At 36.0% G+C, this 72,089-nt stretch overlaps 3 protein-coding genes and 1 long non-coding RNA gene across 26 annotated transcripts; 1 reads left to right on the top strand and 3 right to left on the bottom strand.

Annotated features, from left to right (window-relative positions):
- Positions 1 to 25,172: 25,172 nt before the first annotated feature.
- LOC140177931 (uncharacterized) lies at positions 25,173 to 27,539 on the bottom strand. The gene is made up of 5 exons (XR_011869600.1): positions 27,453 to 27,539; positions 26,749 to 26,785; positions 26,220 to 26,292; positions 26,051 to 26,142; positions 25,173 to 25,393 (listed from the first exon to the last, which is right to left on the bottom strand). It is a non-coding gene; the product is annotated as an uncharacterized lncRNA (long non-coding RNA).
- A 3,216-nt stretch (positions 27,540 to 30,755) lies between these two features.
- Positions 30,756 to 40,009, bottom strand: LOC112738056 (uncharacterized). Of its 16 annotated transcripts, none has more exons than XM_025788328.3 (7): positions 38,157 to 38,873; positions 37,899 to 38,061; positions 35,660 to 35,994; positions 33,481 to 35,301; positions 31,946 to 32,537; positions 31,400 to 31,872; positions 30,756 to 31,317 (listed from the first exon to the last, which is right to left on the bottom strand). In XM_025788328.3, the coding sequence occupies exons 4-7, from the start codon at positions 35,299 to 35,301 to the stop codon at positions 30,994 to 30,996; spliced, it is 3,210 nt and encodes a 1,069-aa protein (XP_025644113.1). In that variant the 5' UTR covers positions 35,660 to 35,994; positions 37,899 to 38,061; positions 38,157 to 38,873; the 3' UTR covers positions 30,756 to 30,993. The 16 variants fall into 16 exon arrangements, with proteins under 16 accessions (XP_025644113.1, XP_072067830.1, XP_072067825.1 ...); XM_072211729.1 differs by having other exon boundaries at positions 31,400 to 31,857; XM_072211724.1 differs by having other exon boundaries at positions 37,861 to 38,061; positions 38,157 to 38,871.
- Positions 40,010 to 41,390: 1,381 nt separating this feature from the next.
- LOC112738055 (vacuolar protein-sorting-associated protein 33 homolog) lies at positions 41,391 to 51,668 on the bottom strand. Of its 8 annotated transcripts, XM_025788319.3 has the most exons (26): positions 51,411 to 51,660; positions 50,091 to 50,615; positions 49,400 to 49,550; positions 48,255 to 48,437; positions 48,147 to 48,186; positions 47,944 to 48,024; positions 47,560 to 47,754; positions 47,368 to 47,478; positions 47,137 to 47,202; positions 46,838 to 46,945; positions 46,622 to 46,666; positions 46,484 to 46,540; positions 46,020 to 46,114; positions 45,788 to 45,839; positions 45,521 to 45,577; positions 45,137 to 45,199; positions 44,943 to 45,049; positions 44,646 to 44,768; positions 44,395 to 44,476; positions 44,203 to 44,273; positions 43,344 to 43,424; positions 42,875 to 42,932; positions 42,621 to 42,682; positions 42,136 to 42,229; positions 41,699 to 41,783; positions 41,391 to 41,611 (listed from the first exon to the last, which is right to left on the bottom strand). In XM_025788319.3, the coding sequence occupies exons 4-26, from the start codon at positions 48,305 to 48,307 to the stop codon at positions 41,604 to 41,606; spliced, it is 1,794 nt and encodes a 597-aa protein (XP_025644104.1). In that variant the 5' UTR covers positions 48,308 to 48,437; positions 49,400 to 49,550; positions 50,091 to 50,615; positions 51,411 to 51,660; the 3' UTR covers positions 41,391 to 41,603. The 8 variants fall into 8 exon arrangements, 7 of the variants coding, with proteins under 7 accessions (XP_025644104.1, XP_072067819.1, XP_072067818.1 ...); XM_072211718.1 differs by lacking the exon at positions 50,091 to 50,615 and having other exon boundaries at positions 48,255 to 48,490; positions 51,411 to 51,668; XM_072211717.1 differs by lacking the exon at positions 50,091 to 50,615 and having other exon boundaries at positions 51,411 to 51,636.
- An 18,450-nt stretch (positions 51,669 to 70,118) lies between these two features.
- On the top strand, positions 70,119 to 71,481 carry LOC140177557 (protein FAR1-RELATED SEQUENCE 5-like). Its single transcript, XM_072210679.1, has 3 exons — positions 70,119 to 70,306; positions 70,391 to 70,573; positions 70,731 to 71,481. The coding sequence occupies exons 1-3, from the start codon at positions 70,119 to 70,121 to the stop codon at positions 71,479 to 71,481; spliced, it is 1,122 nt and encodes a 373-aa protein (XP_072066780.1).
- The last annotated feature ends 608 nt before the right edge of the window (positions 71,482 to 72,089 follow it).

Below are 72,089 nucleotides of genomic sequence, written 5' to 3'. Positions count from 1 at the left end.
TGCTCCTACAAGAGTTTGACATTGAGGTAAGAGACAGGAAGGGAACTGAAAATCGGGTTGCTGATCATTTGTCGAGACTACCACATGAAGCAATTCAAAAAACCTCTCAACCCGTGAATGAAAGCTTCCCAGATGAGCACCTGTTGCAGATCCAGCAAGCACCTTGGTTTGCTGACATAGCAAACTACAAAGTGGGAAGGAAGATACCTCAAGAGTTCTCTAAGCAACAAGTGAAGAAGTTAATCCATGAGGGAAAGAAATTCTTATGGGATGAACCCTTCCTGTTCAAGAGATGTTCTGATGGAGTAATTAGAAGGTGTGTCCCTGAGAGTGAAATGAGGGATATCCTGTGGCACTGCCATGGTTCAGCTTATGGTGGACACTTTGGCCCAGAGAAAACAGCTGCAAAGATATTGCAAAGCGGCTTCTATTGGCCAACTATCTTCAAGGATGCCAGAGAATATGTTCACCAATGTAATGAATGTCAGAAAGCAGGAGGATTAACAAGAAGGAATGAGATGCCTCAAAACTTCATCTTGGAACTGGAATTATTTGATCTATGGGGAATTGATTTCATGGGACCCTTTCCCCCTTCCTATTCTTTCAGATATATCTTAGTCGCAGTGGAGTATGTCTCAAAGTGGGTGGAAGCCATAGCCACGACCACCTGTGATGCACAGATTGTCCTCCAATTCCTTAAAAAGCACATTTTCGCAAGATATGGAGTGCCCAAGGGTCTTGTCAGTGATGGTGGTAGTCACTTTTGCAACAAACAGATGGAGAAGCTCCTCCACAAATATGGAGTAATCCATAAAGTGGCCACACCTTACCACCCTCAGACTAATGGCCAGGCTGAACTAGCAAATAGGGAATTAAAGAAGATCCTAGAGAAAACAGTGGGAAGCACAAGAAAAGATTGGGCTAGGAAGCTAGAAGATGCATTATGGGCATATAGGACAGCTTTCAAAACTCCTATTGGCAAGTCACCCTTCCAGCTATTGTATGGCAAATCCTGCCACCTCCTTGTAGAGCTTGAACACAGAGCTTTTTGGGCCACTAAACTCCTCAACCTTGATTCCCAAGCTGCAGGAGAAAAAAGGTTGTTGCAACTAAATGAGTTAGATGAATTCAGGATAGAAGCTTATGAGAGTGCTAAGATATACAAGGAAAGGGCTAAGAGGTGGCATGACAAGAAGATCACAAAGAAGGAATTCAAGCCAGGACAGCAAGTGCTCCTGTATAATTCAAGGCTTAAGATTTTCCCTAGCAAACTGAAGTCATAGTGGACTGGTCCATACTTGGTAACAAAGGTTTTTCCTTATGGGAGTATTGAACTGCTAGATGAAGCAACAAAGATCCAATTCACAGCAAATGGTCACAGAGCAAAGCTGTATTTGGGAGGACAATGGGATAAGGAAAAAGAAGTCCAGAACCTACAACCTTCTTGAAAGGAATTGAAAGATGTCAAGCTAGTGACAATAAAAGAGCGCTTGTTGGGAAGCAACCCAACCTGAGGTAGTTTTCTTTTCATAGTTTTTTTTTCAATAAAAATGTTGAATAATTAATATGTATTGCAAGGAGCTAAGTTTGGTGTTGCACACCAAAAATAACTCAAGGGAGAATGGAGGATTCCAAGTTTGGTGTTCCACCAAAACCTCATTCAAAAGCACATTTTAACTTCCTGCACATTGCTAGTTCCAAGCAATCAAACAGATTATTCAACCACTTAACTGCTTTTTTTTTTTTAGTCTTAAACTTCATAACCTTTAGCAAGGACACAAAATTTTGCCTAGAGTTAACCTGCTGTATCCAGAAAAGTGGCAAGAAATTAAGTTTAGTGTTCCCACACCAAATTGAATCCACAAGCCACAATCAATTCATGCATACTAACTGGTCATCTAAGGGCTTGAGAAGCAAGCAACTTTTGAGAATTATGCAGGGAATTCACCACCATTTGAAGACACTATGCATCATAACTCAAAATGGCACAACAGAAGGAAGGACAAAGGAACTGAAAACCAATAGGTTGTATTTACACTTAACTCTTACTGTTGAAAAATGTTTTGACTTGTGTTTTGTTAAAGTGTTCATCTAATACAAGTAGAATCACTCTTAGAATAAGTAAGCTAGTCTATGTGTGTGCTTGTGTGTTTACTTTCACTGAACAAAAAGCATGCTTTGTCCCTTGCATTTTCAATTCAATAAAAGAAATGTTTGAATGTGAAGTGAGATAGTTCTCTGTTAGATAGGAGTACAATAAAAGTAAGTGGTGGTGTGTGTGTGTGATTGTATAATAGCTCACTTTAGTGAATAAAAGAACTAGGATGTCTCCTTCTAAGTATAAAGTGGCCTACTGTCTATGAATCTCAATCAAATAAAAATCCTTGGTTAGAAAGAAAAACAAAAAGAAAGAAAAAAAAAGGGGAGAAAAAGAAATAGCCAAAGAGTGGCAGAACAAAAGAAAAACAAAAAGAAACAAAGCTGGACACCAATAGCTTGAACCTTAGAATATATGCCTGTGGTGTCTTTGTATTAGGATCTGCTTGGATTATTAAGCTCTTTGGAGTGCATCAACACTTGATGACTTGGGTTAACTAACCCGGGATCATCAGCTGAAAGTCCACTATCAAGAGCAACCTAACTACAAGGCATTTAGTAGCCTAAAGAGGTGCTGGGCATCAATGTTCTAAGAAGGAATGTGAGCCAAGTGTCTATAGTGAATAATGTGTCAAGTATAAAGAAAAGGAAATGAACTTGCTACACATGACACTCAAATAAAGCTTATGAACAAAATAATAGCCAAGGATAAAGAAATAATGAGAGGTCATAGCAGTATGTTACTTGAAGCTGGAAGGAGACTTTCTAGGCTTAAGAGTCAATAAGAGGTGAGTGTTTATATATCCACATAAAACCCCATGAACTACCAATAACACTCTACTAGCATGAACATCCTCTTCCATTTCATTCTTTCTTCTCAATAAATCATTTCTTGCTTGGGGACAAGCAAGCTTTAAGTTTGGTGTTGTGATGACAAGTCATCTTAGCCTAGTTTCACTAGCCTTTTTCTTTTGTTTTCAATTGAATTATGCACTTTCTTGAGCCATAAGCAAGCCAATTGGGTAGATTTTCATGTTTCCTTTGATTTAATCGACCATGTATGAATTAATGCAATTTCATGAGGTTTTATGCTATAATTGTCACATATTATGAAAGAATGAATATCTCATGATTTTGAGCATACCTTTGATGTGTGTGGTTGATTAATGATAGGTGAAGAAAGCTTGGAGAAAGGTTGAAGCAAGGAGGAATGGCTAGGAGGAAGAGAGGACAAAAAGTTTGAGCAAAAGTTTGCCTCAAACTTTAGCTCAAACTTTTGGAATAAGTGAAAATGAACCAGGGAGCAAAAAGCTGGACCAAAAGTTTGCCTCAAACTTTTGTGCAAACTTTTGGGCAAAAAGCTGGAGCAAAAGTTTGCCTCAAACATTTGTGCAAACTTTTGGGCAAAAAGCTTGAGCAAAAGTTTGCCTCAAACTTTTTGGCAAACTTTTGGCATCACAAATCAACACCCTGGAGAGCAAAAGTTTGCGCCAACGTTTGCCTCAAACTTTTTGGCAAACGTTGGCGCCATGAGTGTGCAAGGGGAGGCCAACGTTGGAGCAAAAGTTGACCCCAAACTTTTGCCCAAACGTTGGTATCAGCAAAAGAGGGTGGCTGATGTGAAAAGTTTGAGTAAAAGTTTGCCTCAAACTTTTACTCAAACTTTTACTCAAGCTTTCATGATTCCAAACCCGGTTCAATTCGGTTCTTCTCCAAACTCCAAGAGCAATCAACCAAGGCCTCTATCAACCCAATTCCATCAAGAGCAAAGGCCCAATTGAAGGCTTGAAGACCATTTGAAGAAAGTGTATAAATAGCATAGGATTTAAGTTTTAGGGGAGCTTTCTTTTCGGTTTTAAGTAGTACACTTAGTAAAGAGCTCATTTTACATTTCTTGGCATTGTTGTTTTAATTGAAGAGAATTTGGGAGGAGAATTGATCTCTCTTCTTCCTTGTTCTTGCCCAGCACTCTTTACTTTTCTTGTCTTGGATCTTGGGTTGGAGAATTGAAGGAATTCTGTTTCAATCTCATCCTGATCTCTCTCTATTTCATTTTACTGCATAATTGAATTTCCTTTTTGGTTAATTGCTTCTGTCTTTTACTTTCTCTGCAATTTACAATTTACAATTCCTTTGCAATTGTTCTTGTTGGATCTAGGAAGGCATTGAGATCTAGACTTGGTTATCTAGTCTCTTGGGTCCTGAGATCTGAATTCCAATTTTACATCCTCTGTTTAATGTTTTTTTCAATCTCATTTACATTTCTGTTTATAGATCCGATTCAATCCAAGTGATCTTCTACTTCTCTGTTTGTTGCAATTTACTTTTCCTTGTTTAATTTCTGTAAATCCAATTCCCAATTCCCTTTACAATTCAAGCCCTTTACATTTCTTGCACTTTAAGATTCTGCAATTTACATTTCTTGCGTTCTAAGTTTCTGCCATTTAATTTCTTGTTCTTTAAGATTCAGCACTTTAAATTTCAGTTCTCTTTAAATTCAATGCAATTTACCCATTCCATTTACTTTCCATGCAATCTAAATTCTGTAAATCACAAATCACTCAACCAAATCTTGATTCGCTTGACTAAATCAACCACTAAACTAAAATTGCTCAATCCTTCAATCCCTGTGGGATCGACCTCACTCCCGTGAGTTATTATTACTTGATGCGACCCGGTGCACTTGCCGGTGAGTTTTGTGTCGGATCGTTTTCCGCTACATCAAGTTTTTGGCGCCGTTGCCGGGGATTGATTAGATTGACAATGATTAAGTGAGGTGGTGATCTAGATCAAGCACTTTCTCTTTATTTTTCTCTAATTTTGACTAACCCACTAACTGTTTGAATTTTTGCTTAAGCTAACTAAAACTTCATTCTAGCAATAGATTGAAGTGTCACTGGTTTGTGTGTTTCTTATGTTCTGCTTGTATGTCAGGTACAAGAAGAACCACACCCACCTTTCATGAACAAGACGAAAGAACTCTCCGGAGGTTAAGAAGAGATGAAAGAGGGAAAATATTGTTGGAGAAGAGGAATCAGAAGAAGAATTCCAAGATATGGAGGAACATTCAACCAATCCACCTGGTGGAGCAGACAATAACAACAACAACCCACCCCAGAGGAGAGTTTTGGCCTCCTATACCTTTGCAAATGCTAGACATTGTGGAAGCAGCATTCTCACCCCTAATGTCAATGCAAATAACTTTGAATTGAAGCCACAACTCATTACATTGGTCCAAAACAACTGCTCGTTTGGGGGAAGACCATTGGAGGATCCAAATCAACATCTATCTACCTTCTTAAGGATTTGTGACACTGTCAAGTCCAATGGCATGAATTCTGAGACCTACAAGCTTCTGCTGTTCCCGTTCTCATTAAGGGACAAGGCCGCACAATGGCTTGAAACTTTTCCTCAAGGAAGCATCACTAGCTGGGATGATTTGGTGACTAAATTTCTAGCCAAATTCTATCCACCTCAAAGAGTCATCAGGCTGAAAACTGAGGTGCAAACATTCACACAATTGGATGCTGAAAATCTGTACGAAGCATGGGAGAGATACAAGGCTCTGCTGAGGAAATGTCCACCAGAAATATTCACTGAGTGGGACAAGCTACAGAACTTCTATGAAGGACTCACTCTAAAGGCTCAAGAATCACTTGACCACTCAGCTGGAGGATCATTGCAACTGATGAAAACAGCAGAAGAAGCTCAAAATCTTATTGACGTGGTGGCCAACAATCAATATTTCTTTGCTCACCAAAGAAATCGCCAACCATCACAAAGGAGAGGAGTAATGGAGCTAGAAGGAGTGGACTCAATCTTGGCTCAAAACAAGATGATGCAGCAGCAAATTCAACAACAATTTGAGCAAATGGCCAAGAGGATTGATAGCCTCCAAGTTGCAGCAGTTAACACAAGCCAACCATCACCCACATGGGGGCAAAATGAAGAAGCTCAAGAAGAACAACAACAAGAGCAAGTACAGTATATGCACAACCAAGGACCAAATGAAGTGTATGGTGATACATACAATCCATCCTGGAAGAACCACCCAAACCTCAGATGGGGAGATAATCACACCCAAAACCAACAACCATGGCAGAGGAACTCAAACCAAAACAACCCAAGAAGCAACCAAAACCACAACCAGCAGCAAACTAACCAGAACCCCTACAGAAAACCTCAAAACAACTACCCCAACCCCAACCAGTACCAATCCAATAACCAACCCACCAACCAAAATGCCTACCATCCACCACCCACATCTCATAACCCACCTCAAGTATCACCTGAATCTCAAAGACTCACTAACTTGGAGACCTTGATGGATAAAATGTTGAAACACCAGGAAATGACAACCAAGAACCATGAAGCCTCCATAAAGAGCCTAGAGAGGCAGATGGGGCAAATCTCCAAGCAGATCTCTATTGAGAGACCTTCAAGCTCTCTGCCGAGTGACACAATCCCAAATCCTAAGGAAGAATGCAAGGCAATACAATTAAGGAGTGGGAGAACATTGATGAGCAATAATGACACTACAAAGAAGCAAGCAGAGAGCAGCAAAGGGCCAATAGAAGATGAGGAGCAAACAAAGGCAGATGAAACCAAGGATCAAGTTGTGATGCCAAACAAGAGCATTGAGAAACTCAAAGAGAAGGACAACCAACCACACGGTTCAAAATAAGTAACTCAGGGACAGCAGCAAATAGGAAAGAGCATCACACCTCCACTGCCATATCCCCAGAGGTTCAACAAAGAAACTAAGGACCAACATTTTCATAAGTTCCTTGAGACTTTCAAAAAGCTGGAAATCAATATTCCCTTGGCTGAAGCACTTGAGCAAATGCCTTTGTATGCCAAGTTTTTGAAGGAGCTTATCAACAAGAAGAGAAGTTGGGATGAGAAAGAAACCATACTGCTTACTGAGGAATGCAGAGCCTTGATTCAAAAAGGGCTTCCTCCTAAGCTTGAGGACCCAGGGAGCTTTTTGCTACCTTGCACCATTGGGGAATTAACCATCACTAAAGCAATGTGTGATCTAGGAGCAAGTATCAACTTAATACCATCCTCCTTGGTAAAAAAGTTGCATATAGAGGAAGTTAAACCAGTACAGATATCTCTAGAGCTAGTAGATAAGTCAACGGTATACCCCAGGGGTATGATTGAAAACCTTTTGGTCAAGGTGGACAATTTTATATACCCTACAGATTTTGTGGTTCTGGATTCAGATGGGGATGATGGTGATTCTATTATATTGGGAAGGCCATTCTTGGCCACTGCTAGAGCTATCATAGACATAGAGCAAGGAGAACTAACTCTCAGGATGCATGATAAGAGTGTCACTCTGAAAGTATTACCAGAAGCCCAGTATAGTAATAGGAGGAGGGACTCTATGGAAATTGATAAGGTGATTCACAACAATATCCCAAGGCAGAAGATTGTGCAGAAGGATGAAAAAGTCCAAGAGGATATTGGAGTATTAGCCACTGAAGAGAGAAATCCCCAAGGTAAGTCTACAGCCATAAAAGAAAGATCAACAAAAAAAGGGATCAAACGCAGAAACAAAACAAAAAGGGGTTGGAAGAACAGGAAGATTCCAACAGAGGGGCTTTCCAAAGGTGACAAAGTGCAATTGATATATCAACAACTGGGAGCAAGCCAACAGACTGATGACTATTACACTGTCAGCAACATAATCTCGTTGGAACATGCCGAAATTGAACACCAGAGAACAAAGAGGAAGATCACAGTCAAGGGAGACAAGTTGAGGCACTACAATCCTCAACCACCATAAAAGAAAGCTCCAATGTCATGCTAGTGACAATAAAAGAGCGCTTCATGGGAGGCAACCCATGATTTAAGATTATTGTCATTTTACATTCAATAAGCTATGATCAACTGAGCATGAATTTTTTTTCTTTTCATGGACATACTTAATGAATGCATGCAAAATTTTTTTTTTTACATATGTTAAGACTTCTAAAGTTTGGTGTGCCTTCAAGTACACCAAACCAGTGATACAAACATTTTCATACTATATGCCTAGCATATGACCAAACACTAAGTTTGGTGTTTCTCTTCTCATGAAAATTTAAAAATCATGCATCAATGATCATACAATATCTCTTACTGAGACTTTTCAATTAAAAAGAAATCTTATTCTGTGATGAAGGCATCAATTGTGATTTACTACTAATATCTCACATTTACCCCTTAAGCAAGAGGCAAGTTTGGTGTTCATCAAACTTTGATGCACGGATTTGGGGACACAATTGATCCTTCATGGAAAAAAAATAGAGAGAAAAAGGAAAGTTATGATGAAAACATTTCTTATAAACATTTGACCAAGAATGACATTGGGATTTCAATTTCACTAGTTGGAGGAAGAAACACATATTTTCAACTATATGACCAAACATTAAGTTTGGTGTCCTCCAAGAAAAGTCACGGTTCAAATGGATATAAGGAATGGTGATTCATATAGTGTTAATGAAAAAAAAGCACCATTACCACGGTTTGATAAAGCTAATGTGTGTTGTCTTGTTGTGATGACTAGGTGGTCAAAAAACACTTTATGAAAGAGACAAGACAAAGGAAAACATAGCATGAGGACAAAATCTCATCACATGCCTCAAAAAGAGAATCTGTCACTCCTTGAAATGATCACGGCAAAGACAATTGAAGAAGCAAGCCCACCTTTCATTTGTCATGCTTTTTCTTTCTTCTTTCATACACCTGGTTGCTGGTGTTCCCTGTGTCCATGTCTGTTGTCTGTTGATCCTGCCAGAAACCGGCTCTATTCATCGCTTCCTCTACTCTATCTTCAAGCTTCATTGCATTGCTTACTTCTATCTCACTTCTCCTTTTGAAGAATTCATCAAAAGTTGGAAAAGCTGGATCTATGTTGTGCAGATGCTCTCCAATATAGTTCAGCTTGATTTGACTATTTATGTTGTAGTCGGCTTGGACTTCATATCTTGCATCTTGGAGTGTTGTGAACTCTTTGAGAGCCCTCAAATTTTCAGCTTGCATTTGTTCCAACTTTCCAAATGATTCATGAGATTGAAAAGCATGCTCTTCTTGCATCACAAGGAATTTTGACTCAAATTCACTTTGTTTGTTCATCATTCTCAGCTCCCGTTCTTCTTGTTCTTGTTGGTTTTTCATGTATAGTGAATGGTATTCCTCTTGCCTTTCTTGAATTCTCATGTACTGTTGTGATAATCTTCCAATTGCTTCCTGCATTTGAGTCATGTCCAGATTGTTATGTAGGGGAATGTGCTACTGTTCCTCCTCCTCTTGTGGCTCTTCTTCCTCTTGTAATTCTTCTCCCTCCATTGGTTCTTCTCTTTGCCTTCTTCCATGTAGTCTTCGGCCTTGATGTGCTTCAGGAGCCATCATCATTCTTTCAATGGTTATAGGCATGCCTTGGCTTAACCATATTGGATTCTCCTCTTCCATTGGCACTTTAGCCTTTGCACACAACCTCCAAATGGTACTTGGATAGTATAACCAAGACCCGGCCGAGTTCTTCTCAGCAAGATTTTGAATGTCTTTTGCCAGGATTTCATGAACTTTTACCTCTCCTCCCACAATAATGCAATGCAACAAAACAGCTCTATTCCTGTTAACTTCTGAGGTGTTTACTGTGCCCAGAATTGATCTTTTCAACAACTCATACCATCCCTTTGCTTCCGGGGTAAGGTTAACTCTCTTCAAATACTTGTATTTGTTCTTGTCATCTCCTTCCCACTCTGAGTTCTCCATACAAATATCTCTAGCAATCCCATCATAATCCGGATCACCATTTACCCTTTGGTGGTATCCCGATTCACTAAAGCGGACTGATTTTAGTCCCAAGACTTTCTTGATTGCATCCGAGCTAAAGTCTACTTCTACTCCCCGCACATAGCTCTTGTATGTTGGCGCCTCACTCATGTCAAGCCTTGAGACATTGGCATAGAACTCTCTTATGATATTAGCATTGATTCGGGTGATTGGTGATATGAGTTCCTCCCACCTCCTCTTTCGAATTTTGTCCTTCATTTCTTGGCATCCATCATCCGGCAGCAAGAGTGGAATTTCTGGATATATCTTCTTCTCATTCATCCATTCAATTTGCATCTGATGGTACCGAGATTTGAATCTCCATCGGTCATATTCAGGGGTGCTCTCCTCCACCATGGGATCTTTCCCTCTTCTTCGTTTGGTTCTTGAGGAAGAGGCCATGATCACTTGGTTATTTGAGACTCTTGAGGTTAAAGGGAGTGTGAAGAATATTGGATATTTTGATGTATATTTGGAGCAAGAAGAAATTTGAGGCTGAGCTTATTATGATGAGAAATGATGAAAGAAATGGAGTTTAAATGGTTGTGGTGCAAGGATTTGGTTACATGCATGGCTTGGAGGTGGTATGTTATTTAAATGAACAATGAATGGCTAGGATGCAATTAGATACTATGTGAATCAAAGGTGTGCATGTAAGGATGAATGAAGACAAAGCTTGCTTCTTCAATTGTCCTTGCCGTGATCATTTCAAGGAGTGGCAGATTCTCTTTTTGAGGCATGTGATGAGATTTTGTCCTCATGCTATGTTTTCCTTTGTCTTGTCTCTTTCATAAAGTGTTCTTTGACCACCTAGTCATCACAACAAGACAACACACATTAGCTTTATCAAACCGTGGTAATGGTGCTTTTTTTTTCATTAACACTATATGAATCACCATTCCTTATATCCATTTGAACCGTGACTTTTCTTGGAGGACACCAAACTTAATGTTTGGTCATATAGTTGAAAATATGTGTTTCTTCCTCCAACTAGTGAAATTGAAATCCCAATGTCATTCTTGGTCAAATGTTTATAAGAAATGTTTTCATCATAACTTTCCTTTTTCTCTCTTTTTTTTTCCATGAAGGATCAATTGTGTCCCCAAATCCGTGCATCAAAGTTTGATGAACACCAAACTTGCCTCTTGCTTAAGGGGTAAATGTGAGATATTAGTAGTAAATCACAATTGATGCCTTCATCACAGAATAAGATTTCTTTTTAATTGAAAAGTCTCAGTAAGAGATAATGTATGATCATTGATGCATGATTTTTAAATTTTCATGAGAAGAGAAACACCAAACTTAGTGTTTGGTCATATGCTAGGCATATAGTATGAAAATGTTTGTACCACTGGTTTGGTGTACTTGAAGGCACACCAAACTTTAGAAGTCTTAACATATGTAAAAAAAAAAAAATTTTGCATGCATTCATTAAGTATGTCCATGAAAAGAAAAAAATTCATGCTCAGTTGATCATAGCTTATTGAATGTAAAATGACAATAATCTTAAATCATGGGTTGCCTCCCATGGAGCGCTCTTTTATTGTCACTAGCTTGACATTGGAGCTTTCTTTTATGGTGGTTGAGGATTGTAGTGCCTCAACTTGTCTCCCTTGACTGTGATCTTCCTCTTTGTTCTCTGGTGTTCAATTTCGGCATGTTCCAACGAGATTATGTTGCTGACAGTGTAATGGTCATCAGTCTATTGGCTTGCTCCCAGTTGTTGATATATCAATTGCACTTTGTCACCTTTGGAAAGCCCCTCTGTTGGAATCTTCCTGTTCTTCCAACCCCTTTTTGTTTTGTTTCTGCGTTTCATCCCTTTTTTTGTTGATCTTTCTTTTATGGCTGTAGACTTACCTTGGGATTTCTCTCTTCAGTGGCTAATACTCCAATATCCTCTTGGACTTTTTCATCCTTCTGCACAATCTTCTGCCTTGGGATATTGTTGTGAATCACCTTATCAATTTCCATAGAGTCCCTCCTCCTATTACTATATTGGGCTTCTGGTAATACTTTCAGAGTGACACTCTTATCATGCATCCTGAGAGTTAGTTCTCCTTGCTCTATGTCTATGATAGCTCTAGCAGTGGCCAAGAATGGCCTTCCCAGTATAATAGAATCACCATCATCCCCATCTGAATCCAGAACCACAAAATCTGTAGGGTATATGAAATTGTCCACCTTGACCAGAAGGTTTTCAATCATACCCCTGGGGTATACCGTTGACTTATCTACTAGCTCTAGAGATATCTGTACTGGTTTAACTTCCTCTATATGCAACTTTTTTACCAAGGAGGATGGTATTAAGTTGATACTTGCTCCTAGATCGCACATTGCTTTAGTGATGGTTAATTCCCCAATGGTGCAAGGTAGCAAAAAGCTCCCTGGGTCCTCAAGCTTAGGAGGAATCCCTTTTTGAATCAAGGCTCTGCATTCCTCAGTAAGCAGTATGGTTTCTTTCTCATCCCAACTTCTCTTCTTGTTGATAAGCTCCTTCAAAAACTTGGCATACAAAGGCATTTGCTCAAGTGCTTCAGCCAAGGGAATATTGATTTCCAGCTTTTTGAAAGTCTCAAGGAACTTATGAAAATGTTGGTCCTTAGTTTCTTGGTTGAACCTCTGGGGATATGGCAGTGGAGGTGTGATGCTCTTTCCTATTTGTTGCTGTCCCTGAGTTACTTCTTTTGAACCGTGTGGTTGGTTGTCCTTCTCTTTTAGTTTCTCAATGCTCTTGTTTGGCATCACAACTTGATCCTTGGTTTCATCTGCCTTTGTTTGCTCCTCATCTTCTATTGGCCCTTTGCTGCTCTCTGCTTGCTTCTTTGTAGTGTCATTATTGCTCATCAATGTTCTCCCACTCCTTAATTGTATTGCCTTGCATTCTTCCTTAGGATTTGGGATTGTGTCACTCGGCAAAGAGCTTGAAGGTCTCTCAATAGAGATCTGCTTGGAGATTTGCCCCATCTGCCTCTCTAGGTTCTTTATGGAGGCTTCATAGTTCTTGGTTGTCATTTCCTGGTGTTTCAACATTTTATCCATCAAGGTCTCCAAGTTAGTGAGTCTTTGAGATTCAGATGATACTTGAGGTGGGTTATGAGATGTGGGTGGTGGATGGTAGGCATTTTGGTTGGTGGGTTGGTTATTGGATTGGTACTGGTTGGGGTTGGGGTAGTTGTTTTGAGGTTTTCTGTAGGGGTTCTGGTTATTTTGCTGCTGGTTGTGGTTTTGGTTGCTTCTTGGGTTGTTTTGGTTTGAGTTCCTCTGCCATGGTTGTTGGTTTTGGGTGTGATTATCTCCCCATCTGAGGTTTGGGTGGTTCTTCCAGGATGGATTGTATGTATCACCATACACTTCATTTGGTCCTTGGTTGTGCATATACTGTACTTGCTCTTGTTGTTGTTCTTCTTGAGCTTCTTCATTTTGCCCCCATGTGGGTGATGGTTGGCTTGTGTTAACTGCTGCAACTTGGAGGCTATCAATCCTCTTGGCCATTTGCTCAAATTGTTGTTGAATTTGCTGCTGCATCATCTTGTTTTGAGCCAAGATTGAGTCCACTCCTTCTAGCTCCATTACTCCTCTCCTTTGTGATGGTTGGCGATTTCTTTGGTGAGCAAAGAAATATTGATTGTTGGCCACCATGTCAATAAGATTTTGAGCTTCTTCTGCTGTTTTCATCAGTTGCAATGATCCTCCAGCTGAGTGGTCAAGTGATTTTTGAGCCTTTAGAGTGAGTCCTTCATAGAAGTTCTGTAGCTTGTCCCACTCAGTGAACATTTCTGGTGGACATTTTCTCAGCAGAGCCTTGTATCTCTCCCATGCTTCGTACAGATTTTCAGCATCCAATTGTGTGAATGTTTGCACCTCAGTTTTTAGCCTGATGACTCTTTGAGGTGGATAGAATTTGGCTAGAAATTTAGTCACCAAATCATCCCAGCTAGTGATGCTTCCTTGAGGAAAAGTTTCAAGCCATTGTGCGGCCTTGTCCCTTAATGAGAACGGGAACAGCAGAAGCTTGTAGGTCTCAGGATTCACGCCATTGGACTTGACAGTGTCACAAATCCTTAAGAAGGTAGATAGATGTTGATTTGGATCCTCCAATGGTCCTCCCCCAAACGAGCAGTTGTTTTGGACCAATGTAATGAGTTGTGGCTTCAATTCAAAGTTATTTGCATTGACATTAGGGGTGAGAATGCTGCTTCCACAATGTCTAGCATTTGCAAAGGTATAGGAGGCCAAAACTCTCCTCTAGGGTGGGTTGTTGTTGTTATTGTCTGCTCCACCAGGTGGATTGGTTGAATGTTCCTCCATATCTTGGAATTCTTCTTCTGATTCCTGTTCTCCAACAATATTTTTCCCTCTTTCAGCTCTTCTTAACCTCCGGAGAGTTCTTTCGTCTTGTTCATGAAAGGTGGGTGTAGTTCTTCTTGTACCTGACATACAAGCAGAACATAAGAAACACACAAACCAGTGACACTTCAATCTATTGCTAGAATGAAGTTTTAGTTAGCTTAAGCAAAAATTCAAACAGTTAGTGGGTTAGTCAAAATTAGAGAAAAATAAAGAAAAAGTGCTTGATCTAGATCACCACCTCACTTAATCATTGTCAATCTAATCAATCCCCGGCAACGGCGCCAAAAACTTGATGTAGCGGAAAACGATTGATGCCAAGGCATCTTAGGCTAGTTTCACTAGCATTTTTTCTGTTAGTTTTAGTGGTTTTATGCATTTTCTTGAGCTTAAAGTAACCAAGAATGGTTAAATGAATAACAAAGCAATGAACCATCCAAACAGTATGATTTTGATGCAAATTCCATGAGTTTTTAGTCATATTACTTGAATGCTATGAATGGAAGATTTCTCATGAAATTTTGCAAGACTTTGATGCAATTGTTTGGATGATTTCAGGGAAGAAGAGGCTAGGCAAGGAAGCAACAAAATCAATAAAGGAAGCTTGAATATCACATGTGGAGTTTAAGTTCCAGTTTAAGCTTAAACTGGAACTTAAACTACCAAGCCATATAATGCTGGAAATGGCATTTAAGTTCCAGTTTAAGCCTAAACTGGAGCTTAAACGCCAGAATCATGAAGGCTAAGAAATGCTGGAATTGAAGTTTAACCTCCAGTTTAACCTTAAACTGGAGGTTAAACGCCAGAAGTGAGAATTTCACCATGGGAGCAATTCCACGTTTAAGCTCCAGTTTAACCTCAAACTGGAGCTTAAACGTGTTCGACACAAACTCTCACCAAAGAAGCATTTTCACGTTTAACCTCCAGTTTAACCTTAAACTGGAGGTTAAACGCCAGAAGAAAGAAAGGCACCAGGAGCATTCCACGTTTAAGCTCCAGTTTAACCTTAAACTGGAGCTTAAACGTGTTCGACCAAGTTTTCTCCTCCAGGGTTGCTCTCTCCATTTCCACGTTTAAGCTCCAGTTTAACCTTAAACTGGAGCTTAAACGTGTTCGACCTCCAGGGCTGCCTTTCCTATCTCCACGTTTAAGCTTCAGTTTAACCTTAAACTGAAGCTTAAACGTGTTCGACTAAGTGACCCTCCAGGGCTGCCTTCTTCCATCTCCACGTTTAAGCTTCAGTTTAACCTAAAACTGAAGCTTAAACGTGCTTCCACAAAAGGCATCACTGGAAGTGTCTGGCGTTTAAGCTACGCCACTATTAGAAAAGGTTTCTGGGCCAAAAATATTGCAGTTTAAGTTAGCGTTTGAGCACAAACATTAACTTAAACTTACTCTGGTATGAAACCCAATTGAATATCATGGTTTATGGATTGGGCCTGAAGGATTGATGAGTCTGGAATTTCAATTTGTTGAGTCATGTGTCATTACTTGATTATCACTAAGTTGGCTCAATGAATGTTACAGAATTTGGATCAGCAGCCTCATCAAGATTATGGATCATAAACCCAAAGCAAAAGGAAAGCAGGGAGAGGCCTCAAAGCCCAAGAAACACAACAGAAGCTCAATATAGAAAGTGTATAAATAGGATAGAATTTAAGTTAGGAGGATTTTTACCGGATCATTTTGCTAGTTTCCATACCTTTGTAATTGAATTCAGAGCTATGACTCACTAAACCCCTTTCATTGGGTTAGGGAGCTCTATTGTAATTCAATGAATCAATAATAGTTTTATCTTCTTCTTCAATCTTTTCTCTTGAATTTTGTTAGAAAGCTTCTCGATCTAATTCCATTGGGTAGTTGTCTTGGGAAAGAAACTACCCATAATTGGAATCCTTCGGAACCTTGGGAAAGGAATGGAGGATTCATGCTAGAGAAGCTTTCTCACAGTGAATTGGATTGGGGTTTGGATGGATATTGTGACATGTAATCCTACCAAATTGTGGTTCATGAAACTGTGTGGTATAATCAGTGATCGAGCATCATCTCTTCTTATGAACATTTAAACCAAGGAATTGGGAATTTGTTCGTTTTTAGAGAGAATTGGTGAGCCAAGGGATTGGGATCCAATCATATAAGATTGCCAAGCAAAATTCAATGAATGCATTGGTTGAGGAAGGAATAAAAATGTTTTGATTCGGAGATCTCAATATCTCCTAACACCCAATGAATTCCCCATTTCTGATTTCCACTTTCTCTTTACATTCTGCAACTCAATTCATGCAATCACCCCCATTCCCTTTTAATTTCAGCAATTTAGCTTCTGCTCTTTAATTCATGCAATTTAAGATTCCGCCATTTCAATTTCTTGTCATTTACGTTTCCCGCCAATTTTACATTCCGCAATCCTCATCTAAGTCTTGATTCCGCTCAACTAGACACACTTCTAATCCGAATTGCTCATTCAACCAATCCTTGTGGGATTCGACCTCACTCTATTGTGAGTTTTTTTTTACTTGACGATAACCGGTGCACTTGCCGGAAGGAATTTTGCCGATCGTGCAATTTCCTAAATCGTGGCATAACTAGTTTATGCGCATCAACGATCCGACACAAAACTCACCGGCAAGTGCACCGGATCGCATCAAGTAATAAAACTCACGGGAGTGAGGTCAATCCCACAGGGATTGAAGGATTGATCAATTTTAGTTAAGTGGTTGATTTAGTCAAGCGAATCAAGATTTGGTTGAGAGATTTGTGATTTGCAGAATTTAAATTGCATAGAAAGTAAAGGGAATGGGTAATTGGCATGAAATTAAAGAGAACTGAAATTTAAAGTGCTGAATCTTAAAGAACAAGAAATTAAATGGCAGAAACTTAGAACGCAAGAAATGTAAATTGCAGAATCTTAAAGTGCAAGAAATGTAAAGGGCTTGAATTGTAAAGGGCTTGAAAAAAAATATTAAACAGAGGATGTAAAATTGGAATTCAGATCTCAGGACCCAAGAGACTAAATAACCAAGTCTAGATCTCAATGCCTTCCTAGATCCAACAAGAACAATTGCAAAGGAATTGTAAATTGTAAATTGCAGAGAAAGTAAAAGACAGAAGCAATTAACCAAAATGGAAATTCAATTATGCAGTAAAATGAAACAGAGAGAGATCAGGATGAGATTGAAACAGAATTCCTTCAATTCTCCAACCCAAGATCCAAGACAAGGAAAGTAAAGAGTGCTGGGCAAGAACAAGGAAGAAGAGAGATCAATTCTCCTCCCAAATTCTCTTGAATTAAAACAACAATGCCAAGAAATGTAAAAATGAGCTCTCTACTAAGTGTACTACTTAAAACCGAAAAGAAAGCTCTCCTAAAACTTAAATCCTATGCTATTTATACACTTTCTTCAAATGGTCTTCAAGCCTTCAATTGGGCCTTTGCTCTTGATGGAATTGGGTTGATAGAGGCCTTGGTTGATTGCTCTTGGAGTTTGGAGAAGAACCGAATTGAACCGGGTTTGGAATCATGAAAGCTTGAGTAAAAGTTTGAGTAAAAGTTTGAGGCAAACTTTTACTCAAACTTTTCACATCAGCCACCCTCTTTTGCTGATACCAACGTTTGGGCAAAAGTTTGGGGTCAAACTTTTGCTCCAACGTTGGCCTCCCCTTGCACACTCATGGATCCAACGTTTGCCAAAAAGTTAGAGGCAAACGTTGGCGCAAACTTTTGCTCTCCAGGGTGTGTTGTTCATGCGCCAACGTTTGCCAAAAAGTTTGAGGCAAACTTTTGCTCAAGCTTTTTGCCCAAAAGTTTGCGCAAAAGTTTGAGGCAAACTTTTGCTCCAGCTTTTTGCCCAAAAGTTTGAGGCAAACTTTTGGTCCAGCTTTTTGCTCCCTGGTTCATTTTCACTTATTCCAAAAGTTTGAGCTAAAGTTTGAGGCAAACTTTTGCTCAAACTTTTTGTCCTCTCTTCCTCCTAGCCATTCCTCCTTGCTTCAACCTTTTTCCAAACTTTCTTCACCTATCATTAATCAACCAAACACATCAAAGCTATGCTCAAAATCATGAGATATTCATTCTTTCATAATATGTGACAATTATAGCATAAAACCTCATGAAATTGCATTAATTCATACATGGTCGATTAAATCAAAGGAAACATGAAAATCTACCCAATTGGCTTGCTTATGGCTCAAGAAAGTGCATAATTCAATTGAAAACAAAAGAAAATGGCTAGTGAAACTAGGCTAAGATGACTTGTCATCAGCAGGCTCCTCCCATTTTTTTCGATTTTTTTCCTGATTTTTTTTTTTTTTACGTCGTGCTGACCCTCGTTCTTTAAATGACCCTATCCCGAGGAGGACACCTGAAGGCGAGCCGTAATGGCCTCATCTCCGGCAAGCTCCTCCGATTTTGTTTTTTTCGTTTTTTTCCCGATTTTTTTTTACGTCGTGCTGACCCTCGTTCTTTAAATGACCCTATCCCGAGGAGGACACCTGAAGGCGAGCCGTCCGGCAGGCTCCTCCTTTTTTTCGTTTTTTTTTTTTCAGATTTTTTTTTTTTACGTCGTGTTGACCCTCGTTCTTTAAATAACCCTATCCCGAGGAGGACACCTGAAGGCGAGCCGTAACGGCCTCATCTCCGGCAGCCTCCTCCCATTTTTTCCGTTTTTTTTTCCTATTTTTTTTTACGTCGTGCTGACCCTCGTTCTTTAAATGACCCTATCCCGAGGAGGACACCTGAAGGCGAGCCGTAATGTCCTCATCTCTGGCAAGCTCCTCCGATTTTTTTTCTCGTTTTTTTCCCGGTTTTTTTTTTTACGTCGTGCTGACCCTCGTTCTTTAAATGACACTATCCCGAGGAGGACACCTAAAGGCGAGCCGTAATGGCCTCATGTACGGAAGGCTGCTCCGATTTTTTTTTTCGTTTTTTTTTCCGATGTTTTTTTTTCTTTTTTTTTTTTTACGTCGTGCTGACCCTCGTTCTTTAAATGACCCTATATCGAGGAGGACACCTGAAGGCGAGCCGTAATGGCCTCATCTCCGGCAGGCTCCTCCCATTTTTTTCGATTTTTTCCCAGTTTTTTTTTTTTTTTTACGTCGTGCTGACCCTCGTTCTTTAAATGACCCTATCCCGAGGAGGACAACTGAAGGCGAGCCGTAATGGCCTCATCTTCGGCAGGAACCTCCGATTTTTTTTTTCGTTTTTTTTCCCCGTTTTTTTTTTTTTAACGTCGTGCTGACCCTCGTTCTTTAAATGACCCTATCCCGAGGAGGACACCTGAAGGCGAGCCGTAGTGGCCTCATCTCCGGCAGGCTCCTCCGATTTTGTTTTTTTCGTTTTTTTTTTTCGTTTTTCTTTTTTTTTTTTACGTCGTGCTGACACTCGTTCTTTAAATGACCCTATCCCGAGGAGTACACCTGAAGGCGAGCCATAATGGCCTCATCTCCGGCAGGGTCCTCCCATTTTTTTTCGTCTTTTTTTTTCGGTGGTTTTTTTTTTTTATACGTTGTGCTGACCCTCGTTCTTTAAATGACCCTATCCTAAGGAGGACACCTGAAGGCGAGCCGAAATGGCCTCATCTCCGGCAGGCTCTGATTTTTTTCAGGTTTTTTTTCCGATTTTTTTTTATACGTCGTGCTGACCCTCGTTCTTTAAATGACCCTATCCCGAAGAGGACATCTAAAGTCGAGCCGAAATGGCCTCATCTCCGGCATGCTCCTCTGATTTTTTTCGGTTTTTTTCCCTTTTTTTTCAGGTTTTTTTTTTTTTACGTCGTGGTGACACTCGTTCTTTAAATGACCCTATCCCGAGGAGGACACCTGAAGGCGAGCCGAAATGGCCTCATCACCAGCAAACTCCTCCGATTTTTTTTTCCTAGTTTTTTTCAGGTTTTTTTTTTTTATACGTCGTGCTGACCATCGTTCTTTAAATGACCCTATCCCGAGGAGGACACCTGAAGGTGAGCCGAAATGGCCACTTCTACGGCAAGCTCATTATCATTACAATATACCAAATATCAGCTCAACAGCAACAAATCCAACATAACCCATTAAAATTTAGTAATTCTGAACAATAAGTTATCAAATAATTCCCAATCTACATAATCAATCAATATCACCAATCAACAATTCCAAATCACAATCTCAACCATTCCAATCACAATTTCAGCCACAATTCAATATTCACATAATCAACCAATTAATCACAGCTATTAAATCTATTTGCAGTTATTCAATAAACCTTGTAGGCATTCTTAAATTAAAATCGTTTTGAACCCCCTACCTCGATGTCGCAATCGGCATACTTTAACGTAACAAATACCTTCTCTTTTAGTGTCAGGGCAGCAGTGGTAACTCTCACACAACCAGAACGGCAACAATACCAGCCTTTGCAACTTTGACCATGGTTGCAGTAAAATAGAGGATTTAAATTGAGTAGGAATCAAAAGCAATTTTCAGCCCTAGGGATTCAAGATAAAGCAAGGACTAAAATAGAATTAAAATCAGAACATGGCTACCATAGCAGTAACAAAACAAAACAAGTAAATGGATCAATCCTAAGGAAAAGATCAGACCAATACCCAGATAACAAAATCATAATCAGCAATGGCTTCAACCGTCCTATGGCAGCACCAATGACAACAGAAAACGGCCTCCTCTCCTTTCCGGTTCGTGATTCCAGTGGCAGCAATGATCTTGAACCCAACAAACAACAACGGCATTGGCGTTTTCTCAGATTCCAAAACCCATAAGCAGAAACAAAACTGGCGGGCCTTCCTCCTCCAGCGGCGGCTTGGCGAGACGCGGCAGCAGCAGAGTGCAACAACGGCGGTGCTGCAGCTCAGTAACGGCGATGCGGTGGCAGCTCGCGAGGATGGTGACGGCAACCCGCGGCGCTGACGGCGACAAGGCTGGTCGTGGGCTTCTCTTCGTGTGTCTCTCTCTCTTCGCGATTCTGTCCCATCGACGACGGCTTGTGAACGGATCGGCAGTAACGCAAGCTTGTGGGTCCATGGACGGGACGGCGACGGTGACGGCAGACAGCATCTCTTCTCTCTTGGATGCAAGCTCTCTCCTCTCCACCCTTCAGGCTTGACAGCGACGGTGGCGAGGCCCCAGCCACCGCCGTCTCCCTTCTCTTCCCTCTTTCTCCCTGTTTCCCCCTTTCTTCAATTTGTATGCATTTGTTATGAAGGAGGGTGAGGCTGCGGCTGTTAGGGTTAGGAACCGGGGAAATTAGGGTTCTAAGTTAATTTTGGGAATTAGGGTTAGAAATTAAAATTTTATAAAAGAATATGGATAGATATGAATAGATATTTTGATAAAATTGAAGGGTAGAATAATTTTAAAACCAAATACACTCTCTTAAAAATATTTAAGAACATTATTTATCAATATATTGCTAAGTTGAATTAATTATTTCTAATTTAAATTAAAAAAAATGCATATTAATCACATTTTTATAAAATGTAGTTTAAACTGAATATTTAATGATTCAAATTAAATGATATAACATTTTATTATTTTTCTATTACCAAAACTTTAATTTTAATCTACAAAATATCTAATTATAATAAAAATTGTACATAAATATTAACTTACTTAAACTTAAAGTATTTATAAAAATCAATTTAATCATTCCTAATAAGTTAATCTCTAAGAGTTCAAACTAATAAAATAAACCATAATTTATCCATAATAGAAATTTCTTAAATTAAGTTATATATTGCTTCCATTACTAAATCTTAATTTCAAATTATATGAAATAACAATTATAAAAAAATTACACAAGAGTATTAATTAACATAACTTCAAATATTAATAAAACTAATTTAATTACCCTTAATTAATTAATTTATAAGATAAGATATCAAATTAATAAAATAAATCGTAACTTTTTCATGATAAAAGCTACTTAAATTAAATCATACAATCCTTTCTTATTTTTCAATTACTAAAATTATACAAAATATTCCAATATAATAAAATTACTTAAGAATATTAATTGATTCAAAATAAAATTATCTCCGAATCTATTTAGTTATTTCTAATAAAATAATTTTTAAAATTATAAAGTTTTAAACTTAATAAAATAAAATCACAATTTATTTATAATTATATTTTCAAAAATGCGAAATGTTACATTCTATCCAACTTACAAAAATTTTCGCCCTCAAAAATTGATATAAGTAGAAGAAAAGATTTATATTCACATCCCTTTTTGAATATTTTAAATGTTCCAAGAAAATCATATCACATAAACATAGAAGAAAATATATTAGATGATGCAAAAGTTGATAAAAGTAATTTGATACAAACCAAATTTCAAAATCTAAAATTAAATAGGCACAATGTTCGTTTAGAACTCTTAATAAAGCATGATCACTTCCTCTTATTGTCTCAAAACTCCACAACTCCTTATAACTTCATAGATTGACCATATTCACTTTCCGTACGCACAAATCGTGTCCCTAAGAATTAGCGCATATAAGGAATACGAAACATGAGAAGAGAAAGACAAACGGCACGAAAGGTTTATGCAAGAAATTGGAATACTCAAGTTCACATTTGGACAAAGATGGTATTTCGCAAGGATTTGAAGGAATACGTGAGATTACTGAACTATATATATATATATATGCAACAAAATGTAGCATAATGCGGGTTAATTCAAAGATTAAGAAGAAATTTTGAATCAAACAGTTTCAATATGAACATCATTAGGAAAAATAGTACAACAATTTGGAACAACTTTAATTTGAAATAGAAGAAATTAGTTTATCTTTTTCAAAAAAAAATATTTAAATCCAATATTTTCCAAAATTACTAAACTAAGTATAAATAATATATTACTAGCAGAAGACCGTGCATGCACGGTTGGAAGATCTCTATTTACTAAATTCTTTTATTTGATTATGTTTATAAAAAATATTATTGTTATTTTATTAAAAAATACGGGTAATATATATTGACTTAAAAAAAATAAACAATATCTTAATTATATTATTTTTAACAAAAAACACTATAAAATTTGACACTTACCAAAATATTATCGTTTGAATAATTTTCTTAAAAGAGGCATGACTTAAAGTTAATAATGCAGTTGACTTGAAGCAGACTTTTATTGTAAATAGAAACTAAAATATTAGTAACGCATTTTAGTTATGTATTTAGATTATTTTCATGTCATATGTTCTCCTGTAAAATTAAAAAAATACCTGTCTTTAAATAATTTAACATTAATTTGTATTTTTTACTATCTTTTTGAATTGACAACTTTTAAGAAAAATTTTAACTAAATTTATAAACAAATAAATACATTTATTGTAATATAAAAATAAAAGTAACTATGTAGTTTTTTTTTTAACTAATTAACTATTAAGATTATTTTTTTATAGGCATACCAATTAAAAATTTGAATTATCATTTTTTTGGTATAATTATGCCAAAATAATATTTAGCATATACTTAATCATGTGTTTCAAAAATTAATTAATTCAATTTAAAAAACTACAAAATATTAAATAAACATAAAAAATGAAAAATATAGTCGTCGTAATTAACAATTAATTTTATAAGTTTATAATCATTAGTTTGTGGCATAAATTGAAATATAATAATAAAGCAAGCATAAAATAAACATGAAGTGTATCCGTATTGCCTTCCTAAGAATATCTTAGAAAATAAAATTTAATTTTACTAATATGGTCTAAGAAAATTAAAATATCAATAATACTCCTATCACAAAATTGATATATGATCTATATATTTAGATTAGGAATTCAATCTTGAACTGAGAACAAAAGTGAAACATATAAAAAATAAAGCCCAAATCTCTAAACTCAAGCAAAATAAACATTTCATAAATCAAACATTTTCCACAGAACCAAATGAAAGATGCATAGTATAAGGAGAAAATGAAACGAAAAGTTCTCTTGAGACAGATAACAATACAGTGAAGATGCTTGGCATAAAGAAATCATTCACATAGAATTAGGTATAATTAAATAAAGAAATAAAGAAGACGAAAAAAAAAAAAGCTCCAAATAATACACCAAGACTGAGAACAAAGAACAAAAAGACATTTGAGATCTTGGAATGGAAAGAATATAAAATTAAAAAATTTAGAAACTCGTTATGTAATTGGAGATATTTTAGTATTTTCAGCTCCACAAATAACCTCGAAAAAACAAATGAAAAATCAAAACGAACAAAATAAAAATTCAGTAATTTTAACTCAATTGCAATAACATCCCTAGCTTAAAGGCATTCATGGTATGTATTTTGGTTAGGAATTGTCTTTAATTTGAAAGCATGTCATGTGACTAAATAAGTACTACACAATTCGAACAACTAAATGGCATGTGATAAACACATAACAGAATTTATTTATTCGAACAACTAAATAATGTACCTTACCTTCTCCCCCATAAATTTCATCTTTTGCCTATTTGGTAATGGCATGTGATAAATACGTAACATAACTTATATTAGCACACTCAGTAAGAATACCATGTACCGTTTTATGGTGTTTAATGAGTACAAATGAGTACATTGAGTACATTGACATAATTACAATACAAAGTAGTAACATGAATTGATCCCTTATGCAATGCTAAATATCTATCAACCAATTATATAAATCAACATTCTAAATCCTAGTAACAACATATGATGACATCTAAAAAGAAAGATTTCAATCTGGTACCCTTTGTGTGACAACAAAAGGAAATTAGAAAAACAAACTTAATATCCAACAATTCTTAATATAAACCTACTATTTTTCTCATTCAGTAAACTTCTTTTGTTTTCTTCACAGCAGGAATAGATACATTCTCTAAATCAATGAAAATATTTAAATGGCATACTTTCAGCATAATAATCACAAAAAAAAAAAGAGAAAAACCAAGACCTCCTAAAAAGTGAGAAAGTATTTTAAACAGGTTCCAAATAAAAATCGTGATGCACGCCTATATATAAATAATAAGGCACAGAGGTGAAAAATAAAATGAAAAATAACAAAAAACAGAGTAATATGAATGAAGAGTCATACCCAGCACTGGCACCGCCGCCACTGCAAAACCAGAGCGGACCATCAAAAGCAAATCGTCATCCATCACGCCTATCACTCATAACACGTCAGAATAGAGGGAAACAAAATATACATTGATAAAATAAGTATCCAAGAAGATAAAAACCAAAAGATTAGAGAAACAACAGAATAAAATAAAGGAACCCAGCGGTTGAAATTACACCATACAGATTTTTAAAGAATTTTCCACTGTTTTAAAACAATAGTTTTTCGAAATTGAATGCATAAAAGGGCATAATTCAACAGTTAGATATAGAGAGATAAATAGCTCCAATCTGAAGCAAATGGTGAAAAAAAATGACAGAACAGCAACACTTATTAATTATTTAGTTCAACACCCAAGAAAACAGAAGGGAAAAAAATATTCAGACAAGGAAAAAAGAAATAAATAAAAGAGAGAAACAAATAACCATAAGTTTCTTACTAATTTTATTTCATAAGAGAGGTAAACAAAATATGTATTTAGAAAGTAAATAATCAAGAAGATAAAATACCATAAAATCAGAAAACCAGAAAAAAAAACAATAAACCAGTGAATACAATTGCACCCTATAAATACATTAACTTATTTTTACACACATAAACTTTCACATATCATAAAAAGGTAAAATTTATAAACCCACACAAAAGAAAACAAAAGAATAATTCATATAAAAAATAAACAAGTAGTGGTCTTACTTAACTTACCCAAAAGTATTTTATCTCTGAACCCAAAAACTGCTGCACAATTGAAGAAGCAAAAAAAAAAAGGCAACAAGACCAAATTTGCCTCTCAACTCCTGTGTCCAAACCAGCTCCTTTCAATGAGATAAAAATTAGAATAAAGAAATGAAGGAAATAGGTAAGGAAGGGTTACTTTGCGACTTTTTGAAGGCTGGTGTAGGCTTCGAGCACATTGGATTACGTGATTCACAGGATTTTGGATCTCTCTGAAACACAAAATAGAGAAAATCCATCATAAAAAAGGGAAGGAATATCATAGCAACTTGCAACAATCCAGGCGAAAATCAAGACACAATTTTTCACACTTCAACCAGGGAAGCAAAAACAGATCGAAATAACACGAAAGAAAAATGAATATTTTTATCTTAAATTAATAATTAATCTTAAATAATTAGAGAGTTATCTTTATCTAACCAAAGTAATTAAGTACCAAAAATTAGCTAATTACCATGCAATCAAATTAAATATCAATGAAACCCGTTAAACCTTAAAACCCAATGATAAAACAGCACAAGCAATACTAAATTAGTGTTTTGCATCATCCTAATTAAGACACTTGTTTCCTTTTTACTCTAGGAAGATTAGATGCAAATAAAAATGACAAAAATATGGCCCCATAAAAAGAGATAGTTAAGAATGAAGGCAAAATATATCAAACTTACACTGGGGACAAGAACAGGAAGGCAGAAATTATGTTTCCTGAGCAAGACAAAAGAAAGTAATTAAGATCAATGATGATATAGTATATACAATTGAAGTAACTAATTAATTAGAGTATGTGAGAGACCTAAGATGCCGACAACAGTTCAAGTGATTTCTCCTGAGCATGCATATTAATTAAAAGTTTTCAATATACAAACTCTAAAATCACAATGAAACCATCTCATGAAAGCATCATATGATTAAGCCGCAAACAAAAAGTAAACTGCTCCATGTTCATCTAGTTCTTATCAATTCTTTTAAATTATGGAATATAAATTTTTCAGGTTTATTGAATGATAGAAAAATCTCAGCAATTGAGATTTTAATCAAAAGAAAATGCATTAGACTTAAAAGAATGTTAAAATCTAGTAAAGGCTTTGGTGAGAATTGCATACACCTTACTCAAATCACTACCAACCCATCAAATATAAAGTCTAAAAAAATTCATAAAAACATAAGCAATTTTGTCCAATTAATAGATACTGAGAAACAAATATTAATATTCTACGGTAGATGCAATTCCTTTAAAGAGTAATAAGATAAGTTTCAAGAAACCAATTTACAAATATAGTAGACTTTTTTCTCAATAAAATTTACTTGAACGAAGTCATAACATATAAACATATGAAGACAAAAGAATTATTTTATAGAAGATCATACTAACTGTCTGATTTACTTAATTCCATTGGCAACAATGAAAGAGTCTATAGTTTTCCCAAATCTATGAAAAGTTACCACTCCCCAATGTACTTCCTTTGCCTACTTCACCACCTCAATGATCTCTGTAACAATTCCAACTTGGTTGATCTACATTACAATGGGGTATATAAAATGTATGAGCTTTAGAAGTGAATATTACGATATGTACTTTGGTCACCATAGCAATTATCACTATTATAAGACTGGAACTGCATGTATCTCAGTCTTTATAGACTTGATAAAAATCAGGTCAATGGAAAATAAAGAAAAGAAAAAAAACAACAAAGGTCAATCTGTTGAGGTTTGTTTTCTTTCTTAATTTCATGTTCTAATCTCCTTTTAATATATATTTTTTTAAGTCACAAACTTACAGCAGAATCAGAAATTGCATCAAAGATTATATGTAAATTTAACAAAACAGTAAGTTCATACTTGCGCTTCTATGTCGTGATTTTTAATGGCAATGGAAGAACAAAAAGAAAAAGCAGCAAAAAATCAATTAAAAAAATGAACTTATCAACAGAGGTAGTAGCTATTACCATGAAATTGAAGTTTGAATGAAGGAAAGCGTTGCAGCCGCAGTGGTTTGTTCATTGCTTATGTAGACATTGGGTTCATCACTTCTTCCTACAATCTTACAGCGTACATCACAGCAAAGAGTAACTTCTGGGTTCTGTCTAATTGGCTGTTTTTGGACTTTGCTCTGTATTTATAATTATCGTAACAATTAAATTAAATTTATGCACGTTTAAAGATTGACAAAAACAAATGCATAAGTAAAATACTATAGAAATCCATGTCAGAGGAAGAACAGCAATAAAAAAAATAACAAAATAGCAATTAAAAAAAATTAATTTATCAAAAATAGCTCATGCAACAGTGTTTTAATATGGGTAAAAAACTTGTAAACTCTATCTTCTAATTTATTGCATAAAGAAGCAACTTTTTTCAAACTCTGGATATCCAAACATCTTTATTAACGAAATATGATTAATTTTATGAAGAAAAAGTGAGAACAATTTTGAACTAAACAAAGGAACCCCATCAAAGTCCATTTAAAAAAGAGCGTTACATGCATACTCTAGTATTACTCTCTCAATGCGTTTTGCATTAAACATCAAGAAATCATCTCCAACTAACTGCACAATATTGCAATGAGTAGAAACCATTCAAATAATTGTTAAAAACTTCTAATTTGTATGCTTATTCAGTATGACTATATTTTTTGAATTTCTTTTACTATGTGCAGGAAGTTGAAGTTCACGGCCAAAAGATACCACTGGTATTTTTCTAAGAGATGAAGATTCCTGCAAAAAATCAGAACAAAACCTTTAAACATAAATTTCTTAAGTCCGTATGTTGGTTCCAGCTCAAATGATTGACCACAAAAAAGTTTCAAATATTTCCAAACCTAAATCCTTTTCTTAAAATCAAATCCAGCTGATATAAAAGCATGGCCTTTGTTTATTTGTTTTGAGTTAAAAAAAATATATGGAAACAGCAACGGAAACGAATTACTTTTATAGACTCATCGTTCTCAACTTCCTTCCTCATCATGGATATACCTATCTGACAACATGCAAAAGAATAACATAATGCTTTTGCAGTATTTTTCTATTGACTAAATTAAAAATTTAAATTAATCATTCAAAGGCATAAAAAATCTTTATGAGTACCTAACAAACTTGTTTTCATAATGGTATTACCTAGTCTTTAGGCAATCTGTATAATAATATATAATTCCAATATCCACCCCCCAATGCACAAACAGGAATGTCAAGAACAGCAGGATTTGGAACATTGAGCAACTGCAAAACACAATAATAGATTAAGTTATGGTAAGATTAGGATTGTATGATAAAAGATAAGCTCAACTTATTTGCAAAAGTCACTTGATATACTGGAGGAATGATCAAATATATAAATCTAAACTTAGAAAATCTCCAAGATATGTAATAACTCTTAAGGGATAATATCAAAATACTTATACCAACAGTAAGAACACACAACTTCGACAACATAATAGGACACATGTTAAGAAAGGTGGGGAAAAAATAAAAGGGGTACGAATTCTTTTTTCCTCTATTTTTCCTCTGTTTTCTTATATTGTTGTCGGGGTTAGAGTGTACCATGGTAAGAAAAGATTTTGAGGAGCCTCCCAATAAGCTTCCTACCTATTAGTGTTGATAACCTTATCTTATAGAGTATTTACCCAAATTGGTCCCCAAAGAATTTTGAAGTGGACGTTTTGGTCCCCAACAAAATTTAATTATGTAATTAGTCCCCAACTTTTGTAAACGTCCGTCATTTTAGTCCTTTTGTTGGTTTTTTCCGTGAAATTCTAACGGTAGAGTCCAACGTGTCATGTTAATGTGTTGAGTCAGCTGTTAAATGCCACATGGGATGAAAGACAAAATAGTCCCTAGAAATACAACTACAGATTTGTTCTTGTATGATGCCCTAAATCCTAAAACAATGGTGTGAAGGTCATAATCATCCTCGTGTGCTACTCTGAAAACGTGTAACCATGGCAAGTGGAGGGAATTCAACAAGTTCTTATTGTCAACGAGTTATTAGAGGTAGCGGAGATGGTAGTGCTAGCAGTGCTTCAGGTGGCCCCAAATTTGGAATTGCAAGAAGGGAGAATCCAAGATGCCACTGTGGAGCTTATGCCATTGTTGTGGAATCTGGAACAGATAAGAACCCAAGAAGACCTTTCTTTGGTTGTCCTTATTATAGGGTAAGAAACGTTGGGTATGGTATTTTCTTTATGCATTGTTAAATTCATGGGTTAACTCTGATTTTGTGCATTTTCCCCTTCAATGTAGGAGAATCTTCCACACTGTAAATTTTTTATATGGTTTGACAAAATTTTTTCCCATGAAATGCAAGATAGCCAGCATAATGTTGTACTGGAAGAGAGGGTGAAGAAGTTGAAAGATTTGGTAGATGAATTAGAGAAGAAGACTAAGAATATAAGTAAAAGGAGGGAGTGGAGCAGTCATTGGAAAAATGTGTTCTTTTTCATGCTAGGTTTTTTGGTTTGTATTTTTTTAGGAAAGATATAGTTAGGTAGGAAAAGAAGGGAATTAAGTGCTTATTATGTATGGATATATTGTAATTGAATAATTGATCAAAGTGTAATTGCTAATATTATAGTCTGTCAGAATTGTGTAATGAAATTTCCTTTGCCAAATATTAGAATCATATGCATTCACAAAAATAATGTTTCAAAAACCTGATTTAATACAAATCACATCACTCATAATTATCAAAATAGTCTAATAACCATAATTTCATATATTTGAAATCAAGCATCAAAGTTCTAAATATTCCAACAAAAAACTTACTCCTAGCTAGTTTATATCTGTTGCTAGCATCAAAGATACATTCCAAAAGCATAGCTCAAAGTTGCATAAATGCACTACATAACCATAATCTGTTACAAAAGGGTCTTAATAAACTAAACAACATAACTACAATCAGCATGATATCATAGAGCAATATCATTTCTTCTTTTGGAGGTTGAGTCCTGGTGTAGGCATGAACTTGAATATTCTGGCAGCAGTTCCAGAGCTTGTAGCAGCAACTGTTTCCGGAGAGATTCTTGGTATCTGATTCGGATGGAGTGACCTAGGCACTGGAGCAAATGGGGCTGTAGGTGGAGGAGTTAAAGTTGGTGGAGGTAAAGGTCTTGGAGCCGAAACAAGCTTCATAGGAGGTGTTGGGGCAGTGACTGGAGCTACATGAGGTCTCAGAATTTGTTGTTTAGGTCTTGGAGGCCTAAAACTTGTTGATGCAACTTGGTTGGATGAGTTAGTAGTTTGCTCCTAACACAAGACAAAGTAACAAAACAAGTAAGTACATGAATGGCATACAAAGCATCGAATATAATCCAATTTAGAAAGGTACCTGTGGCTGTGGTTGAGGGGCTGAGAGGGTTACTTGTACTTCTTCCTGTGACCCTGCTGCAATGGTGGATCCATTTCCATTACCCTTTTTTTTACCTTTATTCTTTGGTGGGGGTTTAGGCCTTGGTGGTCCCTTGCATGTTTTTGCATTGTGGCCAGATTCGCCACATTTTTGACAGGTAACCTTGAATGTTCGTCGTCCTTTTGTTCCATCACGCACGTCTTCAACAGGGTCCGCCTTCCTTTTTTTCTTCGTGGGGCGGCCTGCAGGTCTCCTAATGATGGGTGGCTCTGGAGATAGTAGTCCAGTCTTCACCCAATACTCTTCTGAGTTGACAGGTTTCATGACATGCTCATAGGTTGCTCTAAATGCATCCATCTTTAGCCAAGGATGCACATATAGTTCTGGCCTATCACACCTCTTTTGAATAGCTGCTAATGCATGAACACATGGTATTCCTACAAAAGAATTAACTAGCATTGACTTTAATACAGCAGAATGCATATCTTAAACTCATGTAAGTCAAATACAATATGTTATGACTACCTGTCAGTTGCCACATATTGCAGGTACAAGTATGCCTTCCAAGATTAACACCAACCTTCTTTGAATGTGTCTGCACCTCAAACACGTTACGATCATTGTCACCAGTCCATTGAGCCGTCCAGAATTTAGTATCCTTCATAAGGTCCTCCAATTTCCTTTGCTGAACTGGTGCCAGTACTCCAGTGTAGGTGCTTAGAATCTTCTTGTGTTTTACCATTCTCCTCATCAAGTAGCAACGAAGCTCCTCCAACATGGTGAGAATAGGCTTTCCCCTATAGTGGTTAATTTTGGCGTTCCAGACCTCACTCATGTTGTTGGTCACGTTGTCAAGTTTTGGCCAATGACTAAAATAAGATTTGGTCCAGCAAGAAGGTTGAAACTTTGCAAGATATGCCCATGCTTCTTCGTTCATCCTCTTTAGCCTCTGCATATGATGTTGGAACTCTGCATCTGTACTACTCTTTGCACATGCCCACACTATATTTTTTAGTTGTTTATCCTTGAACTTCCCAATAAAATTCTTCCAAATGTGTCTTACACAATTCCTGTGGTGTGCATTTGGCATCACCTCATGCAAAGCAGGCAGTAAACCCTGAAGAAGGCATCAAAATGAACAAACACATATACAGACTTTTTTAATAAAATCATAGATCAGACAGTAAGATCCCCAAAAAATTTATTTATCAGACAAATAAGCCCCTAAGTAAATTATTTATCAGACAGATTAGTCCTTAGTAATATAATTTGACAGTCATCTAGACCCTTTCATCCACCCGAAACCTTATTAGAACACTATTTCATATTAACTTCACCTAAATTCAATTCAAATATAATGACATCAATTCAAATTTAATTACTACAAATAGTACAATTCAAATAAAAGACAAGAGCATAAGAGACTTATAATCAATTACACTAATTCAAATGTCACGCATTCCACTAATAATATTTGCCAATAATATCACATGAACAGTAACATGCTCTTTATATAACATGAATAGTAACATGCTATTGTACATGCTCTTTATATAACATGAACAGTAACATGCAATTATAACATGAATAGTAACATGCTATTATATTATGCAACAATGTACATGATATTATTAGGTGAAGAAGTAACATGCTCTTTATATATGCCAATAATATCACATTAATAGAAACACACTTTTTTGTATGGCACGCTTCCTCATCCAATAAATATGCAACAATATAAAGATTAGCTTGAGACATGATTATATATACGCAGAAAACAAAGTGGAAAAATTAATTTACGACCAAATTTCAGTATAACTTGTGATATTGAAATAAAAGAAGCAGTATTAATTATTAACCAACCAGATTTTAGGATAGAAGAGAAAATACAAGTAAGCGTTAACATTCACAAATATAATCACAGTAAGCATTAACAACAATTATAACAATTCTATGCAACTATTATAACAACAATTCAATTCAAATGCAACCACACCAACCCAAATTTAATCACAGCAAGTAAAATAAAGTCAAATACAATCAGTGCAATGGTTATTTACCTTTTGTTGATCCGAGATAAAATTCCATTCTTCTGTTGAGCAGTTACCAATATCTTCTTGAAGAAGTTGTAAAAACCACTTCCAACTTTGTTTTGTTTCACTGTCAACCACCGCATAGGCAATCACATAGAAGTGATTGTTTGCATCTTGAGCTACAGCAGACAACAATTGCCCCCCATAATATCCTTTCAAGTGACATCCATCCAACCCAATCAGTGGTCTGCAACCAGCCTTAAACCCCCTTTTACACCCTTCCAGACAAATATACAGTTTGCTAAACAATGGCGGTGAACCAGGAATTGTGGGGGTTGTTTCCAGCAATGCAGTGCTGCTAGGATTACTTCTGTGTATTTCAGTGAGATAATCTCTCAACTTTCCATACTGAGCCCTCTCATTCCCAACATACCTTTCCCTAGCAACCCTTAAAGCTCTATAAATCATCTTGTCACTGCACACCACATTAAAGTCTATCTTAATATGATCAAAAGCTTCGCCATGAGTCATGTGAGGTTGGGTCAATAACCTCTTCTCTAATTTATCAGCCACCCATTTCTGATCAGCCATGTTAGACCCGAATTCCCTAGCACAAGTATGTTTAGGCTCATACGTCTTAATCTGGTAGCACCCTCTAGCACTATTCCAGGCACAATAAATCAGCCAGGGACATTCATTATCATCACTGCTAGGGACAATAGCAGTTCCATTCTCTCCAGAATTATCCACTTCTGCAGCATCAGTCTCTTTCCTTTTAGCCTTACATTTAGCCTTGAACTTTGCCTTTGCAATCATAGCCTTCTCTTCCCCACTTGCACACTTGCATCTAACTCTTCTATTATCATTTTTAGCATAAAAAATCCTCCTTCCTTCAGCAATAGTATAGTCCTTTAAGGCATGCTTGAATTGATCCAATGTGGCAAACTCCATGTTCAATTGGAGTTGAACATCACCAAAGTCTGCTTCCTCATTGAATTGGGGCCAATCAAAATCATCTCCCTCATTGTCTGATGATTGAGGTGTATCAAACCCCTCTGACTCAAATCCTAAACCATCAGACTCATCACTAAAGATATCATCCCCTTCCTCTGCTATACCCGGTCCAACACCAAATTCTGACCTACCAGTAGTAGGACTAGGCCTAGCAGTAGGAGTAGGCCCAACAGTTATATTGGGCCCATATTTGTCATTGGGCCTAGTAGTCTGTTTAGGCCCACCTTTCTTCCTTGCATTATCCTTTTTTCCAACAGCTTTCTTTTTACCCTTCTTATCTCTGTTGCCACCTTTTCTCTTTGTTTTCTTCATGAGTTCTTCATCTTCAAAGCTATCATAGCTATCATCGGTGTCATCCTCAAATCCTGGAGGTGGGGGTTTATACGCCTCGTCTTCAGCACTTTCATAGCTATCATAGCTATCGTTGTCAGAAATTGGTTCATCAGACAAGACCTCGGCCTCACTATGCTCATCAGTATCATCGCTATCCTCAAAATCAACATCTTCCATAATTGGATGATCAAAGAACAGACACAATTCATCCGTCTCTCTGTCCTCCCTCTTTTTGTCACACATCTCTCTGATTTCCTTATCTCCATATATAGGATGTAGGCCTGCTTCATAACTAGGAGCTGTTGGGTCATACCAATACATCTTTTTGTATGCATGGTAGCCAAGTTCTTCAAACATTTTCTTCAAATCAAAATAATTCACTAAATCAAGATCCAAAGGAGGAAATCTCTTTACATTCCCATTAATGTAAAGTAGTTCACCCTTGTTATCTTTGACAAAACTCCCCCCATGTTGAAAGACAGGGATAACCCAATCAGTCATCTGTAATCCATAAACATGGAATAAAATGTCAAAACCAGAACACAAACTTATACAGAGCAATTTCATATTAAACAACAACTGCTCAAACTTTAATTTCCTAATTGTGATAACTAGATTAATTAATGTATAAAGTGTATTTACCACAAAATATTGAATCTTTTTAATGTTAAACTCATATATGCATGCATTACGTCACTTATCAGTAACTGATTTTCATAATAATGAAGAACTTAAAAACACTTTCTTCAGTAACTAATTTCTATTGCCAGAAACAGATACACAAGGTAAACACATTCGAACAATTGCAACGATGATCAACTATACCATCCGCATCATAATAGAGAAAAGATATACTAACCTGACCGGTGAAGACCGATAGACCGGCAAAACCTTCTTCTACAATAACTTCGTTTGGTACAAAGTCTTGAGTCAACAATGTCAGCGAGGTCGTCGGAAGACTGACTACCGATTCACGTGGTGGTGGCTTTCTTTGTAAAACCTAGGGGAAGAGAGGGTGCTGGTTGTAATTTCGTTTTGGGGGAGGAAGACAAAAATGGACCTTTAAAACCACTCAGCTAACGAAACGACACACACCCTTATGTCCTACTCCCAAAACGACGCGTTTAGCATCATTCAGAATAGGGACCAATTTGTCTTGATTGAACATGTGGCACTTAACGGCTGACTCATCACCTGAACGTGACACGTTGGACTCTACCGTTAGAATTTCACGGAAAAAACCAACAAAAGGACTAAAATGACGGACGTTTACAAAAGTTGGGGACTAATTACATAATTAAATTTTGTTGGGGACCAAAACGTCCACTTAAAAATTCTTTGGGGACCAATTTGGGTAAATACTCTATCTTATATTAGACCAAGAGTACAACCAATCATTTCAATTAGAAACCACAAAGAAAGATCTAAATTGAAGCTCATAGCAGCATAGACAACAACCCAAAATATAGACACATATGAATGAAGAATAAGTTATCAGATTTAGAGTTGAAGTCTAAATTGACCAAATAAAAAGAAACCACTGTAAGTTTGTTAATAAAGCCAAATTTAAATTTGCATTTTGTAAATAAAGTCAGAATATTATTTGAGAAAATAGAATCCAGAATATCACTAATTATCTGATCCAACCTAACAAACAATACTTGAATATAGTAAAATTAGGCCAAATTCTTTGCAAGCTTTCAGCATCAATTTGTAACAAAAACCATAAAGTAATAGAAGCACTTAAAAAAATACAAAAAAATAGTGAACAGAAGCTCCAAAACAAATGCTCGCATAAAAGGACTGAAAGCTAGAATGTAACAAAGCAATTAAGGACTGAAAGGAGCTGTAACAACAGAGCAGTAAAAGAACCAGAAGCTAGTCATTCATCCCTCTTACACCAGATTAATTAACAAATTTCTTAAACTACAACTTGAGGTGTATGAAAGCCTTTCAATCAGAACCCTGCAAGAGTCTTCAAATTTGAGTTTAATAGTTGAACATTTAAACTATACTAAACATACTCAACTTTCACCTCCAATTGGTTGCATCTCAATATCATTCCAGAATTAAAAATTATAAAGTCTCAAAGTTACTGACTTAGAAAACAAAACCTGACTTTTACTGCATAATACATCTTACTTTAAAAATCCAAATCTTTAAAACCACAACTCTAACAATTCTAAATTCTTTTGAAATTAAAGTGTTAGAACCAGAGCTTCATTTAAAATTGGTTCCATTTAAAAATGCAAACTGGAGAATTTCTAATAGAGGAAACAAGTTGCTGCTGTGTTAAACGTTCTGCAGAAAAACCAGATTTGACATCCATAATTCAAAAATTCACCATAAATCATAAACTTAATGAAAAAGTCTCAAATTCAGCAGTCTAGCTCCCTATATTCCCAAGCTTAATCCGGACTTGGTCCCACGCAATTCCGATAATCACAGAATTAGTTGTAGTTTTTCAAAGTTGCTGACTCGGTATAGAAATTACGCAGAAAATCAGATTTTAGAATTCAACTTTGAAAAATCATAACTAATTCTCTAGTTGATACGAAACCTTCAAAATTGAGTTTTCACAATTACACTTAATATAATTTACTTAACACTTAAATTCTTATCATTTCAGTCACTATAGAGTCACTGATTCACTTTCAAAGTTGCCGTTTATTTTCAAGAGAACCTGATTTTCAGCAAACCATTTAGTATTCAAAACCCAACCCTTCAATACCCCTCAAAACCAATTCCAAATCAACCACCAACCAAGCTCATTATCATTACAATATACCAAATATCAGCTCAACAGCAACAAATCCAACATAACCCATTAAAATTCAGTAATTCTGAACAATAAGTCATCAAACAATTCCCAATCTACATAATCAATCAATATCACCAATCAACAATTCCAAATCACAATCTCAACCATTCCAATCACAATTTCAGCCACAATTCAATATTCACATAATCAACCAATTAATCACAGCTATTAAATCTATTTGCAGTTATTCAATAAACCTTGTAGGCATTCTTAAATTAAAATCGTTTTAAACCCCCTACCTCGATGTCGCAATCGCATACTTTAACGTAACAAATACCTTCTCTTTTAGTGTCAGGGCAGTAGCGGTAACTGTCACACAACCAGAACGGCAACAATACCAGCCTTCGCAACTTTGACCATGGTTGCAGTAAAATAGAGGATTTAAATTGAGTAGGAATCAAAAGCAATTTTCAGCCCTAGGATTCAAGACAAAGCAAGGACTAAAATAGAATTAAAATCAGAACATGGCTACCATAGCAGTAACAAAACAAAACAAGTAAATGGATCAATCCTAAGGAAAAGATCAGACCAGTACCCAGATAACAAAATCATAATCAGCAATGGCTTCAACCGTCCTATGGCAGCACCAGCGACAACAGAAAACGGCCTCCTCTCCTTTCCGGTTCGTGATTCCAGTGGCAGCAATGATCTTGAACCCAACAAACAACAACGGCAGTGGCGTTTTCTCAGATTCCAAAACCCATAAGCAGAAACAAAACTGGCGGGCCTTCCTCCTCCAGCGGCGGCTTGGCGAGACGCGGCAGCAGCAGAGTGCGACAACGGCGGTGCTGCAGCTCAGTAACGGCGATGCGGTGGCAGCTCGCGAGGATGGCGACGGCAACCCGCGGCGCTGCCGGCAACAAGGCTGGTCGTGGGCTTCTCTTCGTGTGTCTCTCTCTCTCTCTTCGCGATTCTGTCCCATCGACGACGGCTTGTGAACGGATCGGCAGTAACGCAAGCTTGTGGGTCCATGGACGGGACGGCGCCGTGAAGCAGCTCGACGGCGAGCTCCAGGGCGGCGACGGTGACGGCAGACAGCATCTATTCTCTCTTGGATGCAAGCTCTCTCCTCTCCACCCTTCACGCTTGACAGCGACGGTGACGGCGGCGAGGCCCCAGCCAGCGCCGTCTCCCTTCTCTTCCCTCTTTCTCCCTGTTTCCCCCTTTCTTAAATTTGTATGCATTTGCTATGAAGGAGGTTGAGGCTGCGGCTGTTAGGGTTAGGAACTGGGGAAATTAGGGTTCTGACTTAATTTTAGGAATTAGGGTTAGAAATTAAAATTTTATAAAAAATTATAGATAGATATGAATAGATATTTTGATAAAATTGAAGGGTAGAATAATTTTAAAATTAAATATACTCTCTTAAAAATATTTAAGAACATTATTTATCAACATATTGCTAAGTTGAATTAATTATTTTTAATTTAAATTAAAAAAATAAGCATATTAATCACATTTTTATAAAATGCAGTTTAAACTCAATATTTAATGATTCAAATTAAATGATATAACTTTTTATTATTTTTCTATTACCGAAACTTTAATTTTAATTTACAAAATATCTAATTATAATAAAAATTGTACATAAATATTAACTTACTTAAACTTAAAGTATTTATAAAAATCAATTTAATCATTCCTAATAAGTTAATCTCTAAGAGCTCAAACTAATAAAATAAACCATAATTTATCCATAATAAAAATTTCTTAAATTAAGTTATATATTACTTCTATTACTAAATCTTAATTTCAAATTATATGAAATAACAATTATAAAATTACACAAGAGTATTAATTAACATAACTCCAAATATTAATAAAACTAATTTAATTACCCTTAATTAATTAATTTATAAGATAAGATATCAAATTAATAAAATAAATCGTAACTTTTTCATGATAAAAGTTACTTAAATTAAATCATACAATCCTTCCTTATTTTTCAATTACTAAAATTATACAAAATATTCCAATATAATAAAATTACTTAAGAATATTAATTGATTCAAAATAAAGTTATCTCCGAATCTATTTAATTATTTCTAATAAAATAATTTCTAAAATTATAAAGTTTTAAACTTAATAAAATAAAATCACAATTTATTTATGATTATATTTTCAAAAATGTGGGATGTTACATTCTATCCAACTTACAAAAATTTTTGCCCTCGAAAATTGATATAAGTTGAAGAAAAGATTTATATTCACATCCCTTTTTGAATATTTTAAAGGTTCCAAGAAAATCATATCACATAAACATAGAAGAAAATATATTAGATGATGCAAAAGTTGATAAAAGTAATTTGATGCAAACCAAATTTCAAAATCTAAAATTAAATAGGCACAATGTTCGTTTAGAACTCTTAATAAAGCATGATCACTTCCTCTTATTGCCTCAAAACTCCACAACTCCTTATAACTTCATAGATTGACCATATTCACTTTCCGTACACACAAATCGTGTCCCTAAGAACTAGCGCATATAAGGAATACGAAACATGAGAAGAGAAAGACAAACGGCACGAAAGGTTTATGCGAGAAATTGGAAGAATACTCAAGTTCACAGTTGGACAAAGGTGGTATTTCGCAAGGATTTGAAGGAATACGTGAGATTACCAAACAACAAGAATATATATATATATATATATATGCAACAAAATGTAGCATAAAGCGGGTTAATTCAAAGATTAGGAAGAAATTTTGAATCAAACAGTTTCAATATGAACATCATTAGGAAAAATAGTACAACAATTTAGAACAACTTCAATTTGAAATAGAGGGAATTAGTTTATTTTTCTCAAAAAAAAATTTTTAAATCCAACATTTTCCAAAAGTACTAAACTATTGTGTAGAAGCATATTAGAAGTCTTACAGCGGATTGAAGGGGATCAGAATGTGCAAAGTTTTTAGCTTAATGACAATGTAACTTCATTATTTAGCTTATAGATGTTTAGATGATATTGTATTGTAAACCATGTCCACCTGGTATAATGGTGTATTATTCTCCATTGTTTTTCCTTCACTTTGATTTCTGTTGCATTGCTGATAGAGTTGAGCATGCAAAATGTGCAGGAACTTTGTATTATGTTGTGGTCGTACTTTTCTAGTTTTCTGTAAAGAGAAATGTTGTAAAATTAGCTATAAAAGATGTTATGTGACGATTGTACAAGATTTCTAAATTCAAAATCACGTTTATATCTATTAAATGATGATTCTTGAATATTTGTAAATTACTGTATTCGACTATTTGTTTAAAAATGACCAACTAGAAACATATAAGAAAAATAATAAATAAATTTGATAATGATTAAAATTACATGAGTGGATCTAATTATTCGGAATAAATAGTTATTTTAAAATACCAGTTTTTTATTTTCTGTACTTTTTGGTTCTTTAGACAAATATTTTGACAAGCGAGTACAACATATATCATTATGAATGTTTAAACTAAGATGTTTACTATAAAGATATACCATGACACTTTCACGTTGTAGGTACCACAATAGCGTGGCAAATGATGGAACGAAATTGATTAAACATCACGAAGGGAGTGTTTTGGAAATGTTAAATGATAACCTAGAAAGCAGAAAGTGTAACTGCAAGTAAAGCCAGCCACCAAGGGTGGACTCCAATTCATTAACGAACTTCGGATTAAAATCTTGTAATCATTGCTAATGGTAGGGTCTCTTTTTTTAACTTTTTTGAATACAAATTAAGGTTCCTTCTCAAATGTAGTTAAATTAACAATTCATCACACTTTACTATCTCTAGAAATCTTAAGCCATGGAAGAGGCACCAAGATTCTATTAAAGAACCAGATAAGAGTAGGCAAATATACGATAGTAGAACTAAATAAAAACAACTCTCATATTCCAGGCCTCACTTATTTTACAACATCAATAAACATTGGTTAAGCATCACTCTAGAAGAACTCGATTAGGCTGCATATAGCTTTCATTTGGCATCATCAAACATAATCTCACCCCCCTAAGCCGGGAAAGACAATTTAGTTTATAAAAAATAAAAGGTAAAAAAATGAAAAAAAAAAAAAAAGAACTGCAATGATTGATCAACCTAGCTTCTCCATAAATGTCTCAACCAAGGTTTGTCCATTGACTATTTTTGTCGTTGCAATGATTAAATCATATGCCATGCCTTCCTGCAAAATCAACACTATAAATTTGATTTAGGAACCAAATAGAAGTGTTGGATGCGACGATTTATGTATCTCTACCTAATAGTTTAACCTTTTGAAACAAGCGATTTCATGACAAGAAGAGATTCACACCTAATGTGACACACTATACACCATTCTAGAAAGATAATGCCTCTAGTACACATCATCAAAAAGATAAGACATGATAAGCCACAAATTTACTAAGCAAATACGTCCATTCACCTGCTACATTATGGATCAATAGCCAAATTTACAAAACCAGGATCTAAATAGTAGGAAGAATGTATTGGTTAACATGTTAAAAGCAATTGGAAAAAAGAAACGATTGCCACACCTGAGAACAGAGAAACCGAAGAGCAGAAATCTCTGCAAAGGTAACACCTCCAACAAAGACAACAAGCACCAGGGCACGCCTCCCATCAGGTACTCTGAAATATGTAACGGGTCAGAAGGGAAAAAAAACGTTATCAAAGAAGTTATAAAACTTCTTCCTTTAAGACTAAAATCTTTTGCAATTTCTGAAACTCCTATTTCAAATGTGAACCACCAAGTTCCAACTGCTATCTCTTTCAGTAAACTAAAAACAAAGGAAATGGCAGAAAAGCGATTGAATTCTTTCTTGCATTTAGGGTTTATTTTCCCAGGTAGTAAAGCTCACCTCTGCTGCTAAGTGATACCCTTAACAAATAATAAATTGTGGATGAATAAAAGATAGGATCCATCTGAACCTTATTAGTTATATTATTATTGCTAAATGTTTTAGCAGTGTCAAATCAATGCACAAGCATTGCATTTATGGAGATTGATGTAAACCCATACTTGGCTATGCCGGTTGAAACCCCTGATAAAGAGTCAAATGATGGGCTATTTGAGAATGCACCCTGTAAAAGCAACCAAGCAAGCCAAACTTTAAGTATAAATAGAAAGAGAGGTTAAGGTAAGTGGAGTATACAAGTGATGTGACTAATATGAACAGGATAAGTGAAATATTGCTGGAACAGTTATAAGATTTTCAGCTGGCCAATTATAGCATGCACCGATATTATGATTTAGAAAAGTTAATAAGTACTAACCCTCTTTGTTTCCAGGTGAGGTCCAGGTAGCAGCTTCAAAATTTCTTCAACAGGACGCCTGAGAGACCAATTATCACATTTAATATTGCATGAGTTGCTTTAAAACTAAGCTCACAATCAAATTATCTTTTTGAATAAATGTATTGTGTTTAAATGAAAATCTGGAACTAAAGGCTAAGATAATTTGATTAGCATGGAAATTGCTATTTATAATAATACAATATAGTCTTCCAATTTGAAATAAGCTAAGAAACTGAACAATATTGGAACTCAACAGAGAGCACAACTATAAAGTAGTATGTACTAATAATAACAATAACATCATTGGAACCTTGCTTATAAATGAAACTTGCAGCTCTATAAACTTTTGTCTTTAAATTTTATATATGATCATGTTAGATAAATAATTAATTTCCATGCTCAATAATAGCTATGAAGAGGGCCTTTAGTATTGAAATTTCAAACTTACCATCCAGATCGAATGGCATGCTGGATCAAACGAATGCTAAATGGTGCATATCCAGAGAAGACATAAGAGATATCATTGGGGCTGTAACGGGAGGGAAATCACTTAAAAATTAGTAGGGATACAAGAGTGCAACAAGTAGATAATTGCAAAACAGCATTTTATTAATAAAGTAATGATGATGTAAATGAATCCCATGAAAGATTTTGCAAGAAATACCATGTACTATATACACTAAGACAAATTGAAACATTAACACCATCAGTAATTGCTACTGAGAAGTGAATATAACAGAGGAATACTTGTGGTGCAGCCACAAAAGATGAGCAATTAAAAATAAGTAGTAATAAATAAATAAATAATAATTAAATTAAAAAAAGAGCACGTACTCTGGAAACATCAATGTTGCAACAATTAACCTTTAATGAAGTGATAGTGAGATGCTTATTTCTGTATTTATTACCATTTCATAATGTCTAACAACCGCCCTACCCCAAATCCCACCGCGAAAAGAAATTATTTTAGTTGTGTTGTATACATACTCATTAACACATTTCTAAAGAAGAATCCATAACTTTCTAATCTGTGGCTGTATAACTTAAACAAAAGAGATTAATTTTGAAATACTATTGGTGTCAAATGTTTTGCATTGCCAATCAAAACCACATCTCATTATATGCATGACTTGAGGGGTAGTTATTGTAAAGTCAAAACAACTTGCAAGACAATTACTTCTGGGACAATTGTTGCAAGAGTCAAAATGCTTCTAGCACTTTTACACTAACATGCATCAACCTCCTAATCAAAATTGGAAAAACACAATAAAGGTGTCCAAGCATCACATTATCTAGAAGAAAATTACTTGGCTGTATCAGTGTCTTCAACCACAAGCTGCAGAGCACGTTTTATGGTAAGCCAGTTGCTCCTTGACTCCTAAGAGGATCAAATGCAAAATAAGCATTAGTTAAAAATATGTCCACAAATATAATAAAAAAAAATTAAAAAAACCCAGAGACCCATTTGAGCTTGCAAGTAAACAACTAGTTCATGATACCTGCTTTTTAAAGAGCCCAGCTTTCTCTAAATTATTTAGGGTTGTTATGTGCTCAAATCCATAGCTATGTAGTAGTTCTCTCCTAAAAATGGAAGTTACAAACATATGGGACAACAATGAGTACCACAAAATAAGATTTCTTGGTATAATGCAGACAAGCAAGAATGGAGAAATATTACAAGTAACCTAGTTTCTATAGAGTAAGAAAAGGAAAGTAAAAGAAGAAAAGATCCATGGTCATTCAAGCTTGCCTTAAGTAGTCAAAATGCTTCTTTGGCAACCCAGAATTAGTAACGGAAAATAGGATTAGAAGGCGCAGGACCGTCGTCAAAGGCTCCTGCTTGTGGATCAACTCTTCAATATAGTCAAAGCATCTGCATAAATTAGCAACTAAAGTTTCACATCTTAAAAACATAAGCTATGTACAAGCAGAAATCTCTAAAGCACAATGCATCACCAGTTAGCAAACTCCAAACATTGACCAGATTAATTGACAATAAAATGCCATCCAAATACTTTAAGGACGTCTGCATGCAACATCAACTCACATGTCATAACTCTGAGACTCAACAATTGTATGTTCCATATCAAGCTGCCCCAGAAATGAAGGCTTTGATGTGAATGTTGTCAGATGCTGAGCAAGATTTATGTGTCTCTGGAAAAATAATTTCAAGCATATTATGTTTTGATAACTCTAAGAATCTAGTTAATGAAGTCAATGTCAAAATGAACAAGTTCTTACAGTGATTTCTGGCAATGAGTTCAGCTTTTTCACGAAGTCCTTCAACTCGGAAACTGATTGTGACTGGATATTATGGAAAGCAATATATTAGAATGCCTTTGGCGATCCATCTTAATATAAATAGTTAAAAAAACATGTTTAGGCTTCTCAAAGTTTAAATACTTGAACATATGCAGTTAACTATTTTATTATTCTTAGGTTGCAATAATGAGCATGCATACAACTGGGACAGCTTGAAGGATTTGATCTCCAAGGTAAAGTATGCAATAGGATTCCAGTCGATTCGATAAATAATTTCACATAAAAATTTGGTTTTGAAACAGTTTTTGTTTTCTTGCAAAATTAATTGGAAAAGCAGCATCCAAGTATAGGACATCAACTTACAGTAGTCGTCATCTCAGTGTAGTCTTGCTTCATGGATGTAGCTTTTTGACGCAAAATCTGCAATACTGCAGACATCAACTAAGAAACTAGAACTACAAGGGAACCATAGATGGTCTATCTAAATAACCTTTTCACTCCTCTGTGTGTGTGTGTGTGTGTGTGTGTGTGTGTGTGTGTGTGTGAGTGAGAGAGAGAGAGAGAGAGAGAGAGAGAGAGAGAGAGAGTGAGAGAGAGAGAGAAATTAGTCAAGATAAATATAAAATCAACCTGGACAACAACTTCAAAGTTGAGATCCCGTATCTCCTTGAAGAGCTTGTCACTAACACAGGACAGGAAAGCAAATTTTAAGATATATAAAGAGCAAATCGTAAATAAAAGATAACAGGTATGATGCAAGTAAAGCATCTCAAACCTCATAGATAAGAGAGTTAACATCCATCAACATTGCATCATTAATAGAAGGTAGAAACTAAAAGAGGAAGTCAGAAAAGTAACCTACGTTGAATTAAGTGGAACTTTAGTTTTTTTCCCCTCTTGCTGAAGTCCCATAATAGACGCATCAAGCTCTACAGAACCATTCTTGATATTCAAAAACTGCAGTATACAAATGCAATAAGATAGAAAAAAGGTAAAGCCACATTTCAACTCTTTCCATATGCTGAAATTATATATTTCTGAAAACAAAATCATGGCACCAGAATAAGCCATGAAGGCTACATAACGCTCCAAAACTACTTATCCAAATAACTAAAGCAGGTATTGGAAAGTTTTGGTATTCATACTTACAATATTAAAATTCAGAAAGAAATGAAGGGAAGGAATATACTAAGCAGACCAAACTTGATTAGGAGATATTCTCATATTCTTAGGAGAAAAGACCGATCATCAAATAACAAGCAATAAAATATACTATGCAATATGTATCCTTTCATAAATATGTAGGCTGCTTCTGCATTAACTTGCCTCATCAAGTAATCCTTCATATGTTAATTGAGAACACAAAGGAGTAACCATATCCACCTGCATTCATTGTGCACCCAATTTCAGTGATAAGTTTTGAGGATGTCAATTGTATCCAGTAAATGGAACGGAAGGACATACCTCTCTATCTAAAAGGATTAGCGTGTTTATCTCTGGCATAACCATCTATATACAAATATCAAACAATCAGAGGACTGTACGGCGTATTTAAATAAGCTTTGAAAACTCTCACTGTGTGTATGAGTTTTATTCTTTATGGGGTATCTTTTGGCTGTTTTACTGTTGCCAGTTATCTTGAAGAAAGAAAGGGAAAAAAACAGAGTAGAGCATGATTACGTCAGATGAGTTGACTGGTTCCTCAGCCTGCATTCGGTTAAGGATGTCTGCAACACGCACAGATGCTTTTCCTTTTGCCCTCAGATTTGGTATCACTCCAAAAGAGAACTGCAAAATAAAATAATAAAACACAACAACGAAACAATTTTAAGAAAGAGGACAAGCAGATCGATGATATTATATCAAAAAGGGAATTCTATTTGTATTTGATTATCTCCTATCAGTTTGATGATAATTGTTCTGAGTCCAAAACTTCCCTGCTAACAAATTTGACAACATTATGTATTCAAAACTACAACCTCAAGTTTGTGAATTGCTTTTGCGATATGCCAAAGCGAGCTTGTATCACCATCAACTTGGCACTCCTACCATAGATGAGAAGGCAAACAAGGATAAGTAATTGTTCAAAGCAAATATTAAATGGAAGACAATTTCAAAGATGATAAATTATAACTCATAGGGACAACAATACCAAATTAACTCAATAAATATATCAGGAAGAGCAGAAATGGTAATATCCAACAACATACTTTGTAAGCAAGGTCAAGCTCAAATGATAGTACATCCTCATCCATTGGTACAATATACAAGGGATACTCCCCGATTGTAACCATGTTATGTAATTTCTCTTCCTCAAGAACCTGTTCACAAGAAAATATAATTATTTTGTATGGTAGGACAAGTATACTAGTACAACATACTCAAGTTAAGGGAAAACACACTTTCTCACAAACAACAGTGCGGCGGGGAACAAAATAAACATGATATTCTCTTTGTAGTCCTTTCGATTCGTCATGGTGAATATTAGAACATATATGTCGCATCAAATTAGGCTGAGATTGCACGAGGTAGACCACTTTGGTGCAGTCAGTTTGAATGTGGTCAGCTGAAAGATGCCGTAATTCAACTCCATGCTCCTATTTCACCAGTTCAACACAACCTCTCAGTATACAATAAAACTATCCAATCATCTAAACAACAAACTACTACTTATAAAAAAATTCCAACTATTTTCCATGGGCAAGAATGATTTTTCTGAAATCTAATACAATAAATATGTTCCGTGTAAAAATTGAATAGAAGCAAAAGACAGAAAATTTGATTACCTTGAGTAATGATGTCTGTATGATGAGAGAGAGAGAGTCCCCTAGCTTCGGATCGATAACCAAACACTTCTTCCCTCGAATCTAAAACAAGAACGACCACAAGCAATTTACAAAGTCAGTTTGATTTTTGAGTGCCATCACAACGAATTGCACTCAAAACCAAAAAAGGACAAACAAATTGGTGGGAATTGAGAAACAATTACGTTCTTGAGGATGTTGATGAGCTCCTTTTGGGATTGTTCCCTGAAATATAACCATATAAATTAAAAATTTAGAATTGTTATCAAATAATACTTTTAAAAGAGGTATACCTGATTGAAATGAGATTGATGGGGGCATTGTCCAGGTTGGGAATCTGAGCCATTGTAATTGAAATGAAATTAGCGGTTCAAAGAGAGTTTCAATCGAAGCGCATCTTACGCTAACGTACACCCGCAGATCAATCACTGATAACGCTACTCAACACTAAGCTACTTTAGCCTGAACTGAGAATCCTGTAATAAAATGTAACAACTTCACCAAAGCTACTTACTTTCGCCAACTCAACCTATAACATGGAGTACAGAAAAAAAAAATTAAAAAAAAATGTATACCCTTCAACTTTAATTTATGTGTTTTTAGACCTGAGTTTTCTGATTTTAACATGGTCCACACCAAGGTTCTGAAAATCGGACCGGTCATCTAACCGTTTTAGTTACTGGTTTACTGGTTTATTGGTTCAACCGGTCTAACCGGCGGTTCAACCGAAAAAACCGTTTTAGAATAGAATACGCGTTATCATTATATTATAAACTAACAACATTCTAATAAATCATTAGAAAATAAACTATAAAACTCAAGCAATAAGTCATTTAGATATTTAATTGTATGTACCGTAAGAAATCGAAAAAAAGTTTATACTTTATACACATACCAAATCATGTGTTTATCATATTCACAAAAATGTCTGATTCAACCAAACAAATATCTCAAAAATGAACACAAAATGAATCATAATGAAACTGAATAAATGCCCTCTCCCTTAATAACTACCTCAGAAAGTGGCTGATTCCAACAATAAAAAAAAACACGCATAAATATAATGCTCTCGAGTGTTGTTATCACTTGAAACACTTGAAAAGTACCAAATGTATATGTATTACTTAGAAAAACATGCATTATCCAGTAAATTATAACAATGTTTCACTAGCCTTAATTCTATGAAGTTTCTCATGAACTAGATGTTTAGCACATAAAGTAAGATAAGAAATGTGACTACAAGTGCAGAAACAGAATATAACAAGAGGCGGGGTAGATCTTCATAGCTAGGACAGATAATTTCAAAGGCATATAATATATAGGACACACAGTATGAAGACGAATGGGTTTGTCTCCTCTTAGGGCAGCCTTTGGCAAGTTGCACTTTAGAGCATAAAGTACATCATCTAAAAGATAGAAGAACTACTGACATAACTACCTTAAAATAAGTAATTTTGCAGTTGCAATCTTCCCTCTAAATTGTAGGAGCAGCTCCACCATTCCAGCATCAGATACAAGGCATGCCAAGTGAAGCACACTTCATCCAGCAACAAACATTATAAAACAAGCATAAAGTAACCACACTAAACCTGAAATCAATAAAGATAAACAAAAATAAAAAAATTTCAATAATGATTTGATTTCTAATTTTTGCAACAGACCATGAGCAAATATGAACAAAAAAATTAGGAGCCTGGTGAACCAGTAAAACATTATCAGAGCCATTGAGCAATTAGAAAACACTAAAACAGAATAAAAGAGTAAGTATTAGGTGTTCTGGTTGATACAAATGATATAACAGAGTAAGTTTATTTTAATACACGATTTAACAGAGTAACAGAGCAATCAGAAGTTCAAAACCATATACAAATTTGCAAATTTGTAAATTTTCAACCATCAGCAACCAGCAAATTCAAGAGTACAAGACAGATCTATCAACAACAGGAAATTACAATTTACAAAACATTCAGAACCAAACTTCAAACCAAGACCGAAGAAGAAGAATTGAAGAAAAATGGAACAAAAATTGAAGAAGAATACCGAAGAAGAAGACCGAAGAACAACAATTTCGGAACTTCAAACCAAGAAGACCGAGCCCTCAGTGAAGATGAAGAGGAGAAGCCACTAACCTGGGTTCCATGCCGAGAAGCCAGTGAAGATGAAGAGGACATGCCGAGCAACTGGGTTCTGGACACGGGGAAGAGGAAGAAGCAGCGGCGCTGAGGACCTGGGGACGGCGGCGGCGTTGACGACCTGGGACCGGCGGCGGCGAAGAAGGGCTAGGGTTCCCTTTGCTTCAGAGTTCAGAGTTCTCCAATCCAGGGTGTGACTGAGTGACGAATGAATTGGGGGAATAAGGGTTGGTTCACACTTCACGCCTTCACGGATCTGTTTCGTTTTTTTTTTTTTTACAAATAGAAAACGGCGTCGCTTTATTCGAACCGGTCGATTACCGGTCCGGTCCAACCGACCGGTTCTCGGCCGGTTCGACGATTTTTGTACGGTTTTTCTTCTAACGGTTTTGGATAATGGACCGGACCGTTTATAGTGCTAGTTCCCGGTTAAACCGGTTTGACTGGCCGGTCCGGTCCAGTTTTCAGAACATTGTTCACAACAAATTCAAGAAAATTATCAACCATATCTCTGACGTTATCCTGAATGCAATTTTTTTTTAAAAAAAAATAGTAAGTGTTAAAATACCATCATATTCAGTCTTATAATAGACCTTACATTGACATGTACAAACACTCCCCCCAAAAAAAACAACAGAAGCTACCAAACTCATTGGTAGTCTAGAGATGAAGGCCATTCTTTACTAAATGCAGGAAGCAGGATTGAATTAGAAGAACTGTGTGCAACATTAATTTAGATGGCCAAAACTGCCCTGAATTAAACAACGAAAAATTGGAAGATTTGAAAAAGTGTCCAAAATTCCAACTTCTGTAAGTTGTGCTGTGAATTCATTATAACAAATCGTTAATTTCATTGATATCTGCTCTTCTCTTTAATAAAATTCCTTTTCTATCCAAAACGGAAATGTTGCAATCTTATTACAGTAAAGGGACCAGCAGAGAGCAAAATATTGTCATACTTCACTATAAATTCATGAAACCACCAAACAAACAAATAACTTCAGAAAATGAAAAATCAAAATCAAAATCGAACAAATAAAGCAGCAAACAAATTCATGAACAAATAGCCTCAGAATCATGAAGCCAGCAAACAAACAAATAATGAAGCCAGTAAACAAAATCATGAACAGAACATGAAAATCAGAAGGCAGCAAATAAAAAAAACAAAATCAAGCACAAAAAATTAAAATCAGAAGGCAGCAACTAAATCAAAATCGCAGACAAATAAATCATAAAATCAAGCACAGAAAATCAGAAGGAGGCGAGCTCATAAATCAAAATCAGAAGGCAGCAAATAGATCAAGAACAGAATATTACCAAGGAGGAGGCGAGTAACGGCGAGGACGGGGTGTCGGCGACGACCAACGAGTAGGCGAGCTCGGCAACGACCAAGGAGGAGGCGAGCTCGGCAACGACGGTGGTGGTTGCGGTGGTCGCTGCTGTGGCTGCTCGATTGGTGGTGGTGGGCTGGTGGGTATGCGACTGCGAAGAGGGCTGATGGCTGTGTGTGACTGGGTGGTGAACTGTGCTTGGGTGATTTCTGGAGCTTGGTGATTTCTGGAAACTGATTAGGGGATTTAGGGCTTCGTTTCATTTAGGCAATTAGGCGTTTTCTTTTTTTTTTTTTTTAAAAAAAAGAGGCAAAACGACGCCGTTTAAACATTTCAACTTGCCTTCTAAAAACCGCAAAAAAACCGGACGGTTTTCCCGGTTCATCGGTTAACCGCCGGTTCGACCGGTTTTTTCTCCGATTTTTTCTCAGACGGTTTTTGATCTTATCCAAACCAGATAAATAACCGGTTTCCAATTTTTCCGGTTGAACCGGTCGGTCCGGTTCGATTTTCAGAACCATGGTTGTGAACAATCATCATGTCAACAGGGAGCAAGAACCAGTATCAATGTTACAGGGAGTTATAAACGTTGATGTTTGAGGTTGTTTATGAACCTCTAATATTAAGTCATGGATAATTTATTATGTGAAATTTTAAATTTTATTAAGTTAGAAATTATTGAATTTATATATTTAAAATTATTTTTAGGTTTTTTAATAATTTTATTTAATATTTTATTAAACCGGTTGAACTTCGGTTGAACCCCGATCGAACCAATAAACTATTAAACCAGTAACCTTATCGGTTTATTAACCGGTCCGATTCTCGCAACCTTGGAATAATGAATTATGCCATCAAAGTCACCCATACATATCATATTGTGTGTGTATCACTGTATATATACTGCCACTGCGGCCGGAAAAGAAGGGGGTTGGGGTGGTTGATCAACACCCTGCATTATCATTATTTTTTTTCTGGTGAACACATCATGTATTATTATTACTAAATTCATCGTGTTTATAATTTTACTAAATTTGTAATTAGATTTTTATATATATATTTTTTTTAATTAAATTTTTATACTGTTTTTAACTTTGTAATTAAATTTTTTTATGTTAAAAATATTAAAATTAACAAAATATTTTTCTCAAAAAATATGTGGTCAAAAATCTAATTAGGTTAATAATTATAGATACTTTCAATTTATGGAAAAATATTTAATAAACTCGAATATATTTTATACTAGAAATGATTTAATTACAAAAAAATAGTATAAAAACTCAATTAAAAAAAAATATAAGAATCTAATTAAAAATTCGATGAAATTATAGGTACTAACAAAATAATTAAACCTTCAATAATTACAAATGTTTGTTCAGATTTTCTTTCGACCATGTGTCTAGATTCAACCATGTTACATATATATTAAAATTAACCATTAGTATAAAATATATGTTAAAATATAAAATATATATTAAAAATAAATTAAATAATACATACATTTATACATAAAAACATCGTGATTAATTTTGATGTAGAAATAATATTTTTGGTCCATATTAAACCGTGACTGTTTTTGTCATGAACGATAGGCCTTGGTGTGAGGACTTCTTGGATTTGTTGTGACATTTGAACCCAAATCAACATTTCGTAGGAAAATTCATGTGCGCAATTGGACCGAAAGGGTTCAAATGGCTAAGCCCAGTCCCATAACCCTCAAACAAACACAAAAACTTCTTTTAGCAAAAGAAGAAGTGAAGCAGAGGAACCGAAAACAAAAGTTTAAAAGTTAATAAGATAGGTCCAAAGTCCAAACATGATGTCTTATATATTTCAGGAATCCAAAAAAGTCTCGTTATTTATTTATTTAGAAAATGACCGGCTCTTTGTTAGCACCGGATTCGATGGTCTAGAACGTATAGATTATTAAATGGTCTTATAATAAAATATATTTTTTAAGTTTTTTAATATCTGCTAAATAGTTCTTATCTAATTTTAATTATAAATTATTCTCTTATATATTATTTAATTATAAAATCTATTTTTTATTTTATAAATTATTATTTTATTATTCATCTATCATGTTTATTAATAATCAAAAACAAAAATAATAACGAATTAGATCTTTAATCGTAATAATCTTTTTGGCAATCTTAATCGATTAAAATTTTATCTTTAATCCGTTACATTCGTCATTCGTATAGGGTTGTGAAAATCGTGTGTCTTAGAAAATCAATTGATTGGAATTCAGGTTTTCACAAAACAATCGATTGAATATTAGACGGTAGTATAGTTTTTCCAAAAATCAATCGATTGTAACTTTTACACAATCGATTGAACGATGCTTAGAATGTGGGTTTTTTCGATTGTTCATTTTATCCAATCGGTTGAATGCTTCAAAGCAATATGAGGTCTCACAATTTAATCGATTGTTTGTGTTACTCAATCGATTTAAGTCTTGAAAGCAATATGAATTTTCACAATTCAATTGATTGGTTGTGTTATCCAATCGATTGAATTGTGCACTACGTTATATGTTACGCCGTTCTCAATTTTCCTGCTCGTGTTTATAAATTATTAATTTATTATTCATCTATCTTATCTTTAAATTTCTATTTTCAATTTTTAAGTTTTTATTTTAATTTAGATACTCTAATCTTATCTTTCCTTTAATATTAAGATTATAAATTGGTGAATAATCTATTATCAATTACTCAATCCTACAATTAGAATCGTTTATCAATCTCTTTAATTATCAAAATTTTCATTGTTTTTGTTCCAATTATCCATCTACTTAATATCCAATTTTTCTTCATTTTTTATCCATCTCTTTAATATCCAATATTTGTTTGAACATCATTAATTGATAACCACAGTTGCAGCAATCAACAAAGATCCAATCAATTTCTTCATTGTAATGTTCATAAAACGACCCACTGTTTTGATTTCAAAATCGAGGTAGTGAATAGAATCTTTAATTTTGTAATTCTTTATTTAGTAATTCACAGACATTGAGAAATACTAAAAAGTAAATAAATTTTATTATTTTTTATTATTAATTAACTAACAATATTTAAAAGTGTGGACTTAAAATGAATTATTGGATTATTATACTAAAAAATTTATATAACTTACATTTTTTTGTTATTGTGAGTCCCACCATAATAAAGCTTATATTCCATGGTAAATCGAATTAGATGAATTCAATTTATGGAATATGTTGGGCGTCGTAGCAAATTGAATCCATTATCATTTTATCAAATCTCTAAATCGAAGTAACTAGCTACGAATTATATTACGGGTACTCACCTTTGAAAAAAAAATTATTGAATATTACTCAAAATAATAATATTTTAAATATTAAATATTTAACTACCAAGTCTAGCAATTCAAACACTTCCATTGGATACATTTATTTGTGTTTCTTAAAAAAAAATTAAAAATACTGATGATTGGATTTTTGACGGTTTAGAATTTCACTAATGAAATCTCGTTGCAAGTATAGTTTCTAAACCAAGTAATAATCCTTTCATACAAAAGTTGTTTGTCACTAGTACAAACCCCTAAAATTTATAAACCGAAGTATTCAAACCTCGGGTCGTTCTCCCTAGAAATTACAATAAAGTGTCTTGTTATTGGTTATGAGTTATTTTGGGGTTTTTGAGATTTTAGACAAGAAATATAAATGGCAAAAAAATAAACTAACAACTAACAAAGCTCTTGGTAAAATATGAGAACTAGAAGTCCTATCCTAGTTATCCTCCTCAATTGTGACCACAAATTGTTCATTGCTACCACTTAGTTAACCTCTAACCATGGAGGAAAGTCAAGTGGATGAATCAATTTGATTCCTGAAGTCCTAATAAACTCCTAAAGGAAAGACTAGCTTTACAGACATTCAAATCAATTAGCAACTTCTAATTATCAATCAACAAAGGAATTAGATAACGCAAGAGTCACTAATTACTCTACCTAGGCCAAGAGGAACAAAATCTATACTAAAATCTAACCAAGCATTTTATCAAACACTTAGAAGGCATGAAAGAAAAGCGTAGTAAATTGACAACAAGAATATAATCTAACAACATTTATTGCAAATAATTAACAACAACAACCAAAAGAAACACAATTATTATGAATTACCTTGAATTGAATGGAAAGAAAATGGAAGGAACAATAATAGATCTACAACAAAGAATGAGAACAACATAAAGAAAATTACAACAAAATAATAGAAGAAGGATGAATGTAACAACAAGGAATTGAAAGGTAGAAGTAGATGAGAGCAAAGATTAAAACCTAGATCTAAGAACTAAACTAATCCTAATCCTAATCCTAGAGAGAAGTGAGAGCTTCTCTCTCTAAAACTAACTCTAAACTAATCCTAATGTGTGTGAATGAATAAATCTCCCTTTGCTCTTCAATCCTTGGCTTTAAATAGCAGTTTAGGCGCCAAAGTTGGTTGGGATTAGGCCCCATAACTCCTCAGAATTCGTTGGGTGCGAATTCACTTAAAAAAATCATATTCCAGCATCGACGCGTACGCGCACAGCTCGCGTACGCGTCCATGGGGTAATTCGCAAGGTTCGCGTAAGCGCCAGATGCGCGCGCGCGTCCATGGGCGAGTTCAATTCTTTGGATTTTCATGATCTTCTCCATTTTGCATGCTTTTCTCTTCACTCCTTTGATCCATTCCTAGCCTTTTCAATCTGAAATCACTAACAAACACATCAAGGCATCTAGTGGAATCAAAGAGAGATTAAAATCATCAAGTTAAAGGGCTAAAAAGCATGTTTTCACATCTAAGCACAAATAAGGGGACAATCACAAAATCATGCTAATTCATTGAATAAATGTGGGTAAAAGATGTTAAAATCTCTTAAAATCAATACAACATAAACCTTACAACTATCTATATGAATGCAAGTGCTTGGTCAAAATAAATCAATTCGCAAGAAGCATATATGCACAAGGGCTAAGGACTAGCAAGTCTAATCTACAATTGAATCGAGTTATTAAATATTTTTATAAACTTGCATGAAAAGTGATGATTGTTGGTGAAAACATGTAATTGAGCATCAAACCCTCACCGGATATGTTTGCACTCTATTCGCTCAAGTGTTTAGGGTTGATTCACTCAATTCTCCCCTATTTCATGCTTTTCAAGATTTGTTCTTCTTCTAACAATCAACATATATTTCATGCATGCATACATCTATCATGAGGTCTTTTTTTAGGTTGTAATGGGGTTAGGGTCAAGGTAGGATGCATATTTGATCAAGTGAGCTTGAAATTTGAATCTTTGATAAGCTTAAACCTCCCACCTAACCTACGACATCCTATACAATTTAAGTTCTAACCTAACTACCCATTCTTCTCACTTTTTCACATACTCATCATTTTCTTTTCATTTCACAACACTTATGTATTGGTCTTTATTGAACTTACTTTGGGGTATTTTGTCCCCTTTTTATTTCTTTCTTTTTCTTTATTTTTTCTTTTTTTTCTATTTTTTTCTTTTCTTTTCCATATTATTTTTCTTTTTCTTTTATTTTTCTCATCTTTTTATTTCTATATACAAGAGCATCAATGCATAAGATTTTACATTTGATCAATACATGAGTATGTACCCAATTCTCAATATTTACAACAAAATATAAAACTACCCTTTTATTCCCTCGATGTCCCAAGGTTCCCACACTTGAATGATAGCCACACACACTAGCCTAAGCTAATCAAAGATCCAAATTAAGGACTTTTATTGTTTTCTACTTTAAGGCTTGTAATGTGCTAGATTAAGAACAAAGTGTGTTAATCGTAAGCTCAAAGTTGGCTAACAAAGGAAGATAAAAGGTAAGGCCATTTGGGTAAGTAAGCTAAATGAAATGATGGCCTCAATCATATAAATGCATGTATACACAAAATAATGGACATATAGAACCAAACAAATCAAAGATTACAATCATAGAAAGAGAATAATGCACACAAGAAGGAAAAATAAGTGGTTATAAGATGTAACCATACCATTAGGCTCAAGTCTCACTTGCTTGTGTTCTTAGCTCAAAACATGATCCACAATATATATAATTCAAGCAAGTTTTATGAAAAGTTTTCACTCAAATCAATTGAGATGCCCTATAGATAGAAATCTTGAAAAATTTCATTATTTTGACTAAGCTTATTTTATATATGTATGCAAAAATAGGAAAAATACAAATAAAAATCCTAAAAACCTAAGATGAAATGCAAAAGTGTTGGAATTAGAAATTTGTCACCCAAAATCACCGACCGGTCGGACGACCTCCCCACACTTAAAAGTTTGCACCGTCCTCGGTGCACTCAAAGATGAGCAAGGGGGTACGGCGACTCTCCAGATTGCTACCTTCAGCTGATAGATCAATCGGTGTTGCGTGTTTTTAGACTTACTTTTGTTATTGCTTGTGGTGCATCCATCATGAAAAACAGAAATACAACACCATAAGATGAGAAGAGACAAAAGCAAGGAAGCATACATTGGTGAAATGAGGTAAATCACTAGAATTGAGTGAGTGAATAAGTGTGACATTAGTGAAAGTAGGGATGTGAGTTCTAAATTAAGCGCCTTTTAGAACACACATTAGCATAAAAAGTGATGCCATAAAAGAAATATACACTTCACTTATTGTAAGACTCAGAACTTTTGAAAAGTCTTATTATGATCAAGTCTCAAATCATATGGTTACTTATAGCCTTAATTTCAGAAATTATTTTATTAAAGATAATTAAGGCAAGTTTTGATTTATTGATTTGAGATAAGTTACGATTTTTATCCAATTTCACAATTATTGGATTATTTTTATATTTGAATTATAAAGTTGATAGTTATGAATTAATAAGGATTTTAAATAATTTGGATTAAATAATTAATATTTTTAAATATTAATACTGCTACTTTAGAAAATAAATGATTTAATTATATTGCTTTTAGTTATTTGATTTGGACCTTGTATTGAAAATAATTTGTGAAAGTGATGAACAAATAGTATTTTCTATAGATAATTAATGTTGGATTTAATTGAGTTTCAATTACTATATTATCCCTATTTTTAAGTGAAATTACAAAAGTGACCCTAACCCTAATTTTCAAAAAGAAAGTAAAACCCTAACCCAGTGACCCATTACCCGACCCGGTTCCCTCCACCCACACTCAGTAGCAGCAGCTGCTGCCCCTCTACCCTAGACACCCACACGCAGAGGAAAAAAGGAAAAAAAAAAGAAAGAAACAAACGAAGCAAAGAAAGGGGAAGGCAGAATCAGGGAAGGGGAAGAGAGGGGGACCGCGCCTGTTGCTCCTGTGGGGAGTAGAACTGTGACGGAGGGAATGCCAGGGGAGGAGGAGCGCGCCGCCGCCACTGTGCCTTGATGCAGACAGCACCATCCTTGCTCGCCGTCGCTGAGGAGTCATCGCTGTCGAGGGAGCCCAGAGAAAATGCGCGACAGTGAGGGAGGAGGATGCGGGCCAGTGACGCGAGGAGCGCGACCCGCTGCGCCGCCGTGTGCTAACGCCGGCGTCCTCACCGTGCCGCCATCACCTTTGCCACCAAGACAGTCACCATCATTTATGGTAGAGCAGAGAGGGAGAGCCCAGGAGCAGAGTAGACGCGGGAGATCTGAGGCTGAGTTGGGAGTCCAGCCACCGTGCCCGGCCGTGCTTGCGTCGCCGGCGCCGCCTCCATTGGAACCGCCGTGTTGTGCGAAGCTAACGCTGCTGCCGCCGGAAACCGCCACCAAAGCTGGTGTCGTTCAGTAAGCTTTAACCCGTCTTCAGTTTCCTTATCCATTACAGTTCATCTTTACCATGAGGGTTGTGATACGGCTGTTGTGCTAGGAGTTGCTGCAAGTTGCCGCCGCTGGAATCACTACCAGGGCCGCCGCTTGGCTCAGTAACTTCTCCTTAGTTGCGGGCTGAGTTCGAATTATGGCATGTCATGGTTAGGCTTGTTGTTGCTGCTACGAGTAGTTGAAGCTGAGGCTACCTCTGCCGCCGGAGAATGCTCTGCCGTTAAGGGTTTTAAATTTGTGATTTCTGTTCTTTTTGGATTTCGAAAAGGTTATGATGCTACGTGGTTTTTATAGTCGATCCATCGGAGCTTCTGGCTGCCGTCGGAGCTGTTGTCGGGCCGGTTCGAAATCGTAGTTGCCTCATTGTGTTGTTTCGGTAAGAAATTATGTTTCGAATGATCTCGCGTTAGTATTCTGTTGTGTTCGGTTATTGAATATGAGTTTTGATAACGTGGGGTCGAGTCCTGATTATTGTATGTTACGATTAGTGTTGCTATGGTTATTGCGAACGTGACTGGGAGCTGAGGTCTTGGTTGCCGTCAGTTCGGGTTGAGGCAGAAAGGACTCTGTGAGGCGTTTGGGTTATGGAATTGCGTTTTGAGGTAGGGGCGCTTTTCAAAAACTATCTTTTATGTATTGGAATTATTATATATGGATACTAATGTGAGATATTGTGTATTTGGTGATTGTATCGGCCTTATGTATGGTTTGATTTGTCTCGATTGATTATGAATGTTTGTTGGTTGGTTTGTTGTGCGGTTTTGTGAAACGGAATGATTTTGAGTTGATTCCTTTAAAGATTTGAGGTCGAGTTTAATCCATTGAGAATTGATTTGGATTTAGTTGATTTTTTTGACAATGTGAAATATCGAATGCTCTTTTGGATCCAGTCTGGTTTACTTTAATTGGCTTGGTTTTGACAAATGATTTGTTGTTAAACCGTTTCTTTAAAACTTTGGAAATGAGTTAAATCGGTTGATATTGAGTTGGTTTTGAAATGGTTTCCTTGAGATATGCCACTGAGGCGACTATTGGATTTAGCTTGCTTTTGAATTGATTTCTGGTTTTGAGCTGTTGAACAGGAATGAGAAACGGTTTAGTTGGGACCCGAACCGGGTGGCAAAAGTCCAAGTTTTAGGGGAGGTGCTGCCGAAATTTCTACAAAATCCTAGTCTTGTTTGAAAATTTATTTAAAAAGGGTTGGATTTGAGAAGTTGTATTATTTGATTTATTAAGAGAATATTTATGTTTTCAAGCTTAATTTACTTAGCGAACTTTATGCCTTGAGTTCGACTTATTTAGAAATGAACTATTTTTACCGTTTGAACCACTGAAGGAAAGAATGATGCTCTAATATTGATTTCAATATAAAAAGGAGCTTTTAGTGATTTCAAAGAAATATAGACTTTTGATTGAGTAATTAAGTTTGAGGCATTTTGGAAGAGTTAGAAAAATAGGTTCCAAAAAGAAACCTGAAAGTGGTTTAATTCAAATGAATTGGTTCCTTTTCCATTGAGTTGATTTTTGGACCGGGTTAGAACTTATGATTTTGTATGGTCGGTTTCATAATAATTTCAGTTTTATTTACTTGAGCCTAGAATCCATGATTTTAAGAGTTTCAATGAATTTTTAGGAATTGATATAGGTTGACCTTCCCTAAAGACTTGGGACTCTGCCGAGAAGCTTTTGTTATAAAATCCCATTGTTGGATGGGTGGTTTTGAATACTTTGAAATAAATCCTTAACTTGCCATGGTTTTGGAAGTTTTGGAAAGAGAATGCCGAGAGTGGCTTTGTTTTAAAAAGGAAACTCACTTTGAGTAAATTTGGCTTATGAGCCTGAGATGATTTGAGAAATGAGATCTTTAAAGCCAAGGCTGAAAAGAGTTGAAATTTGATTTCAAAGTGAAATGAATTGAGAAAAGTGATTTATGGCTTAAATGCCGATTTATGAATTTGATGATGTTGAATGGTGGAAGTACTATTTTGTTATGAGCCAGAATGGCTGTGTATGCTATTGAACTATGGCTAATTGCCGAATGCGTTGTGGGCCGTATGGCTGATTATGAATTATGAGTTTAAGCCGAAGGGCTGTATTTATTGATAAATTGGCTGGTTCTGGATTGAACCGTGAGCCGGATGGCTGAGATGAATGTTGTATGTGAATATGCTTGTGTTTTCTCTTCGGTTGTAAGGGTGACAGGGCACCGATACCCTCTAATGGCGACAGGGCGTAGATACCCTCTAATGGCGACAGAGCGCAGATACCCTTTAATGATAATAATGCGCAACAGAAAGACTGTGTCCGGGTTAGCTACCGGACACGTCGGGTTGGCTTGGTAACCGACAGATGATATCATCAGCCACTAGGACAGGCATGCATCATATGCATCTATGTGACATTGTTTGGGTGTGCATATTGTACATGGTTTGCCTTTGTGATTAACTGCTAATTGTTCTACTTGCTGTAACTGTTTGTTTATGCTTGAACTTTCTATCTGTGTTTGCATCTGGGACTCTATTGGATGGTGGTGATTGGTTGATGGTTGGATTGTTTGGGCCTAGGGCCGTGGTTGAAATGAAATGGACCGATGATTGGTTCCGGTTTTGTGCTTTTGGTTTGGAAAAGTATGAAATGCTAATTTGGTTCAGCATGGTTAAATCTTTTTGAAAAGCTTTTGATGTTTTCGAGAATTGAACGGTTCCTCTTTCAGAAAAGATTTCTGACTTTACTTTTATTGAAAACCGTTGTTTTTGAAATGAGGCATAAGTCGGTTATTAATCACTGGTACGGTTTATCTTCACGTATCCTATTATAGTAATTCCCAAAAACCCTCTACTGAGAACCCTTTCGAGGATGATGTTCTCACCCCCCTACATTTTTCCCCTTTCAGGATATGGGCGCAGAAGTTACGAAGAGTTTATTTAATTGTTGTTGAGATATTCTGTATTGCTTTAGATTATTATTTATTGTACCCTCGCCTTTATCTTGAGATATTCTGTAAGAGGGATAGGAATTATATTGAATACTACTTGTGATATTATCTATAAATATATGTATCTATATGGATGTATCCTTTATGAGTTTTTGTAAGTTATATGGTATCTATGGATGTACGTTGTCGAACGAAAGTATTTTGGGAGCGGTATTGCGTTTTAAAGTTTTAAACAGGCTCATATTTTAGTATTAAATAATATAAGTGTCGTCGTAATGTCCGAGCTATCAGAGTTGCGCAGCCGGAAGCGTGAGCTTTGGTAGTTAGGGTGTTACACTTATCCTAGTGTGCTTGAAATACTTTAAGTAAACTTGTAAGGCAAAACAAGTATTAAAGAAGCATGAGAGCATTCAAGCTATAACATATAGATGCATATGATCATGAAATACAATGCATTAAGGTAAATGCACAATATCATCCATCAAGATATTGCCTAATCATAGAATAAGGTTCAAATCACATGGTGGCCAAATCATGCAATTCAAGAAGATTAAACATGCTTGTGGGCATTTCTCATCACTTGGAATTCTTAAAAGGTAAGCATGAAAGACTCAAAACCAAGTAGCAAAATATAACCTCAACAATGGAATCCAACAATGAATATCAGAAACAATTATGCTAAGATAGCATACAATTAGGAATAGGCAGCAATATATGTCAACAAAAGTAATAATCCAACACTTGTAATGAAAAAGAGAAAATAAAATGAAACTAACTAATCAACTAAGTAACTAACTAATTAGCTAACTAAAATAAATGGTTACTAATGGTGTTTGGGAGTGTTGGATGGGGGGTAGAAGAAGGGAAGAAGAAGGGAGAAGGAAAGAAAAGGACGGAGGAGCAGAAAAGAAATGTTTGAAATAAGGGCGTCTGCGCGTTCGCACACATGGCGCGCGCGCAGATGATGGTGCAATGGATGCGACGCGTAAGCGTACAGAGAGCGTCCGCGTCGATGGCTTATTTCGAGAGTGGCGCGTACGTGTCAGGTGCGCGTACGCGCGAGTGGTTTTGTGCCAAAGGCACAATGTTGGCGCAGCGTGGGCATAACTCTCTGGAAAATGTACCAGGAGGGCAGGTGGCACTATCGGCGCGTGCGCGCACGGTGCGCTTGCGCGTCAATCTGCAAGTTGCCAAAAGGCGCGTACGCGCCAGGTGTGCGTACGCACGCATTGGTTTGTGCCTTAGGCCCAATTTTCGCACAGTGCAGGCCTAACTCTCAGGTTTTTGGCTGGGGGTGGAACTTCTGCATCCACGCGGACGCGTCATGTGCGCGTGCGTGTGGATGGTTGAAAAAGCTTGGGCACGCGTACGCGTGCAGTGCGCGTATGCGTGGATGGTACTCTGTTTTTCAAAATTTTTCTATGTTTTTGCACCAAACCAAGCCTTCCAAATATCTACCAAAACACCTTAAAACCTTATTTAACATACTAAACTATCAAATATACTCAACAAAATAATCAAAACATGAAATTAACCTAATTCTACCAATATTTACAAAAGAGAAAATGAAAAGAAGTTACCATGGTGGGGTGCCTCCCACCTAGCACTTTTGTTTATTGTCCTTAAGTTGGACTTATGGGGAGCTCCTCTCAAGGTGGCTTGTGCTTGAATTCATCTTGGAACTCCCACCAATGCTTAGTTCTCCATTGTGCCCCAAGATTTCTTATGGATTGAGCCAAGTGTTGATGGAGTTCTTCACAAGCTTGGGGCTCCCAAAATTGATTCTCTTTGTGCGATCCGAGATCCCACACTTTATTTTCGCACCCGTCTTGAAGTTGATCATCATTAATCCATCCAGGTGGTAAGCAAGAGGAATTCTGATGAGCGGATAATTTATACGCTTTTTGGTATTGTTTTTAGTATGTTTTTAGTAGGATCTAGTTACTTTTAGGGATGTTTTCATTAGTTTTTATGTTAAATTCACATTTCTGGACTTTACTATGAGTTTGTGTGTTTTTCTGTGATTTCAGGTATTTTCTGGCTGAAATTGAGGGACTTGAGCAAAAATCAGATTCAGAGGTTGAAGAAGGACTGCTGATGCTGTTGGATTCTGACCTCCCTGCACTCAAAATGGATTTTCTGGAGCTACAGAACTCGAAATGGCGCGCTTCCAATTGCGTTGGAAAGTATACATCCAGGGCTTTCCAGCAATATATAATAGTCCATACTTTGGCCAAGAATAAATGATGTAAACTGGCGTTTAACGCCAGCTTTCTGTCCAAATCTGGCGTCCAGCGCCAGAAAAGGAGCCAAAACCAGAGTTGAACGCCCAAACTGGCACAAAAGCTGGCGTTCAACTCCAAGAAGGACCTCTACACGTGCAACACTCAAGCCCAGCCCAAGCACACACCAAGTGGGCCCCGGAAGTGGATTTATGCATCAATTACTTACTCATGTAAACCCTAGTGACTAGTTTATTATAAATAGGACCTTTTACTATTGTATTAGACATCTGGGAACGCATAGTTCTTAGACCATGGGGGCTGGCCATCTCGGCCATGCCTGGACCTTTCACTTATGTATTTTCAACGGTAGAGTTTCTACACTCCATAGCTTAAGGTGTGGAGCTCTGCTGTTCCTCAAAGATTAATGCAAGTACTACTGTTTTCTATTCAATTCATCTTATTTCGCTTCTAAGATATCCATTCGCACCCAAGAACATGATGAAGGTGATGATTATGTGTGATGCTCATCACCATTCTCCCCTATGAACACGTGCCTGACAAACACTTCCGTTCTACATGAAATAAGCTAGAATGAATATCTCTTAGATCTCCTAACCAGAATCTTCGTGACGTAAGCTAGAATGATGGCGGCATTCAAGAGAATCCGGAAAGTCTAAACCTTATCTGTGGTATTCCGAGTAGGATTCAATGATTGAATGACTGTGACGAGCTTCAAACTCGCGATTGTTGGGCGTTAGTGACAGACGCAAAAGGAGGGTGAATCCTATTCCAGCATGATCGAGAACCGACAGATGATTAGCCGTGCTGTGATAGAGCATGTGAGCATATTTTTCACTGAGAGGAGGGGATGCAGCCACTGACAACGGTGATGCCCTTGCATAAATCCAGCCATGGAAAGGAGTAAGACTGATTGGATGAAGATAGCAGGAAAGCAGAGGTTCAGAGGAACGAAAGTATCTCCATTCGCTTATCTGAAATTCCTACCAATGATTTACATAAGTATCTCTATCCCTATTCTATTATTTAGTATTCGAAAACACCATTATCAATTTATATCTGCCTAACTGAGATTTGCAAGGTGACCATAGCTTGCTTCATACCAACAATCTCCGTGGGATTCGACCCTTACTCACGTAAGGTATTACTTGGACGACCCAGTGTACTTGCTGGTTAGTTGTATCGAAGTTGTGAACCATGGTATTGGCACCATGTTCTTGGCGCCATTGCCAGGGAAAGAAAGAGCCATGAGTTTTACATAATTAAAGTGTAATCACGATTACGCGTACCAAGTTGCTCACGTTGCCAGGGATTGTTCGAAACTGGACATCACAATTTCGTGCACCAAATTCTCAAGGTGATACCAAACTCTCCTTTTAGACCCATTCAAGTGAGCACTTACCCAACCCTTGCATCTAAGCTTTGAAGTATCAACCAAAATGAGCCTTGATTTGCAACGCCAACCACTAAACATTCTTCTCTTATGCTTTATCCCACAAATCATCCTAAGTTGACCATTTGTTTCAAGCAAACCATACTCAAGTGGGACAATAAAGCTAATAGAAATGAATTTTACCTACTCAAGTGAAGGAATATATGACAACCTAGGCAAAGAAGCTTCCAAGGATCTTGACAAAGCGTACTCAACTCCCGTCCTTCTTTTTCTAAGGACTTCCACCTCTTCACAAGATTTTTCAAATCCAATCCTTTGTTTGTCAATTTCATCTAACTCTTCTCCATCACTCAAATCATAAATGGGAAGTTGAGAGAAATCTACCTCCACATCGCTTTCTTCTTCATCGGGAGAAGGTTCTTCAAGTTCAAAGGATTCACCACCACTAAGATTTGATGCTTGATCTTTATCTCCAAGGGAACTCGATTCTTGCTTTATTCCTTCCAAGTCTTCATATGGGATATGCCTTGCAGGTTGTGCACACTCCTCTTCAACATCAACTTCAATCTTCTTGGAGGAGTTTTCTATAACTCTAGGTTCCCATGGAGGTTTCGCATCTCCTAAGTCTTCAACCACTTCCTCCTCTTCTTCAATAGTCATAGGTTCCTCCAATTGTTCTAACACAAAGTGGAATTCCTCCTTTTCCACCGGAGTTTCCGATCTCTCCTTCATGCTATGTTCTTCTTTTGATTCTCCATATGTAGCCATGGGAGTTCCTTGAGTGTTCAAGCATTGGGAGGCTAATTGCTTTGTTACCGCATCCAAGGCGGCCATGAATTTTTGCACATCCCTTTTCATCTCTTCTTGCCCTTGAACAAGAACACCAAGGGTTTCATCCATTAGAGATTGGGGTGGATGGAAGGTTTCATCATTTTGGGAGAAGGGTTCATAATAGGAAGGTGGTTCTTCTTGGTAGAGTTGTGGTGGTTCAATGTTTTCCACTCTTTCCACTTGTTGCACAACACACTCCATGGTTGCTTGAAATTGATCCAATGCTTCCTTGAGACGATCCCTTGACTCTTGTTCCTCTTGGATAATATGATCAGGATCATGTGGCTCTTGGATCAATGGAGATGAGTATTCTTCCATGGGAGGTTGCGGTGGAAAGTAGTATTCATCTTGTGGTTGAAAATTTTCATATATTGGATGTGGTTCATCTTGGTAATAATGTGGAGGAGGTGGCTCTTGAAAATATTGATGTTGGAATGGTGGTGGCTCTATATGTGGTTCATATGGCTCATATGATTGTTGGTAGGATGGATATGGATTAGGGTCATATGAAGGTGGTTGGTAAGAAGGGGCTTGTGAGTATGGTTGAGAGTTATGTTGAGGATATGGTTCATAGGCATATGTGGTGGTTCTTGAAAGTCGCAAGGTGATTCACCATAGCCATTGGATTGATATGCATCATAGAATGGATCTTCTTCATAGTGCATTGGTGGAGGTTGTTGCCAAGAGGATTGATCATATGCAAATGGCTCCTCCCACCTTTGGTTATCCCATCCTTGATACACATTCTCATTATAGTTCTCATCACCTACAACATAGTTGTAACTATACTCATAGCCAAAGTGAGAATTCATGATAGCAAGAGAGGGCAAAAACAAAAAAATAGTAACAAATAAAGAGAACAAACTAAAAACTAACAAAGAAGCAAAAAGCAAACATATTCACAATATTCACATATATACAATAACCAATAACACAACACCATTGCAATTCCCTGGCAATGGCGCCATTTTGATGATTGGATTTTTGACGGTTTAGAATTTCACTAATGAAATCTCGTTGCAAGTATAGTTTCTAAACCAAGCAATAATCCTTTCATACAAAAGTTGTTTGTCACTAGTACAAACCCCTAAAATTTATAAACCAAAGTATTCAAACTTCGGGTCGTTCTCCCTAGGAATTACAATAAAGTGTCTTGTTATTGGTTATGAGTTATTTTGGGATTTTTGAGATTTTAGACAAGAAATATAAATGGCAAAAAAATAAACTAACAACTAACAAAGCTCTTGGCAAGATATGAGAACTAGAAGTCCTATCCTAGTTATCCTCCTCAATTGTGGCCACAAATTGTTCATTGCTACTACTTAGTTAACCTCTAACCATGGAGAAAAGTCAAGTGGATGAATCAATTTGATTCCTCAAGTCCTAATCAACTCCTAAAGGAAAGACTAGCTTTAGAGGCATTCAAATCAATTAGCAACTTCTAATTATCAATCAACAAAGGAATTAGATAACGCAAGAGTCACTAATTACTCTACCTAGGCCAAGAGGAACAAAATCTATACTAAAATCCAACCAAGCATTTTATCAAACACTTAGAAGGCATGAAAGAAAAGCGTAGTAAATTGACAACAAGAATAGAATCTAATAACATTTATTGCAAAGAATTAACAACAACAACCAAAAGAAACACAATTATTATGAATTACCTTGAATTGAATGGAAAGAAAATGGAAGGAACAATAGTAGATCTACAATAAAGTATGAGAACAACATAGAGGAAATTACAACAAAAGAATAGAAGAAGGATGAATGTAACAATAAGGAATTGAAAGGTAGAAGTAGATGAGAGCAAAGATTAAAACCTAGATCTAAGAACTAAACTAATCCTAATCCTAATCCTAGAGAGAAGTGAGAGCTTCTCTCTCTAAAACTAACTCTAAACTAATCCTAATGTGTGTGAATGAATGAATCTCCCTTTGCTCTTCAATCCTTGGCTTTAAATAGCAGTTTAGGTGCCAAAGTTGGTTAGGATTAGGCCCCACAACTCTCAGAATTCGTTGGGTGCGAATTCACTTAAAAAATCATATTCCAGCATCGACGCGTACGCGCACAGCACGCGTACGCGTCCATGGGGTAATTCGCAAGGTGCGCGTAAGCGCCAGGTGCGCGCGCGCGTCCATGGGCGAGTTCAATTCTTTGGCTTTTCATGATCTTCTCCACTTTGCATGCTTTCCTCTTCACTCCTTTGATCCATTCCTAGCCTTTTCAATCTGAAATCACTAACAAACACATCAAGGCATCTAGTGGAATCAAAGGGAGATTAAAATCATCAAGTTAAAGGGCTAAAAAGCATGTTTTCACATCTAAGCACAAATAAGGGGACAATCACAAAATCATGCTAATTCATTGAATAAATGTGGGTAAAAGGTGTTAAAATCTCTTAAAATCAATACAAGATAAACCCTACAAATGGGGTTTATCAAACACCAGCAGTTTTTTAACATTTTTTATTTTTTTAATTTTTTTTTTAAAATAAAAAATGTACTAGTATGTAACCATTATATGTGTATATATAAAATATTTATATTATATGTATTATTAAAATAAAAATTTGTTAATGAAAATATAATTAAAAAGATAACATAATTAGTATATTTTATTCAAAATTTATGTAGTTATCTCATTTTATACCAATAAAAAAATAAAATGAGCGTAAATCGAATTTATTTGCTTTGATTTACGTGGTTATATGGCAAAACAATACATTTATGTAATCATTTTGGATTTAGGATATTGATGTAATATTGGAAGCTATTTTTTTTTTTTTAATGTTATAAGACGTAGTGTACTGAAATTTCTTTTTCATTGGACATTTTTAAGATGTCAGATATATTTACGGACACTGAGATGGATGAGCAGTACCAGGAGGACGATGATACTAACCAACAAGAAGAGTTAATTTGTGACCAAGATATGATGGATGAACAGAATGAATCCGAACAAGATTTCAGAGATTAATTTACCGAGGGAGTGTATTTTTCTAAATCTGATCCGTCAGAAGATACCCTTGAAGCTGCTTATGCGATTGAATCCATGCAAGAAATTACAATTTTGAATTTCAGTGAAAATTGTGTGGAGAAAATTGGTAGATATCACTTTTCTACTTTGCAACTTGCATTTGATTTTTATCTGAAATACTCAAAGTCAAAGGGCTTTAGTGCAAGGAAGAGTAAGACTTTCAAGAATAGTATTGGCGAGGTTTACGAACAAAAGTTTGTATGTCATAGGCAAGGATTTAGGGAGGAGAAGTATTACACGATGGAAAAAAGAAAGAAGGAGCCTAGATTCGAAACAAGAACTAGGTGTAAAGCCCAAATGGATGTTAAATTTGTACCTGAAATTGGAAGGTGGCATATCTTTTATTTCTCTGACAAACACAACCATAATCTATTGGATACACAATTCAGTGCTATGTTGCCTGCCTACTGAAAAATATCAGAGGCAGATATTATGCAAATGATGAACATGCTAAAGTCTGGGATTAGCACTTTACATATATTTGGTCTTCTAGCTAGCCAAGCAGGCGGGTATGAATTTATTGGCTATGATTCCAGAGATATGTACAATGAGATTGCAAGGCAAAGGCATCAAGTTCCTGGTGATGCAACACGAGTGTTGAAGAAGTTGGAGGATATGCGGTTGAAGGATCCATAATTAAATTTTAAGGCATGTCATGATTCAAGAGGTTTGTTACGTAACTTGTTCTAGTTTGATGGGATTAGCCAACTAGGCTACCAACTCTTCGGGGATGTTATTACTTTTGATGCCACATACAAGAAGTTATCCATTAGTCATATTCAACGGGTTAACCACGACAACCAAACAATTGTTTTTGCTGCTGCGTTAATGTGGACGAAACTACTGATATATTTGGCTCCTACGTTAGCTCATATTTGCAATGAAGGGTAAGACCCCGACTTCAATAGTAACTGACGGGGCCATGGCGATTAGGAATGCAGTAAGAGATGTATTTTCCAAAGTCAGACATAGATTATGCACTTGGCACCTTATTTGAAATGTGACTAGCAATGTTGGAAATCCATCATTTACATCTAATTTCAGGAAAATTATGTTGGGAGACTACAAGATTCTCGTATTTAAGCAGAAGTGGGTTCATCTTATTGAAGAATTTGGCCTTGAGGATAAGCCGTGGGTGAACAACATGTATGAAGAGAAGCATATGTGGACTACTGCATATATAAGAGGTAAGCTTTTTACTGGTGTTAGAACTACCTCAAGATGTGAAGGTTTACACTCAGTTGTGGCAAGGTATGTGGGGTCACGGTATGATTTGACAAATTTTGTAGAGCATTTTCAAAGGTGTGTTACACACTTGCGTTTTAAAAAATTTAATGATGATTATGAATCTACACGTGGGGTGCCTGTCATGCAGACTTGTATAGAGCTACTAGAGAGATTTGCTGCTGAAGTATATACTCAGGAGATATTTCTATTGTTTTGGCCTTTTCTTTCTAGAGTTGGATCAACACGGGTGCTAAACATAAAGAATCACGATGATTGCTTAAAGTACATTGTGTGTAAGCATGGGAGACCCGATTTTCTGTGGACTGTTGAATTTCATCAAGAAGAAATTATCTTCATGTGTTCTTGTTTAAGAATGGAGTCATTTGGAATTCTTTGCGAATATATTGTGAAAGTTATGGTTGACAGAGACATTTGTGAGATTCTCCGGTCATTAGTGTTGGATAGATGGACAAAGAAGATGAAATCAGCACTCAATGATGCAAGTGGGTTCACCAGGAATGCTGTTGTTATTAGTCGTCAAAGTGCCTTGATGGAGTTTTCTAAATAATTGGCCGTTGTTCAGCTAAAATTCCAAAAAGATTTTAAGAGACACATGACATTATTATGGGATTGTATTCATCTTACAAGGCTGCAGAGGAAGGCAGTAAGCAACCTTAGTCAGGTGTAGCCAAAAGTAGCGATCCGTATGTGCATCAAACCAATATAAGCTCAAGACAACCATCTAAGAAGAAGCGGCAACGTTGTAGTGTTGATCAAATGGAAGGAGATAAGAAGACAACATGTCGTTGGCAAAAGGATATAGACAACAACATTATGGAAGAGGAAGCTAATGGTTTAGATGATGGCGATATGTATACCGAACCAACGAATATCCATGATTGGGCACTAAATCCTCGTTAGGAGGAATATCCATCATTGATATCAATTGAAGAATATTATATGAGTAAAATTGGTTGGATGAACAATATTTGGAATAATTTGTCAAAGTATAAAAAGTTAGTCAGAATGAGCTAAGGGACTATATATGTATACCTAATAAAGGTAGTTAAATCTATCTATTTTTTAATTTTTAAACTAAGTAAGCAATCTTAAAAATCATCATGTTATCTTATCTTTAGTTAAAATCAAATATAAATTAAATTTTATCTTAATTTT

This window comes from Arachis hypogaea, chromosome 13 (assembly GCF_003086295.3).
Source record: "Arachis hypogaea cultivar Tifrunner chromosome 13, arahy.Tifrunner.gnm2.J5K5, whole genome shotgun sequence".
Taxonomy (NCBI): domain Eukaryota; kingdom Viridiplantae; phylum Streptophyta; class Magnoliopsida; order Fabales; family Fabaceae; genus Arachis; species Arachis hypogaea.
Note: the sequence above shows the minus strand (reverse complement) of the source record. Positions and strands in the feature narration are given on the sequence as shown.

Coding starts and splice junctions, on each gene's coding strand:
- LOC112738056 (XM_025788325.3), bottom strand. CDS start 38,543: ATGGGACAGAATCGCGAAGAGAGAGAGAGAGACACACGAAGAGAAGCC. Junction 35,302..38,156: donor ATTATGATTTTGTTATCTGG/GTACTGGTCTGA, acceptor TATGGATTACAG/ATGACTGATTGGGTTATCCC. Junction 32,538..33,480: donor TTATCTCGGATCAACAAAAG/GTAAATAACCAT, acceptor TGCCTTCTTCAG/GGTTTACTGCCTGCTTTGCA.
- LOC140177557 (XM_072210679.1), top strand. CDS start 70,119: ATGCAAATGATGAACATGCTAAAGTCTGGGATTAGCACTTTACATATA. Junction 70,307..70,390: donor AAGAAGTTGGAGGATATGCG/GTTGAAGGATCC, acceptor TGATGGGATTAG/CCAACTAGGCTACCAACTCT. Junction 70,574..70,730: donor GCTCATATTTGCAATGAAGG/GTAAGACCCCGA, acceptor ATCTAATTTCAG/GAAAATTATGTTGGGAGACT.
- LOC112738055 (XM_025788313.3), bottom strand. CDS start 49,461: ATGGTGGAGCTGCTCCTACAATTTAGAGGGAAGATTGCAACTGCAAAA. Junction 46,946..47,136: donor AAGCAATTCACAAACTTGAG/GTTGTAGTTTTG, acceptor TTTATTTTGCAG/TTCTCTTTTGGAGTGATACC. Junction 45,050..45,136: donor ACTCATTGCCAGAAATCACT/GTAAGAACTTGT, acceptor TTATTTTTCCAG/AGACACATAAATCTTGCTCA.